Genomic DNA, 60,708 nt, shown 5'->3' on the forward strand with positions numbered 1-60,708 from the left:
ATTTGGGTGTTTTTTTTTTTTGTACAGTGCTTTACATCTGTTTATACTGGACTTGTTTAATACGAAATGGTACTCTGAGGTCACTGGACAACAGTTGGACCAGGTTTGGTAGTGAACGTTTAGGAGGAGTTTGTTCCCTGTGTAAGATGTCATGATGCAAACTGAAAGAGACTCAATAAAATGCATGAAGTGTTCGTTTTGTGCTTGGTCATCGCTCCTTGGGTTTGTTCTTCTGGTGGTGGGAATGTGCTGGAGTAAATGGCGGTGGATGTGGCAGGAATTGATTTCCTCCGTACGTCTTTTCCCTCGAAGCTGGGCGGAAAGGAAAGAGCCGGAATGGCACCGAGTTAACTTCTCCGAGGAATTTATTGCTCCTTAGCACATAAAACTGAAGCAATAAATCTCGCCATGTCCCAGACTTCTGTAAATCTGTCGGTGGATGATGCGGGATGCCAAAGCAGCGTCTGCAAGTTATCTTTCAGCTAGTAGCTGTGACTTCTACGGGTGCCCGACAGCACCGGGGCCGGGTGATTGGGGCTGTCGGGGCCGAGTCTCCCTAGAAATACACTTCGCAGCGTTTCACGAGAAGCTCTCGCCTGTGGCAAAAAGCTTCGGCCTAAAATTAGTAGCTGATGGACATGCAAATGCTGACTTGAGTGGGAAGGAAACTTTGGGGGGCTTGGGAAGGCTGCCGTTATTATCAGCGCTTCTCTCGCCTCAGCTCCGTTCCTTGAGTGGTAAGCGGGAGCCGCTCCTGGGGAGGATGACATCGCCACAAAAGAAGGGGTAGGAAGGCGACGCGGAGCTCGAAAACCCGCAGCGCCTGCGGTTCTGGCTGCCCCGGAGCTGGGCCGGTGCTTGGCAGCGCTGTGGGTGATGCTCTTGTTGGGGAAGGAGGAAGGTCGTGGGCTCTGCCAGGGGTGCGTTGGGTCGGGATTCGGCTCCAGCTTTGCTCTCCGTGGGGAGAGCCCTTGCGTAAGGGTGGGGTTTTGCCCCATTCCCACGTTCTTCGTCTTGAGTTCCAGGGTCTACCTTGCCGTGCAAGCGTGCAGTTCAGTCTGAGAGCGTGTCTTCAACCTAGGCGATAACTTTTGATTTCGGTGACTTAATTCGTGGAGCGGTTCCCACGCTTTCTGCCCCAGGAGCTCCTTGCCAGGTCGCTGACTCCAGCCCCGTGTCTCCCCGTGGGAAGTCCTTTGGTTTGGGTAGCCTGGCTTTGTGCCTCAAACACTCTCCATCAACCCCCAAACTGCTGAAGGACTCCAAACTGACCTTGGAGCATGCGTGTGGCTGACTTCATCCCTGTGTTTGTTTTCTTTAATATATTCGAGGTTCTTTGTTCTGGCCCGTAAAACTTTATATAACCTTGTTCCTCCCTCTCGATGCTTAAACCCTGTAACCTTCTACGTGGTCCTACGCCGCCCTTCGGGGTGTGTTGCCATGGCGGATGCAGACCTCCACAGGGGAGCGTGTTTGGCCGCTCTGCTGGTCCTGCTGCTGGGTGGGAGGAGAAAGGTGGTGTCTGGTGAACCTGTCCGTCCCGGAGCGATGAGGGTGTGGGAATAACCACGCATTTGAGGCTTCCCAGCTCCAGAAAGGCTCTTCTGACCACTGCTCGGTGGGATTGAGTGCTTGGGAGCAGAGGCGGGGGGGGGGAAGGAAAGGCTGGCTGCTCACTTGCCCTTCCCTGCCGTTTCAAGTGTGATTGAACCTGTTTCGGGGTTTTGAACGCAGTGAATCTAAACTCAGCTCTGTTGTGGCTCCCTAAACCCTTACAATAAAGTTATGTAGGGAAAACTAAACCAGCTTTTTAGTCTTAAACTGGAGGGGCATTGTCTCTGACGCTAATGAGATGCTGATGCTGCATGCTCCAGCTGTTCCCCTGAATAAAGCCCCTGTTAAGCCGAGCATGTGAAAATCCCAGCATCAAGTCCCCTCGACAATGATTACTTCATAAAGCAGGAGTCATCCCATATTTGCTGAGGGTTTCTCGAGTTTTGGCACCCTATGCCAGCAGGGTCCCGGCTTTCCAAGGAGAAAGCTTCCGAGGCGGCACCCTTGTGACAGCATCGTGGGATTCGGGCTGCGGGAGCTGGATGGGGAGCGCAGTGGGTTGGTTCCCGGCGGCTCTGGCACAGCGATGCCTTGCGCAGCGCTGGGATGGAGCCGGCCGGGCTCCTGGTTGCCAGCAGAGATGATGATTTTTTTTCTGCACTGGTTTGATTTCTCAGGATGGCTTTGCAGAGTGCGATTTCTCCAGGCTGAAAGTTGGAGGCCGGTGGTTTTTTGCTCTGGAGCAGCAGCTTTGCTCGTTGTGATGGGTCCTGTACAAAATGCCGTGAAGCAGAAAGTGCCTGGCTTGGTTTCTTGGCTTTATTACCCTCTCCAGCCTTTCCTTTCGTAGCAGAGAAACACCCCGGACAACACCGCCTCAGACTGAAACCCCCCGTTTAGCCCTGCCTCCGCAAAGCCAGACCTTGCCCGCAGGCTGGCGGGCGGTTTTGCGGATGCCGGAGGGCGTTCGGGGTGTGAAAGCTCTTGAAGCTGTTTCAGGAGCCCACAGGGTTCATCTGCGGACCCCAGAGTGGGGATCCATGCCGAGACACGAACAGAGGCAGGACCGCTGCGTGGCTGCTGTGAGCATTGCTCGCTGCCGGCCGAGGCGAAGGCAGCGTCGGGCAGGTGAGAGGCAGGAAAACACGCGGTGGAAGAAATAGTTTCATCTCTGTAGGTACTGGTGACTTCTGAATAAACTAAATAAATCCTAAATAAACTTGGAAATGACTCGGCCTTTGCTGCTGGCGCCTTTGGCATCATCTTGCTTTAATTTGTAAAGAAGAATCTAAATAAACTGAAACGCTTGTGGGAGACAGGGGGAGGCTGGGGGATGCCCTGGAAGCTGCTTGCTGTTGGCTGGCGTCCGGGCAGTGCGGCTCCTCCATCTTCCCCGCACGTGGCCAGGAGGGAAAGGGGGGCCGGGGAGTGATGGCAAGGGGTGGAGGAGAGAGGAGGGGAAGGGAAACATGAGGTGAATTCAACTGGAGGAAAACTAAGGAAGGGTAAAAAAAGGAAAAGGCTTTTGAGCTGTGCTTGTCTGAGTGGGACTGGTAAAAATATCAGCACAGGTGGAAGAAGAATACGGGCGGGAGCAAAACTGTGGGGAGCCTTGGGGTCTGCTGCTGGGATGAGGAGAAGGTCCAGGAGGAGAGATCTGGGGACCGCGGTCCGGGGGCCAAGTGGGCGGGCAGGGGCTGACGCAGCGTTGGCCACGTACACCAGGGCTGGCCTGGCCCCAACAACGCTCCGGGTGAGCCGACAACGGATTGATAACCGTAAAATCCCCGTCCTGGGCAGAAGAGGTGCATGCCAGGGCGCTAGCTGGAGCCTGCGAGCATGGCGGGGGGGACACACGGGGCCCCGCTCGCACCCCAACCCGCAGCCGCAGTCAGGGCTGCTCACACAACCCCCCCCGAAACAGCCCCCCAACACTGCTTGTCTTTCCAGTGCAGGATCAAGCGGGGCCACGGCTGGCTGGGAGAGACTTGTCTAGTGCTGCTTTTGTGCCAGAAAAAAAAAAAACAAGCACACCCCGAAGCCTGGGCCAGGATGAAGCACGCGCAAGCAAACGGGTCCAACAGCAGCCGACGCTCCTTGCAGCCCGGCGTGTTCCTCGGTGCCTGCCCCGGCAGGGTGGGCTGGGGCTGTCGCCCGTCGCAGAGGTGCTGGGTGTTCAGCTTCGGTGTCGGGGGGCAGCGGGACCACGGCGAGCTCGGGCTCTCCCCTCCCTCCCGCCCACACGCACCTTCCCGCACTCCTTTTCCCCTTTCTCCTCCTTCCCCCCCCCCCCCATGTGCTGTGTTTGCCTTAGATCTAAGCATATATCTATATATTTTTTGGTTTTTGTTTTTTTTCCTCCCTTGCTTTGCCTTCCTGCCAGTATTAAGCGGTTTCCCATATTGCGTTTAAAAAAGCCCCTACCACCCAAGCTGAAGGAAAGCGAGTGCGTCCCGAGCTCACCCCGGCGCTTATCATAGAATCATTAAAGTTGGAAAAGACCTCTGAGATCATCAAGTCCAACACCACCATTCCTACTAAACCACATCCCAGAGTGCCACATCCACACGTGTTTTGAACCCCTCCAGGGATGGGGACTCCATCACCGCCCTGAGCAGCCTGGTCCAAGGCCTGACCGCTCTTCCAGTGAAGACATTTTTCCTAATATCCAATCTGAACCTCCCCTGACACAACTTGAGGCCGTTGCCTCTCGTCCTGTCGCTGGTGACCTGGGAGAAGAGACAGAATCACAGAATCACAGAATGGTTGGGGTTGGAAGGGACCTCTGTGGGTCACCCAGTCCAACCCCCTGCCCAAGCAGGGTCACCCAGAGCAGGCTGCACAGGACCGCGTCCAGGTGGGTCTGGAATATCTCCAGAGAAGGAGACTCCACAGCCTCCCTGGGCAGCCTGGGCCAGGGCTCCGTCACCCTCAGAGGGAAGAAGTTCTTCCTCGGGTTCAGCTGGAGCTTCCTCTGCTTCCGTTTGTGCCCGTTGCCCCTTGTCCTGCCGCTGGGCACCACTGGAAAGAGTCTGGCCCCATCCTCCTGACCCCCACCCTGCAGATATTTGTAAGTATATATTAGGTCCCCTCTCAGCCTTCTCTTCTTCACGCTGAACAAGCCCAGACGCACCCCAGTACCCGGGCGCGGACTCTGGGCACCCAGCCCTTGGGGCAGAGGGTCCTGCGACGCCCCGGCTCCGTGCCCGAGCACCGGCTCCGCCGCCCCGCCGAGCGTGGGTGCGGCCCAGCATCTCCGGGAAGGGATCTTTTCCAAATTGTTGCTTTAAATACCGACAGCAAAGCAACGGCTCTAGGAGAGATTTGCATTTGGAGGCAGAGATGATTTAAAAAAAAACCCAACAATCTGCCACTCATCAGTGCACCCTTCACGTCCTTCAAAGGCACTTGCAGATGGGCTGTTTTTCCTTCGGTGCCTTTGTTTTTTTGGTTTGTTTGAAGGACTGTATTATTGAAGTCCTGCAAAAAGAAAACAGATGGGAGAAGAAGACAATGAAAGAAAACAAGCCCAGCCCGGAGCCCGCGGGGAGAGCGCAGAGGAGCGGCCGCACACAGCACGCGCCCGCGGGCTCTGAATGCCCAGTAACCCCTTGCCGGCGGTCAGCCTCGCCCAGCGGCAGCGGGGACACGCTATAGATCTACATGGAAAAAGCTAAACTTCACTATAGATATCATCTATGCCACTCATATAAATATATCTAAAACGTATATGTAATTTATAACTATTATATATAAAACATTGACGTGGGGTTTGCATTTAATATATAAAACATGGGTGTTGTTTTTGCATTTAGTAAGTAAAAATGTAAACTATTACATATAATCCACTTGTTTTAATGCATGATATTTTCATTTGAATGTATGAATAGATATTTAAATAACCATTGTGTTACAGTAATGAAAACATCTTTTTGTTGCTGTTGTTTGGTTTGGGCTTTTCTAGTTTGCAGCCTTTATATTGAAAAATTCAAAATGTATTGAAAAACTGATCCAAAATACTTCTTTTTCCCCCACTTTTTCCGCTTTCCATGCGTTAGGACCAGCTCCAGGGGCCCGCATGGGGCTGGGGGGCCCAGCCAGCAGCAGGGATGAGCAGGGGGTCCCAGAGGGCACAGGCACAACCACACCTATGGAGAGAGCGAGCTATAGGTATGCATGTACACATATAGTTATTTATTTATACGGAGCTGGGCTGTGACGAGCTGGTGCTCCCGGGGGGCTCAGGCTCCCCCTCATTGCTGCTATGGGTGTCCCTCTTTCATCACACACCCCAGCACCCTCCCAGGTCCCCCCCTCCCCAAATCTGCAGCCGCCCCAAGAAGATCCTTGTAATATCAGGCTAATGTTGCTTTATTCGCTGCCTGTAAATGAAGCGCCGTGCGGCTCGGTGGCTTCCCGCGCTCGGGCACGGCGACGTTACCTCTCCTCGCTCTGTCCCTGCATGCTCGGCACGGAGTCCTCCGGAGGAGCTCGTCGCCGTAGTCTCATTCCCTTTGAATCGCTCTTTACCATCTCTTATCTCCTGGTGGGTCTCTTTAAAATAATATTTGCAGCTAATATCCCCAACTTGAAAAAGGGTTGAGATGCACATTAAAAGAAAAAAAAGCCTGAGCTATATAAAACTAATGCATATGGCAGCTTTCATCTAATATCAATTCATCTTTCATCTAATGTCAATTAAAGCACCTAGCGTAAACAAATCATTAATATAAAGCCCTTGATAAAAGCCTTGTTTTCAGTATCTCCCAGCCAGGGTAACTTCACTTCTGAATAACCATCCCCGGTCTGTCCTGCCCTCAACCCTCCCATAACTGCTTTTATTGACAGAAAAGATTAGCTCTCCCGTGACCAGCGCTAATACCCGGCAGGCCTCACCGTGCTGCCAACCTGCTGCCAGAAGGAAGAAATCACACTGGTAAATTAAAAAAAAGCCCTGGGGCTGCCCCTGCGCGAGAGCCCCCGCAGAGCAGAGACGCTGGCAAGCCCCGGAAGGTGCCGGTCGATCAAGCCAGACCCCAAACTACACCTGGAGGAAGGGAGGGGAAACCTGACGGGGTGGCTGGGGCTCACCCCGAGCACCGACACCCCTTTGGGCACCCAGACACTCCCCGGGATTTCCTTCTTCATGGCTTTGAGCTTTCGATGCCTCAGACAGGGACCATCCTCCACCCACGACACCAACTCCAGCTTCCACCCCTCCGCCTCGCGTCAGGAACCTCTTCTCTCCCCTTACGTACCAGGATCTCAGCGCAGCCTTTCCCCAGGGTGTACGAAAGACTTGAGAAAAATAATTCCTGTGTTCAGCTGCCACCTCTCCAGCCCCTTTTCCTTCAACATCCCAGGCCGGCGCGGGGCGGAGGGTCGGCAGCAGCCGGGAAAGCTGCCGCGGGACCAGCGCCCAGCCCCGGGGAGAGGAAACCTGGTGAAACACAGGCACGGATCGCCTTTTCTTTTTAAACTGTTTTTATTCTACACAATTTCTTTAAACAACATTCATAAAACATTAATTACAAAAATGTGCTAATATGGGGTAGGTGGGGGTTTGTTTTTTTTGTATACCAACAATCAGAAATTCACATTTTGAAAGGACAGTCATACTTTTAAGACACACATTCAAATACTTTACTTCCAGATACAAAATTTTCAGGGACTATAAATCACTTACAAGGAGCAGATGTCAAAAAAAAAAAAAAAAAGAATAATTAATAATTTTAGACTTCAGGCTCTGACTTCTGCAGCCAACTGAGCGGCTGCCTTCAGGCCGCTGGCTTTGCAGCCCCAGGCACCTCGCAGGATCCGGTTTTGGAAAAAAAAAAGGGGTTGCAAAGCTACCAGCGGTGCTCGCTGAGTCTTCCTAGCAGGTACCGACACCGCGAGGGCGAGCGTCCCCGGCACATCGGCAGGGCGAAGCGACGCGTCCCGCCCCGACAGCCCGCGGGGAGGATTCCCATCGGCGACGGGCGCAATGTCGACCGGAGAAAGGCACGGCGTTGGGACCCAGCGTGGCAGCAGGCTTGGAGGTCCTGCTTTCAAAACAAGCTCTAGCTCACGAATTACCCGAAATGGCCCGAATTCAAGCCTCCACCCCAGTGCTCTTCTGTGGAGTCGGTTCCAAAATCCACCCAGCCAAAAGCAAATATTTGGCTTCATCCTGCCGGAATTCAGGGCAGGGGAGGGAGAGCAGGGTAATTTCCTAACTGCCCTCAGCTTCCCCAAAGAAGTCCTGCCTCCTGCTTTCATGGGTTCGAGCAGCTGAAACGGGATATGCTGGGAAAGTTCAGGCCTCGAGAAGTCGTGTCCTTTTCGGGAAGAGGCGGATTGAATTCACTCGGCAGCCGGAGAACCCACCCGCGTTCAGGCGATCTGGCTGTCACCGACCAGCAGCGGAGCATCAATGCTACGGAAAAACCTGCTCCAGTAAGCAGCTCGTCTTACACGCCACGATTAAAAATGTACAAAAAAACCCCCCGAAGATTCATTCCTTAGTAAAATAGACGTGAAGTCTTGCCTCTAACGCTACGGTGAAGAGCTACGCTGGCCGTGACGCTCGGAGGTGGGCGCAGGGTGAGAGTTGGGAGGTATGTTAGAAAAAGAGAAGAAACTTTGGAGGTACGAAACCTCCTTCCAAAGCCATGTTTTGTAGAAAACGGGAGGGACCATGTGTCTTTCCTCTCCTGCCTGGGCTCTGCCGGGAGCGTGGCCCCAAGCCCCGTGCCGGTGGTTTGCAGCCACGTGGCACGGCCGTGGTGGGAAGAGACGCGGGGCCACTCACAGCATCCGTCCTTGGTGGGAGCACTTAGGGCATTGCAATGTTTGCGAAACTAAAACAACAAAACGCCCCCGAAAGGTCGCCAGGACTAAAGTCCACGGGCCCACCGTGCCAAGCTGATAAAGCGCCCGGAGCGATGCTCGCCCTGGGCTCACCCCCGCCGCCGCCCCGGGGCTTGGTCGCAAAGCCCACTCGGAGCTGCACGGGGATGGCAGCTCCATCCATCCCCACACCCGCTCTCCTTCCAAGGGCTCTCAAGAAGAAGGGAAACAGCTTTTGTTTCGGTTCGTTGCTTGCCAGCAGAGCCCCTCTACGGTGCCAAGTTTCATCCCCGTCTGGCATTATGCAGGGGATGACGGAGGAGTAATTAAGGAGCACTTGTTGATCACATCATCCTCCCTGAAGGTTACAAGGGTGGCTGAGATTTAAAAAGCCCCCAGAAGAGCTGCCGGATTGCGGGATTTTACGGCAAAAAGGTGACACCTCCGGTGGCAGAGGGGGCTGCTCGGCTTGGCTTGGCGAAGGAGCCAGGGCTTTCAAAGCCATTCCAGTTTTCTGCTTCCAGCTGGAATAGGAGAAGCTAACCCTGCCAGCGCGAAAATTACTGAAGCTAAAATAACCAAGGTAACCCCCAAACAAAACTCCGCTGGGTGCATGAAGGCCAGGTAACGGTTTGCAGTGAAGGATGGAGCTAAGCAAGGGGCTCAGTGCCTCCGTCCCCCGTGGCGTCCAGAGGATTTGCTCCAAGTTCACCTTCCTGCAGGTTGTGACTCTGAGGACTGTACGGATGCAGACGACAGCCAAGGTGGAAACCCACCCTAAGCCTTTTGAGATGCTGAACCAGAGTGATCTGAGCAAGTGCAGACAGAATCGTAGAATCATACAGGTTGGAAAAGACCTCCGAGATCATCAAGTCCAACCGCCAACGCAACACCCCCATGCCTGCCAAACCACATCTCAAAGTGCCACATCCACACGTGTTTTGAACCCCTGCAGGGATGGGGACTCCACCACTGCCCTGAGCAGCCTGGTCCAATGCTTTACAACTCTTTCAGTAAAGAGATTTTTTCCTAATATCCAACCTGAACCTCCCCATAGCACCAAATCAGACCGTCCCGAGCAAATCACTCAGTGCCAAAGTACCAATGCCAAAATCCATCACCGTGCAAAATGCTCCTGGGGCACTGTCACGCGCGGAAGGGCAGGAATGTCCTTGCCCAGCTGCAGGCCAGGAGCTCTCCCGGCTCTTCCGGACCAGGCAGCTCAGCCTGGAGGGTTACGGAGCTCCTCGACTGCCGACGTGGCCAAACTGGCAGCCCAAACCACCACGATGGTGGGAAACCGAGCCAAAACCGTCTTGAAACCGAGGGTCCCCAAACCCCACGGTACCGCAGCAGACCTGCAAAATCTCTCAAGCTTTGATGGCGATTGGGATGTGGCCTTCCCACCGCTCCCACAGCAGGGAAACGTTAGGAAACCTCAACCCCCAGCCAACGAGTGGCCAGAATTTGTTAAATTCGAGCTGTGTGACTTTTAGAAACACACAATTCCCCGGCCGCAGGACCTCAGGGCAAGGCACGCTGCACTGAAGCAGCTCCTGCAGATGGTTCTAGCTTTGTTTCACAACTCGAAAAAAAGCTCTAAGCCATGAATCACGGCACCTCCCGGGCAGCTCCCACGGCCGCTGCCCTGCCAGCCTTCCCATCGCCAGGGCAGCCCCAAAAAGCTGCAAACACAGCCACCCGCCTGCGCCCTTCCGTCCCTCAGCCAGAGCGAGAGGGGTTCAACCCGGTGCCTCGCTCTGCAGCAGGAATAAAAAAAAAAAAAAAGAGAAAAAGAATAAAAGGAGAAAAGACAACAAGTTGTTTCTGAACGCCCTCAAGCTAAAGATTTAGAAGAGCAGCCCCAGCCAGGCCCCGAGCAGGGCGCTGCCGGGACATGTCCCACGCTTGCTGTACACTTACATAAGGCTACGCACACCCGCAGCTCACCCAGCACCCCGGGTACGGGGCGAAGCTGCTCCCTCCCCGCTCCCTTCCATCCCTGTCCCATCCCCAAGGGACCCGAGCCCGAAAACGGCCGAGCCCAGAGTGCTGGGCTCCACCTTCCCCTCCCGGAGCAAGGGAGTGGGGCAGGAATCACAGCCCAGCACTTGCAGGGGAGGGAGAAGCTTCGGGTTTTTTTCTTAATTAGAAAACAGAGTACAAGGTAGTACTCTGCCCTTGCCCACCCAGAGGACGTGGGTGTTCTGGGCCAGGATGAGAACAAACCACAGAATCCCAGAATGGCAGGGGTTGGCAGGGACCTCTGAGGGTCACCCAGCCCAACCCCCTGCCCAAGCAGGGTCACCCACAGCAGGCTGCACAGCACCGCGTCCAGGCGGGTCTGGAATATCTCCAGAGAAGGAGACTCCACAGCCTCCCTGGGCAGCCTGGGGCAGGGCTCCGTCACCCTCAGAGGGAAGAAGTTCTTCCTCGGGTTCAGCTGGAACTTCCTCTGCCTCAGTTTGTGTCCGTTGCCCCTTGTCCTGTCGCTGGGCACCACTGGAAAGAGTCTGGCCCCGTCCTCCTGACCCCCACCCTGCAGATAGTGATCAGCATTTCTAAGGTCCCCTCTCAGCCTTGTCTTTTCCAGGCTGATCAAGCCCAGCTCCCTCAGCCTTTCCTCGGAGGAGAGATGCTCCAGTCCCCTCACCATCCTCGTAGCCCTCCGCTGGACTCTCTCCAGTAGCTCCTCCTCTTTCTTGAACTGGGGAGCCCAGAACTGGACACAGGACTGCAGATGGGGCCTCACCAGGGCAGAGCAGAGGGGGAGGAGAACCTCCCTCGACCTGCTGGCCACACTCCTCTTGATGCACCCCAGGATGCCACTGGCCTTCTTGGCAGCCAGGGCACACTGCTGGCTCATGGTCAACCTGTTGTCCACCAGCACTCCCAGTCCCTCTCCACAGAGCTACTCTCCAGCAGGTCAGCCCCAGCCTGTACTGGTGCATGGGGTTGTTCCTCCCCAGGTGCAGGACCCTGCACTTGCCCTTGTTGAACTCCATCAGGTTCCTGTCTGCCCAACTCTCCAGCCTGTCCAGGTCTCACTGGAGGGCAGCACAGCCTGCTGGTGTATCCACCCCTCCTTCCAGCTTTGTGTCATCAGCAAACTTGCTGAGGGTGCACTCATATGACCCATAGAAAGAAACAAGCAGGCTTTCAGGATGAAGCTTTTCGCTACAGGTAGGGACCCACCTGCCATCGCAGCACCAGGCTGCGGCAGGCTGAACGGACGCTTCCGCGACCAATGCCCTTTCTCCCCATTTACAGATGCTCAGAATGCTACGATCCCACGTCTGCAAAAATTCTTGCAAGCTGCTCGATACTCCCGGGACCAACCGGCCGCCCAGCAGCAGCCTTTGGCTGGCGAACCAACCCCCAGGTGCTCCCCTCCGTGTTGACAGAGCACTCCAACCTTTGCCCTTCCCGATCCCTTCTGTGTTTGCAGACAAGGCCAACCTTCCCTTGCTCGGGCTCCAACACAGAATCACAGAACCACATGTTGGTTGGGGTTGGAAGGGCCCTCTGTGGGTCACCCAGCCCAACCCCCTGCCCAAGCAGGGTCACCCACAGCAGGCTGCACAGGACCTTGTCTAGGCGGGTCTGGAATATCTCCAGAGAAGGAGACTCCACAGCCTCCCTGAGCAGCCTGGGCCAGGGCTCCGTCACCCTCAGAGGGAAGAAGTTCTTCCTCGGGTTCAGCTGGAACTTCCTCTGCTTCAGTTTGTAAACACGCCTCCCCCGCTGCGGAATTGGCCCTCATCTTGACCAAGCGCGGGATCTCGACCGGACAAAGATGCTGAGGATGTCTGGGAGGCCAGTACCAGACATTGGTCCGGGGTGGGATGAAGGGTGGAAGCTCAGGCGACCCATGAATGTGCCTCGTCACTCCCAGAAGGTCGATAATAAGAGCTGTGGGCAAAGACCAAAATTTAGGGTGGGGGATGAAGGTGGGTCCCACCATCCCTCCTGGGAAAAGCGCCAGCTCCGGCTGACACAGAGCGTCCAACGCCATCGCAGCATCAAGCACCCACTGCTCTGGATGCAGGCTCCTCCCGGGGCAAGGACCTCTGCAGGCAGGCGGAGCATTTAAGGCAAGTGGAAATCTGTTAGAAATTTGGGATTTGAACCATAAACCGCCTCGTGAGCCAGAGGTTTGGCTGCTGTGAAGCCTCACGCAAAGCCGGGTGCAGTTGTCTCAGGCCAGGCATGGGTTTGAGGCACCTCTGCTCATCCTCTTGCTGACCTGAAAAAGCTGCTCCTTGACTTTGAATCCCTCGAAATCTCTCCTTCGGGGCACATTAAGGTCAAAAATATGATTTAAAGAACGTCACTGAACTCCAGCGTGACTGAGAGCCCCACAGCTCACCAAAGGAGTTACGATGCCATCTATTTCTTCCCTTCCGCTGTCGGACGCCTTTGAAGATGCCCCACTGCCACCGTTCCCACCTGGAAAGCATAACTTTAACGCCCTGCCCTAGGCCAAGCCTGGCAGATCCCACCGGTGCCGGAGCAAGGGCACCGTGGTTCGGCTCCCACCGATGCCGGGTCTGTGCCCGCCCTGGCTCCCAACGCAGCTCCTGCTGCCTCCCAAACCAAGCGCGGGGTCAGCAGAGCCACCGCAGACCACCCAGCGCGGGCAGCGAAGGGCAGCAACAGTCACAGCAAAGCGTATCGAAGACAGAGACAAACGGACAGCTCGTTTTATAGCCAGAAACAGACACGTCACGACACACCAGTTCATTTTCCAGCTCGTTACAGGGACAGAAGGGCCACAAAGACCACGAGACCTTCGATCGCGTTGGCCAAACACGGATTAAACACAGGGCCGGGGGGGCATGCGGGATCCTGAACCTATGTACAAAGGTCCCACCGCGGCTTGCGGGAGCGCAGCCTCCGTGGAAACTGAGATTCCACAGCACAGATTTGCCTGGGCGCAAGGCACAAAGTCCCGTGCTCGCCCGGGGAGCGAGGGGTGACGCCCACGGCACACGTCCCTCCTAAAGGCAGGCGAACACAGTGAAAATCCGGTGAAGGAAGGGTCTGCACACAGGATAAACGCCAGCTGTGCTTCTTGCTGGGTTATTATTCCCAGGAAAAAGCACCCCAGTCCCAGCCGGCACGTTCTGGAGATGACGAATTTCTACGCAAGGCTGAGCTCTGCCTTCGTGGTGGGTACCCACAGGCTGTGCTGCCTGCTGGAGCCCCCTCCCTCTCCCCCCCCTCCCCGGGGATGGCACTGGCCCTGCACGGGCTGCGAGTTAAATGCTGCTGAGGCTTTCAAACCTTTTTGAAACACCGTTCCCTTGCCAATACTGACTCGTGGTTACTGCTACAAAATACACAACCGGCCCCCCAAAAAATGAGCAGCGGCACCCTGTGCCCGAGACGGCTGCATCTGCGGGTACCCCTGTGCCCGAGCCGGCTGCATCCCTGCATCCGCAGGTGCCCCCATGCCTGAGCCGGCTGCATCCCCGCATCCGCGGGTACCCCCGTGCCCGAGCCGGCTGCATGCCCGGGCGCAGGGAACCCATCTCCTGGTACGGAGCAGACCCACGGACACGTGGGTCTCTGTCCCAACCCTGCGCGCCTCGACGCCTCCGAAGCGCCCGTCTCGGCAGCTTGCCCACGGATTTCACCTTGCAGAGCTGGCCGCGGTGGGCTGCGCTGGGAGCTGCCCCTCTCTTTTGCACCTCCAAAGCCCAATCGTTAGTCGCCGGGTGAGAAAACGGAGGCAGAAAGTGGCCGAGGGACCTTGCTGGTCTTGTCCCTGTGTTTTTAAGGCATATTGTGCAGGAAAGGGGTGCTCCCGCATGGCTCTGTTCGATGACGGCGGCAGGATCGGAGCCGGACGAGCTCCCCATCGTCCCAGCTGCAGCTCCCTGGGTGCGTGGGAGCGCAGCGGGAAAGGAGGAGAGAAGATCGAAGTGGAAACTTGACGGCCATTTCTTCGGTTTGTGCGTCGGACGAAAGCAGCGTTTCCTCCTTCAGATCTGCCGGCTCCAAAACAGCCCCTGGCGCTGGACGGGGAGGGGGCTGTCGAGCTTGGAGGTGACACCAAGTGACACCGGAGGGAGGAGGAGGATGGACAGCCGCAAGGTTCAGCAAGCTCCTTCAGTGGCCTGCTTTAAAAAGGCATTTATTAGCTGTAAACCTCGGTCGTGATGTCTAGAAAACTGGGGAGAGGAGCGGGAGATCGATCAAGTTGGAATCCTGCTGAGACTTCTCTGTAGAAAAATGGTTGGGGGGGGGGGGGGAAGAAAAAAAAGAAGGTGGCTTTGAAATCAAAACTGTCTGGAAAATGAGCGTTTCTGCTAGTTAAGAGCCTTTAACTAGAAGAACTTCTCTGTGTTTTTCTTCCTTTACAAACATAGTGCATCTGCGATCATTGAGAATTACGGCCCGTCTAGAAAAGGACCTGTGCTTGGGCTACGGAGAGGCTGCTGGTGGCAAGACAGCGAGTGTCGGCGTTACACGTGTGCTTCGGAGGCAGGAGAGCCCGGCAGCAGCTCCCCGTTCACCACCGCCTCCGAGACCAGCATCTTGTCTTTGCCGGGGTCCAGGCGCTGCTTCTTCAGCATCCGCTGATGGACCAGCGGGACGACGGAGAGCACCAAGGCGCCGATGATGGGGGGGACTCCAGCAAAATAAAAGGCTGCGTCGTAATTCTCAAAATAATCATTGAGGTATCCTGAAAGAGAAGAATAACGGCGTTTCTAGCCACGTCGGTCTAAGGACCGACTTCTCTCCTCCCTCGAGTGAGAGTTGCGGCTTGCTTCAACGACCAGATCTGGGGAGATTGGGGGTTTTTCCAACAATCTTTTTTTTATCCCTGCATTTCTTGGGAGGTTTTACACCCTGGATTAAAGGATGTGCACAGCCAACACTGCGCAGCAGGGAAGCCAAGAAGGAAAGCCTCAGCCGTCCTGCCTGCTTCACCGGAACGGGACGCAAGCAGACACATCCCAAGCGATCCCAAACGCGAGCTGGGGCAGTGTTCAACAACCGAACACTTCAGGTGGCTCTTCCCAGCACCTTGCCCGCTAGGAGGTAATAGGAAAAGCAGGCAGGAGCTGCTCCTCTGCAGATTTCCTCCATCTGGAAGCCCTGCTTTGCTCCCGGATATTTTATCTGCACAGGGACGTCAGCTGAAGAATACACAATTATAGAACTGTGGTATATAGAATATCAGTTACAAACAATAACCAAGCCCTTAAAAACCAGTTCCCAGAATGACAGAATCCCAGAATGGTCGGGATTGGAAGGGACCTCTGTGGGTCACCCAATCCAAGGGTCTCCAAGTCTCCAAGGAGAACCTCCCTCGACCTGCTGGCCACACTCCTCCTCATGCACCCCAGGATCCCATTGGCCTTCTTGGCAGCCAGGGCACGCTGCTGGCTCATGGTCAATCTGTCGTCCCCCAGCACTCCCAGTCCCTCTCCACAGAGCTGCTCTCCAGCAGGTCAGCCCCAGCCCGTACTGGTGCATGGGGTTGTTCCTCCCCAGGTGCAGGACCCTGCACTTGCCCTTGTTGAACTTCACCAGGTTCTGCACATGCTACCTCGGCATGTTCTGACAAGCCAGGCATCCCCGGGCATAACGCACTGCCATGTATCAGCACTGGAAAACCCCTCAGAGTTTCCTCCTGTGTAGACACTTGCCTGGGGATTACATCCATGAAATGAGCCCCTTGACCCAGCCCGACGCAGGGTGTCCTGCCGCAGCACCCCACCAGCGAGACCTCTGCAACCCCCACGTTCCTTCACCGGGGCTTTCAACTGAATTTGGCTGCCAGAAGCAGAAAGACCCGAGGTGCTTGCCCAGCCTTAGCTTAGCGATTGCTAATGCAGACATTCTGCTGTTCAAGGGCCAGCTTTGGCCAAGTGTTCGCCGTTGAGGACGTTGTGGTTATTACTACGCTTAAACACATAGCCAAGTCTTGGGAAGACAGAGGCTCGGGTGTCTCCATCTCTAAATTTGATTCAGCAGCCCAGGGGCTGAACTTACTGGTTAACAATCAGTCCCCAGATATCTAAAAGGACTTTCAGAAAACTCGTATCTGCCAATTTTTAGCTCAGCTTCAAACAGAAATCAGTTAAATGTGCTCTTGGGTTGCTCTCACTGTTCCCCCACTGGTCACCTTTCACCAGCCCGGGAGGAAGGCCCTGAGATGCTACAGGATGTAGCACCTCTACTTCAACACCCATGCGACACGGTAAGCCAGAAAATTCAAAGCCATATGTCCTCTCTCACGCCAAAATATCACCATGGGCGAAAGCCGCTACAAGCATCTGCTCCCTCCCAACCAGCTGGGCCCAGGTCTGGCACCGTGGCGTCACCAACCTGCTATCGGCGTACCCGCAGTCATGGGTACGGCCATCAGCCCCATGAGGTACCCTATGGCCTGGGAGGCCTGCATGGGCCCCACCAGCTCGAAGGCGATGGGCGCCATGATGGTGGTGAAGAAGCCATCGCAAAGGCCGAGGAAGAGGCAGATGACAATGACGCCCTCGAAGCCTTGGCACTGGGGGATCATCATGCACAGGATGCCCAACAGCATGAAGGACGCAACCTGGGGAGACAGAAGCGGGCACGTCACTGGGGTGCAGGATGAGTGGGGACGGGCAGCAGGAAGCGTCATGAAGATGACACTGAACAGGTACACCACCCCACCCTCTGGACCCAGCACCGCCATCCATCCTCTGCTCTCGTCTCCGAAAGGCCCTCAAGAATAACCTTTTAAGAAGCTTTAGGAAGGATTAGCTGCTGGATTAGCTGCTAGATTTCAGCAGCTTGTTTTTCAAAAACCACAAGAAGGTGAGGGGGTGTCCAGCTGTTTGGGAAGAGTTGGGACCACAGAGTTAGATTGCTGAACGGACACCGAGACCTCAGGTCAAGTGTGTAACTTCTCTGTACACCTTCCTATAATAAATTTTCTTCCCCAACAGCAAACGACGGTGTTGGGTTGGATTTGCGACCTGTGGTTGACAGCTATTAAGCAGCGTGCCAATACTGACGTAGAGATGCCACCTCCTGATCCGCAGTGGTTAGCCAGCAGCTACGCGGAGCGCCGGACACAATGTACCTGCAGGTAAATCTTCTTCAGCCCAGGAATGCAGTCGCCAATGCGGCCTGAAACCAAGCGCCCCAGCCCTGACATGGCTCCGAGGCAAACCAGGAGGATCCAGTCCTTTTTGGTTTCTTGAAATCGCTTCTCCACGTATTTTACCTAGGATGGAGGGAAGGACGCAAGGACATGAATCCTCAGAATGTTAATCCCTCTCATACCCCAAAAAGGGACGCGACTTCCCACAGAGGGCTCGTGGCTTTGGGGGCGGTTGTGTGACCCTCATGGCTGCACCACGCTGACCTGCACACAACACCTAGAAACGTTCAAGGTCAGGTTGGACGGAGCTCTGAGCAACCTGATCCGGTTGAAGATGTCCCTGCTCATGGCAAAGGGTTGGACTAGAAGGCCTCTAAAGGTCCCTTCCAACCCAAACCATTCTACAATTCTACAATTCACCTCCACCCACCCTGAACCCAACAGCCCCCTCCTCTCCTGCTACTGATGCTTATCCTCAGGAGCCACGGGAAGCAACTGCTCTGCCCACCTTGGCACAGAGGACACACAAGAACATTAAAAACCTGTCTCCTCTCATCACTATTCCTGTTTACAGGACATGCCTGCAGCAGTTTCTTAACTTCAAGGCTTTTGCTGCCCATGTCCACCTTCCCACCTCCTCCTCGCTTGCACAGAGGAACCCTTTCATTCAGGGCAAATGGACCTCCCTCCCCTTCCCATCCCAGCCAAGGCCCTCACCAGGTTCATGTAAGGTACAAGATATCCCAGGACAGCCGTAGCAATCCCAAAGGCCCAAATCCGATAGGTCTTTCTCCGGAAAACCCTCAAGTTGAAATACTTGCGCGTCTGGGACCAGCACTGCTGCCGCTTGCTCCGGCTGCCCAGCTTGTCCTGCCCATCGTGATGAGAGTCACAAGAAGAGGGCAAGATGGGCCGATAGGTCAGGGACAAGAATATCTGGATGAACATTAAGGCACTGAGTACTTGGAAAGTATGCGCCAGCCCAATGGCCTTCCCCACCATCTTCAGGAAGAAGGGGAGCGGCACGGAGATGAGGCAGCTGCCGCCGGCCACGATGCCGTTGGCCAAGCCAAGGCGGCGCTTGAAGTAGTGACCAAGGATGACGAGCGAGGGCTGGAAGGCCAAGGAGCTGCCGCAGCCGAAGAGGATCCCGTACGTGAAATAACGAACTTCCAGAGACCTAGTGGGACAAAAAAAAAAAGCACATCGAGTTGGTTACGTTATGCAGAGGTAAGGAAGCCTTCTCCTCGCTTGTCCTGCAGAACCTGGAGTCGAGACCCTGGTCTTACATCCCACAGGTGCTACACAGACAGTCTGACCTCGAGGAGCTTATGCCCTGGCCAAAGCGAGGATTATCCTCATTTCACAGATGGCACGTTAAATCTCCAGGAAAACGAAGTCTAGCTGGGGAGCGCTTTCTGCACAGAGGAGAACGCAGCAGCCAACCTGCCCTCCTTGGGAAGCTGACCTAACTTCAATGGTTTTTGAATTACAGCAAGAAAGACTTTCTAAGGTAGGTAACGTGGGTTATTTTTAGCTAGAAATCCATCTTTTTTTCCCACTGAAAGGACTAATTGAAAATATGCTGCACCCAGTGTTTGAAAGCAGAAGGCACCAACCCTGCTGGTTAGTAGGCACTTAGGAAGGGAACATTGCGTTTCTGCCCAGGCTCCAGGCTGGGTAATTAAGTTCTTCTTCTTTAAGCTCCTCTGGGAGCTTCAATTAGACAGTCAATGGATCTCACTTGTACTTTACATCGGTGGCTGCACTCGAGGAGGGAGTGAAGTGGCCGCTCTACAGGACAGGTGGAAAGTCCTAAGAGCCCTTGGAAGGAGCCGTTTCCCAATTGCCAGCCCAGTTTCCCCAACAGAAGCAGTGGAGAAAGGAGCCTAAATTTAGGTGGTGCAAACAACACGCTGTGTTTCTCTCCAGGTGAAGGATTTTTTCTTCATACCCGTTCAATACATTCAGCTGCAAAAGTCTGCCATGAAATACCGCACGGGAGGAGAGCACGATGGGCTATGAGGATGATGGGGGGACTGGAGCATCTCTCCTACGAGGAGAGGCTGAGGGAGCTGGGCTTGTTCAGCCTGGAGAAGAGAAGGCTGAGAGGGGACCTTAGAAATGCCTCTAAATATCTGCAGGGTGGGGGTCAGGAGGATGGGGCCAAGCTCTTTCCAGTGGTGCCCAGTGACAGGACAAGGGGCAATGGGCACAAACTGAAGCAGAGGAAGCTCCAGCTGAACATGAGGAAGAACTTCTTCCCTCTGAGGGTGACGGAGCCCTGGCCCAGGCTGCCCAGGGAGGCTGTGGAGTCTCCTTCTCTGGAGATATTCCAGACCCGCCTGGACGCGGTGCTGTGCATCCTGCTCTGGGTGACCCTGCTTGGGCAGGGGGTTGGACTGGGTGACCCACAGAGGGCCCTGCCAACCCCGACCGTTCTGGGATTCTGTGATGGGAACGTTTGGGCAGCTCCCCAGGCAAAGCGATGCTGCACAAATGGCGTCTTTACTCCAACACTCCAAGAGACTCCTGCAAAACACTGAGTGCTGCTCGTGAAGCGAGAAGACAGCAGCCCAGATCTAAGGGCGCAGTTTGAAGCTGAGAAAACATTTACAGGCACATCATTTCTTCCATTACACGCTCGTCTCTTTAGCTAGCCAAGCAGAAAGCAGAATGTGCTTGCTGTACCCAACGGCTCAAAGACAAATGACTCTCATGAAAGGCAATTTCCAGCTCCTCCAGCATGAAGCCACATCAGAACCCCGCCTCTGCAGGAGCCAGGCAAGCAGCTGGGCTGTCTCCGACCTCCCACGCACCAGCCCTGGCCATCTCAGCTGGGTCACACCAGCTTTGGTACTGCAGCTAAGCTGACGTGTTGGATAAGTGGAGGCAAATGCCACGGTTCCCATCTGCTCCCCGTTGATGCAAAGACACTTCTGGATGAGCAGGGGGTCCTTTCAGCCACGCTTCTTAGCCAGAATTTCCCACCCCGCTCGCTGGGAATCAGCCAGCTGCTCTCCGTTGGGAAGGGCAGCATCGTCTCCCTCGGATAACGAGGTCTCCCACGGATAACGACGTCTCCTGGGACAGGAGGTCTCTCTCCGACGGCTGCCTCTCACTTCCAGCTCACAACCAGAATGGCCCTGGCTCAGCCTCGCTGGCAGAGGTTTGGGGGATTTTTCACTGCAGGAGAAACTGGGCAGAAACTGCAGAGGGGAAGGAGAAGCAGATGAAAAGGGACTCCAACCCCACCACAGAACACTTCATGGTGCAGGAGAGGAGGGAAGGAGAGGCAGATGAAAAGGGACTCCAACCCCACCACAGAACACTTCATGGTGCAGGAGAGGAGGGCTGGGAGGGCACTGGGGGGCATATGAAGACAGCCCCATTGAACTGGCCACCATCTCCCGTTCCTCACACTAAAACATCCATTCCTAAAACTGGAGGGAAGGTGAAGTCTTCACGCAACTGGGATTTCTCTCTTCTCGAGGGCGCAAAAGATCTGTGCTGGCTCATGCTGGAGATGCCCCGGTGCAAGGCAGCAAAGTGAGGAAAACCTTTGCCTTGACCCCATCCCGAAAACTTCAGCCTTCCCCAGAGCTCCACATTTCAGCGTACTTTGCTTATTTAGTGGTTTTCTCACAAAACTCCCAATATTTTGAGAGCAGGAGGCACTGGGAGCTGGGCACTGGGGTCCTGCTGGGCAGGCTCAGTGCCCAAGTGGGTTGTTGGATCTGCTCTGTGCGGTGCTGGGAACAGCTGCTCCTCTGTTCGGACAAAGCAAACCCATTTTAGAGAAACCAGGAGACAAAATGTTGATCAGCCTTGATCCAGCCCTGCCTGAGCCCACCGAACCCAGGCTGCGGCTCCTTCTACAGCAGCAGCTCAGGAACGGCAGCTCCCTCTGCACCGGTGCTGGGGGGGTCACCTCCATCCGCGGGGAGCTGGCCAAAGGGGGGACCAAAACCAAAACCAACCCACCACTTTCTCCGTTGTTCTGGGTGAGCAGGAGCCGCTAGCTCTGAATTTTGGGACAGAAATGGGACTTCTGCCATGCAGATGGAGCACTGCCAAATCCCGCAGCCCCGCTGCTCTTCCTCCGGCTCGGCCGTGCCTTCTGTCTCCCTTAATCACAGAATCCCAGAATGGTCGGGGTTGGAAGGGACCTCTGTGGGTCACCCAGTCCAACCCTCCTGCCGAAGCAGGGTCACCTACAGTAGGCTGTAGAGGACCTTGTCCAGGCGGGTCTTGAGTATCTCCAGAGAAGGAGACTCCACAGCCTCCCTGGGCAGCCTGTGCCAGTGCTCTGTCACCCTCAGAGGGAAGAAGTTCTTCCTCCTGTTCAGCTGGAGCTTCCTCTGCTTCAGTTTGTGCCCGTTGCCCCTTGTCCTGTCGCTGGGCACCACTGAACAGAGCTTGGCTCCATCCTCCTGACACCCACCCTGCAGATATTTGTAAGTATATCTTAGGTCCCTTCTCAGCCTTCTCTTCTCCAGGCTGAACAAGCCCAGCTCCTTCAGCCTCACCTCGTAGGAGAGATGTTCCAGTCCCCTCACCATCCTCGTAGCCCTCTGCTGGACTCTCTCCAGTAGCTCCTCATCTTTCTTGAACTGGGGAGCCCAGAACTGGTCAGAGTACTCCAGATGGGGCCTCACCAGGGCAGTGTAGAGGGGTAGGAGAACCTCCCTCGCCCTGCTGCCCACACTCCTCTTGATGCACCCCAGGATCCCATTGGCCTTCTTGGCAGCCAGGGCACACTGCTGGCTCATGGTCAATCTGTTGTCCACCAGCACTCCCAGTCCCTCTCCACAGAGCTGCTCTCCAGCAGGTCCACCCCAAGCCTGTACTGATGCATGGGGTTGTTCCTCCCCAGGTGCAGGACCCTTAAAAGGCAGCCAAAGGAACGCAAACTGAAAGGGGGGGGCAGGAAACGAGGATTTGAGCTCTGGAGCTCTCCTGGAGGTAATATTCTTCTCTGCCTGTACCGTTTGGTTTTCTGTTCTAAGCCCAACACAACAAGCCACTGGCAGCGACGTGGTCCCAAGAGCTCTTTTTCCTTCGCACAAACATTTTACAGCGGGGGCGGGAAAAGGCCAAGCTTTGTTGATCAGAAGGAAAGCAAGGTTACACGGGAAGCGCCTGCGACCTGCGCTGCCAGGAGCCCGGGCACACCATCCCTCAGGACCAACCGCACTTTCTCCGATTCCTATTCCCTTCTGCAATACAAAGGGGTGGCATCAGCGGAGGAAGCCGCAGAGGGTGGTTCCCTCCACACCGCTGCCTGAGGTGGTTTTAGCATCCCAAGTGCCCCAGCTGCATCGGTCCCAGTCCCCGGGGCTGTGCCAGGAGGCTCGGACGCTGCCCGTGCTGGGGACCCATCACACAGCGCGAACGCACGGGGAACCAGGGCCGGGGCGAGCACCAGGGTCTCGCTGGCTGGGGTAGAAGAGAGCTGGCGTCCCACCGCCCTGCACGGGCAGGGTGGGCAGGGAGGAGCACAGCGCCGGCGAGTCGCCCCTGGGAACCTAGCATGTATTTGCTTTAAAAAAAACCTCACTTCTTGCAGCGTTTTAATTAAAACAACATTGATTTTCACTGAAATCCAACCCACGGCAATGTTTTTATTCGGACAAGCTGGGGCAAACGATGCGTCGGAGGCTGCCTCAGAGACTGCTTTCAAGCGCCGCATAAAGGACCTCAGAGATGACCTCTTTTTGCTTCCACAAAGACGCAAACATCTCGGGCTGGAAAGATTCTCCCGTCGAATCGGCTACACCCGCCATCCAAACGCACGTCGGTGAGCGCCCGCCAGCAGCGATCCATGGCGCGGGACCAGCTGCGGCGAGCGCTGCCGCGACGCCGGAGCCGGCACGGGAACAGCACGAACCGCTCCAAACCCCGCCTGCCTCCCCTCCCTGGCTGCCCTGCACGGAAACTCCCTCTTGCCAAGTGTAACCCATCAAATATTATTTTAAGCATCAATTTACGCTCGGTACCCAACGTGAAACCGGTTGCAAAGCAGTCCGGCTTTGTCCACACGCGTCTCTCTGGAGCTGCCCGCAAGAGGCGCGCCAACTCCTCGCTGCCTGGTTTAAAGATCAAATGAAGGACCCGAGGGCTGAAATCCCATAAAAGCAAGAAGTTCCTTGCTCAGGTGAAATTCACTCTCATGTTCTGCAAGGTCAAAAGAGCGACTTGGTTCAACGTGGAGAGAAACGGGCTGCGCGCGCATGGGCTGTCACGATGCCAGGAGACCTCTCATCTGGGTGGAAACCAGCTGCCTTGCCCCAAAAGGCAGCAGCAGTGTGTAGGTTGAGGGGGTTGCAGGGAACAGCGAGGAAGAGGAGCTGGCCGAGGAGCCCGACGGCCCCCCTGCAGCCTTACTTGGTGAAGGAGCTGGAGAGGAGTCCGATGAAGGCGATGGTAGCTCCCGAGGCTGCCGTCGTCCTGCAGCCCATCCGGTCGGTGAAGATGCTGACGATGGGAGAGCAGAAGAAAATCATGCCCATGGCCAAGGAGCCGACCCATGCTAGGGAGAGAGAGAGAAGAAAGGCGATGGTCATGGGGGGACATCACATCAAACAGGGGCTGGGAGGGGAACCACCAGGGACTGAGTCCAGCTCTGAAGGCGGTCCCGGCAGAGAGGCAGCCCCATCACACCATTAATGAACAGTGCAGCGTCTGGCTGTTTGCCCATGTGATGGAGGCACGGCCAGGTTTTGCTTTTACCCCCCCTCCGCAGGGTTCCTACGTGTCCTAGGGAGGGCACCGAGCTTTCAACGCTATTTTCTAACGGCCCTTGGTGTGCAGGTAATGATGCCGCTGCCGGAGGGGACATCTCCACGGCCAACCCCCCCTGCGCTCCCCAGAGCCCTCTGCTCCCCGGCTTCGGCTGCGAAGAGTTTCAGATCCTGAGCTACGGCTCTGCATTTTCAGGTACCACACTCACACCCTGCTGCTCCCCACTCCCCCGGGCCAGGACCACCCCACCTCGCCCCACGTGCCGCGGGGATTGCTCGTTGCCGCTGAGCTGATGGGAGACACCGGGGTTGTGCCATGCCCGAGTGGGACCGGGGTCTCACGGCTCCTTCCAGCCCACCTCCGGAGAACACCGCTGCCTGCCTGCCTGTCTTTTTTTCAGACACTTTTATTATTCACAGATGATTTCGGCCCGTTGTCTTCTCCCTGCCCTCCACCTTCTCTCTGAAATGGCTTCTGCGACTGTTTCGGGGGAGGAAAGGCAGGCTTTCAAGAAAAGCAATGTGGGAAGGAAAAAAAAAAAATCCCAGCCTGCCAGCTGTGAGGAGAAGCGAGAGGTCCCCTCGGCAGGGCAGGACGGACGGACAAGGGGTCCCCAGCCCTACCCGGCACCCAAGTGGGGGGACCTCCTGGAGCATCTCCCACCTTCCAGCACCAGCTCTGGGCTGCCGAGTGCAACCCCATGGCACGTGCTCCTTGCTTTCTTTCATTCCTTTTTTTGGGGGTTGGCTGGGGTTTTTTTTGGCACCCACTCTGCAAACCCTTTGAGCGCGGCCCCGCACGGTAACACCCCGTCCTTCCAGAGCCGTGAGATTTTCAGAAAATAGCCAGGTCTCTATTAAAAGCAAATCACGACGAATATAACAGCCTCTCCAACCTCTGCCTTTCCAAAAAGGACCACACAAAGAAGCCCTCGCCAGCCTGGGAAGGACTGACCCTTCCAAATTAATTAGCGGTTCGCAAGGACCCAATTTACTCCGGAGTCTTCCCGAATAAAGGCAGAGCGGAGCAATAAGCAGCAAAGCAAGGGCCGCGCGGGAACCTCGCCGGGCTCTCGTCTTGACACCGGGCAAAATGCAAGAGGGTGAGGGAGGGGGAGCGGACCCCCCCCCCCCGCTCTCCAGCTAATTTTCTTGGTCAGAAACACAAGGCACAGTGTGATGGAAGTCATCCTCCCAGCATCAGGTGGCACGGCTCCAAAGAGCCGTCCAAACCGTCGCCAAGAGGGGCTGAGGGGCGGGAGCAAAGCCAAGATGGGAAAGGCTCGTTAAATCGGATAATGCACTTCCAGCAATGTTCCTTCTACTCCAGCCAAGGCAGTAAAACGTTAGATGGCCCCGTCATGTTTGAAGTTTGTTATTTTTGGAAACTGCTTTAAGAAACGCGGAAATAAAAGCAGAAAGCAAAGTATTAAATTTAAAGGGCCAGATTCTGATCTTAATAACCTGGAGATTTACATGCAAATAAGCAGTATCAATCCCTGGCCCCAGAAACGCACGCTCACCTGCGGAGATCAAAGCAAACCCAGGGCAAGAGCCTCAGCAACGGGGGCTTAAAAGCTCCTCCAGCTTTGGGTTTGGAAAAAGGAGATATCGCTCAATTAAAACCGGTAAACACACAAAGAGAGTCCCGTGGCAAATTGCTCTACCTTAGAGAAAGAGCTTACCACAAGCAATGAATAAAAATAGGCTGGGGGAAGAACATCCAGTTAAAATTAGTAAGAACAATAGCCTCACTTCCAGAGCGGGGTTTTGTCTTCCCAGCGAAGCCCCGGGAAGCTGGGAGGGCTGGGCGAGCTCCAGCGCCGGGAGGAAACCTCCGCAAAATCTGGGGGCAGGAGAAAGCCGCCTCGGCCCCGGCTCCGGTCCCAGCGTGATTCCCACCACAACAGCCCCCGGAGAGCGGGGTTGAACCTTTTGCGCCCCTGTTTTATCCCCAGCGCGACGCCGGTGATCTCCTTCCACCTGGGTCAGGGCAAGGCTGGTGGAAAGCCATGGGAGAAAACCATGGGTTGGGAAAAAAAAGTGGGGTTGAGGTGAAGCGTAGCCCCAAACTTTCCCCCTCCGGACATGGGGCCGGAGAGCCTGGATCTGCTCCAAGGGATGAAGGGTTTATTTCTGGCAGTCCGTGTAACGCGGTATTGAAGTTTCTCCTGGACTTTGCTGGACATGGAGAGCAGAGGCAGCCATTCCTCTGGCGGAAACCAGACAGGGCTCCACCAGCCTGAGTCAGGGCTTCCCTTCAGCAGCTCCTCCGACGCTGGAGAAGTTATGACTTGATTCAAAGCCCACAGGAAAAGGAAAGAAAAAAAAAGGGGAATCTTTGTTTCTGCTTTCCATTGGGTTTGGACGAGATGGTTAATTCCTAGCCCGGCCACACCTCTGTGGCTGATAACCCGGGCGAGATATTGAAGCACACAGACAAGCCCCTACAAGAGGCACGAAGCCTTATCAGCGGCGCAGTGCCATCAAGCAGCGCCTAAAAAGAAACGATGGACTGAATCCAGCTGAGGACAGGGCTGGAAGGAGCTCAAGAGCTGCGCAGAACTTGGACAGAGTCGGGTTAAGACTTGAAGAAGGCGCCGCGAGCCCAACCGCCTCCGGGGAGGACCAGCCGAAGGGGCTGGCTTTGGAGCTGCCATGGCAGGACCTGGCTGGCGATGGCCGAGAAACCCCCTCTCCAAGGGATGCCTTCACAGCAACAGCAAATGCTTCAGAAACCACTTTTTAGGTTAAAAAAAAAAAAAGGGCATTTAAAGCACTGTCCCTTTGCGAAGAGGAGTGAAGACGACTTCTGCTTTGGGGGCTGGCAATATTAGAGGTGGCTCAACGCGTGCTGTCCCTCCCCGATGGCCACCTCTCTGCTGGCCCTGCGAGTTACGACGAGGCCAGCCACATCCATGCCCCCCTGCTTCCACCCACACCCCTCCTGCAGAGCAGCTCGGGAGCCGTGACCCCCCCGGGTGCAGGCACCCCGCTCCTCGCTCCGGCAGGGACAGCAGCAGCCCAAGTTGCCACCCAAGCCCAGGCCACCTGCAGCCCTGGCTTCCTTCAGAGCTGATGGGACCTTCCTGGGGATGCTGTGGGGTATGGGAAGAGCCCAGCATGGGGCTGGTGCCCCTTTGCTGGAGCAGAGGGGTTGACCAAGGAGAGCATCCCTCCAGCAGCCCTCGCACAGTGCAATCGTACAGTGGGTAAAGCTCCAGCTAAAGCTCCCCAGATTGCTCCTTCCAACCTTGATGTCCCACAAAGACAGCCAAACTGCTAGTCCATGGCAGGTCCAAAGGAAAGTTGTTGAAGATCTCCAAAGGGAACAGTGACACAGTGGTGCAGGAGATGTGGGTTAACATGGCCAAGCCAAGCTGTCCTCCCCGGCACCGCTCACCCTGGGCTCAAGAAGGAGTCAAAACCAGGGAGCTGACCCATTTGCCCACCAGCCCAACATCATCAAGCTGTGCCCACGCTGGAGGAGCTCTGGGACCAGGCGTGCCTCAGCCACCAGGTCCTCCTCCTGCCAGTGGGTGACAACGCTGCTGGGGACCCTGTGGCAGAGGAGGGCTGGCACGTGGGGGTCAGGATGTGCAACGGGCCTGGCCATGCTGAGGGGCCAGTTGGGGCTGGGAGCACCATGGAACATCTTGTGCATGGCAGCGAGAGGTGGGCAGGGCCCCCGGGGTCAGTCCAGGTGGGGTCCCACATTCTGGACACCAGATCAGCTGGCTTTCCAGCAAGGCCATCCCAAAAAGATGAAAAGCTCCTTCCCTGCCAGTATTTGTCTGAGCAGAAAAATATCTCTGGGCGCCGCGGAGCAGGATGGTGAGAAACAACCGGAGAAGACATCACCGCTCTGAGATGCAGATGCAACCCCCCCGGTATTTAGGTCATTGTTCCTAAAAACCTCATTAAAAAAAAAACAGACTGCATAGCACTTGTGGCCGAGCCTATTTGTTCCTTTAAAAACGACTCTCCAGGGAGAGAGAGAAGGAAGGGACGTCGCTCTCGGCCGTGCTTCCCCGCTGACCCAAATACCCCGGGCTGGAAGGGATCAAGGGCCAGGAGGTGACCTCAGATCCGTCGCCGGAGGAAGTGTCTTCCCTCGCTTCCCGCGGCTTCTCCTGCTCCTGCTTGCGCCGCGCGGCCGGGACAGGGCGGCTGCCAGAGGGGATGCGGACACGCTGCGGAGGGTCACCTTCCCCGGGCTCTGGGCATTTCTCGGAGGAGACGTGGGGCAGCCAAAGATAATTCGCCTCCATCTCCCCATCTGCACCGCTCCTCCAAGCCATAAAGAATTTCTGGGCTCGTGTTTTCTGGGCGCTGGAGAGCTCTGCTGGCGCGACAAACCTCGTCACACAGCTCCAAAGCCCTTCGCAGCCCTACCTGGCTCCCTTCTCGGGTGGCCTTGGGAGCCCAAGCAACCCGGTGGCCCCGCTCACGCAGACACGGCGGGGAAGCGGGCGGCTGCAACCGCGCATCTGCAGTGACAACGAAGCAGCCGTTCCATCCCGTGCCCTGACAAAGCAATCTGCGTCATCCTCGCTCAAAGCAAAGCCCGAAACGCTCGCAACCGCTCAGCCCCACGAGCTCATCACCCCCCGCCAAGCGAGGACCTCCCGGGGAGGCTGGGGCAAGGCTTAAAGCAAGGCAGACCCGAAGTCGCATCCGAGGAGGCCACTGCGACGCACGGCGGGAAGGGAAACCAAGCGGAAGAGCAGCTGAGCGAAGCTGAGGAGCAGCTGAGGGAAGCTGAGGAGCAGCCGAGCGAAGCTGAGGAGCAGCTGGGCTCCTCCGGACGGGAGGTGGTGGTGGGGCGGCGCGGTGGCAGCCGCTGCCCATCACGTGCAGCTCAAAGCCAGCTAAACTCCTTAATTGTATAGCCAGCCTTGCTCGGTACCAATACCCCAAAGCTTCAGAACAAAGTCCTCCTTTATCAGGTTTGGCTGACTCCTCCCTCCCTTCTTTCAGAAACAGCTCTGTAACAGCCTGAAAATTGGAATAAATTGAATTATTCCGAGGAATTATTCAAGGCCAGGTCTGATGAAAGACCCTTTCAGTGTCAGGAGGATGGGGCCAAGCTCTTTTCAGTGGTGCCCAGCGACAGGACAAGGGGCAACGGGCACAAACTGAAGCAGAGGAAGCTCCAGCTGAACAGGAGGAAGAACTTCTTCCCTCTGAGGGTGACGGAGCCCTGGCCCAGGCTGCCCAGGGAGGTTGTGGGGTCTCCTTCTCTGGAGATATTCAAGACCAGCCTGGACAAGGTCCTCTACAGCCTGCTGTGGGTGATCCTGCTTCGGCAGGAGGGTTGGACTAGATGACCCACAGAGGGCCCTTCCAACCCCCACCATTCTGGGATTCTGTGATTCTGTCTTGTTCGTGGTGCTATTGGGACAGACTAAGGAAAAACGCAAATGTCACAGGAGAAGTGGCAGCTACCGTCATCTCGGCCATGACCGTGGACAACGCAACAGCTTCTCGGAGGCCAGATCCAGCACGCGGCCATCCAGTCTTTGTCACAGGAGACTTCAAAAATCAATTTTTAACTGGTTCAGGAGTCCAGGGCAGTGGAGCGGAGCAGACTGGGAACGTACTTTGCTTTAGAAAAACCACCACATCTCTCCCGATCGGGCCTCTCGGCCTTCCCTCGCTCTCAAGGACGCAGCGGACTTTCAAGGGATGATGCCCAGGCCACCTCCTGTGACCACGAAGTGACAGATATCAGCTTATGTGAGAGAAAAGTCCCAATATTAGCTGCCCTGTGGCCATGTTAAGTGGAGATGGAGACCGACCTGTGGTTCTGCTTGGCGAGCAACAGGCGTGGAGAGTTCGCCTGAGGTTCACGCGCTGAACAGCTCGGGGGAACTCAGCCCCAGCCACATTTTGCATCGTTTCATTCCAAAACGATAAAATCCGACCCCGGTTAGAGCAAAATGGCATTCGAGCTTGTGTCTGAGCTGCATCACGTCCTCCCTGTCTGCAGCCCAGCTCCCGCTCGGCCTCGGAGGCTCCAGAGCTGGTCCAGAAATGCAAATTCTTGTGAAATCCATCCCAAAGCAACAAGGCAGCGTGTGCTCTGCAGCTGAAACCCCCCCCATGCCCAGGCTGGATTTCCCTCCCCAGCACTCCCCTCGGCAGGCCGGGAAGGTTTTTCTTCTCCGCGTCGCCTTCTGGCTTACAATTTTTGACAGATGATTCACCTACCACACACTAAAGTTACCCAACAAAGAGGAGCTACGGTCCCAACAACTCCACCTCAACCACGGGCTCCCATCCACCACGTCCCATCCAGACATCCTTCCACGAGCTACACCCCTGAGGAGGCTGGAGATCCCGCTCCTCCAATCTCTCCCGATGCTGGGTGTCTCCAGGTTGGACGAAGCTTGCCCATGTCCCATTTCCCCAGGTGAGAGCCCGGGGCTGCACGCCTGGAGGGCAGCTCTTGGGGTTCAACTGTTCTTGGGCAAAACCAGTGCCCTCGCGAAGCTCCTTGCCTGAAGGAACTGGGAGAGCCTCTTTAGTACTGGGGGGGGGAGAAAAACACGTCCCTGGGGCGAGCATCCCCTCCTTCGACTGCGCTGTCAAACACCTCACCAGCTCCTGGCCGCGTTTTAATCCAGCGATTTCGCAAAAAAACCCAGAAAAGTTCCATTTTAATTGGTGAAAATTCCCTCCTCCCGCCCGCGGAGCGCCAATCTGTAATTAGCCTTTCATGTCCAACGATGTTGATTCCTGACAGTGTTTATCTTGGCACCAGCAGCCGCTCTGAAATGCGCACACATTTGAAGACTCCAACCCCGCGTTTCATTCTCCGTACACTCGTTCATCCTCATTGTTCCCAAGCCCCTTTTCAAAACACACCCATGGGGAGAAGAAAGTATTTTTTTTATATATATATATATATATATATCTCTAAAAAAAAAACCCCTTCCAGCGTCAGGAACACCAGCAGCGAGCGCAGCACCGCCGGCACCAGCCCGGGATCCGGCTGCCCCCACAGCTCCCGGTGCTCACCCAAACCCAGGAGTCCTTCCTCCGGATTTTTTCCATCTTTCCTTGTTTGTTTTTTTTTTAAATCTAATTTTTCTCCCCGGCTGCGATGCCCCTCGGATGTCCCCCCTGCAACGCGGCGCTCCCCCCAAGGACAGAAGCCCTGTGTTCATGCGGCAGCTCTGCGGTGGGAGCGTGGGGAAAACACGGCGGGGAAACCCCCAGTAGCCCCCAGCCCCATTTTGGAGAACCCACCCCTCAGCGAGGCAAGTAGACGGGGGCCAGACCCCAAGTTTCATGATCCCTGGGCTTAATTTGGAGCGATTGGGGATTTACCCGCTCCTGGCACGCAGCAGCCACATCTCCCGCTCAGGGCTGGACCAGCAGCCCCCAGAGACCTCCCAGATGGGACTGGGTGGCCGAAGCGGGCCAGGTCCTTCCCCCCGTCCAGCCCCAAGCGCAGACGGCAGCATAGGGTGAGCGGCAGAGCCGGCGGGTCCCGAGCGGCTGCCCAGGTTGCCCGGCTCTGGGCGATCACATTGCTTCCAACAGGGCAACAAACGCAATATCTACCTAATAAACTGAAACGGCGAGTGAAGGGTGAGGGTCAGGGTCAAGGTCAGAGCCAGGGTCAAGGACAGGGTCAGGATTAGGGTCAGGGCCAGAATTAGGATTTGAGTTAGGGTTAGTGTTAGGGCCAGGGTCATGGTCAAGCTTCAAGGTTTGGGTTAGGGCCAGGATCAGGGTCATGGTCAGAGCCAGGGTCAAGGTTTGGGTTAGGGCCAGGGTCATGGTCAAGGTTAGAGCCAGGGTCAAGGTTTGGGTTAGGACCAGGGTCATGGTCAAGTACAGAGCCAGGGTCAAGGTTTGGGTTAGGGCCAGGGGTAGGATTAGGGTCAGGGTTACCGTTAGGGTTAGGATCAGGGGCAGGGTGCCCATCTCTCCCCAGCCCAACGCGCCCTTTCAGGTTGGGGTTTCCCCCAGGCCCCATGGGCTGGCTCCTCACCCCGTGTTTTCGGGGAAGCGGTTCCCACTGCCGAAGCCAGGCAGGTCCCGGAGCCGACGGCAATGATTAACCCCAGCAGGACGGTGTGGGTCAGCCGTGGCCCCAGACACCGGCTGCTGCACGTCTGAATTTTTAAGCCTTTGGAAAAGCCATGACCTGACCAAACTTCACTGGGCTTAGGCTATGATTAACCTCCTCCAGTTGCTCGTACAAGCGTGCGAAGTGCTCGCTTGCGAACAGCTCAGCACTCACGCCTCGCCATGGCCATCCTCCCGTCCCCGACAGGGCGGTGGGGACACCCTTCCTCTTTCCCCAGCCCAAAAACGTGTCATCTCCTCCGAATTCCCACCATGGCTGCTTCTTGTAACTGGCAGCCTCGTACTGGTAACCAGCTCCTGCAGCACACAGACAACTGGGAGGACAGTGCAGCTGGGGGACGGGGGAGGAGGAGCTTCGGGACCCCGTCCCCTCTGCTTTATCTGTCTCCCTTTGGAGACCACCAGCACCAAGAGACCGCTCTGCAAGACGTGGTTGTCCATCTGAGGCAAAACCATCACGTTTGCGAACGGGGCAGGGATCCGGCACCAGGACTGGACCAGTAGCACCAGGGTGTACGCCCAGCCAGCACATATGTCCCAGCATGGGAGCCAGATGAGCGCTGCCACTTTTGGGGGGACACCCAAAACCCCAAAAGGGCAGGAGGGTGGCTCCAGGGGCACCTCACCCCCTGCCCCACACTTCCCTGCACCCTGCCAGCCGTTCCACGCCCCTGGCTGTCACGGCATTTCCCTGGCTTGGAGTAGCTCAGCTGGCTTTGCGATACGCTGCCGGGACGCAGAGATCACGGCTCCCGGCCAGCAGACCTCAGAGCAGATGGCAAAGCATGGCCGCAGCTCGTGGGCTGGGCCGAAGGGCAATACCGATGGACGCCTCTATGCCAAGGTCCATGGTTCATCTCCCGGCCAGGCACAGCATCCCTGTGCATCCCTATGGGTGCCTACACCACCGCAAACCCACCGCCGCAGCTGGCAACACAGAAGAGCAACGAGGCTGGTGAGGGGTCTGGAGAACAAGTCTGATGAGGAGCGGCTGCAGGAGCTGGGGCTGTTCAGTCTGGAGAAGAAGAGGCTGAGGGGAGACCTTCTCGCTCTCCACAGCTCCCTGACAGGAGGGTGTAGTGAGGGGGGGGTTGATCTCCTCTCCCAAGTAACCAGCGAGAGGATGAGAGGCAATGGCCTCAAGTTGTGTCAGGGGAGGTTCAGATTGGATATTAGAAAAAATTTCTTCACCAAAAGAGCGGTCAGGCCTTGGACCAGGCTGCCCAGGGCAGTGGGGGAGTCCCCATCCCTGGAGGGGTTCAAAACATGTGTAGATGTGGCACTTGGGGACATGGTTTAGCAGCCATGGTGGTGTTGGGTTGATGGTTGGACTTGATGATCTTAGAGGTCTTTTCCAACCTATGATTCTACGATTCTACAATCGCCATCTACAAGGTGATATTATACCCGAGACGCGGCTACAGGACCCCAGCAATCCCCAGCGTTACTCCAGGGTGAAAGCACCTAGGGCATCCCAATCCCTTGATGCCTCAGGGAGAAGATGGGACGGCTCCTGGCTCCCGAGGGGAGGCAGTTGGGTCCCCCTTCCGGAACGCAGCTGGTGGCCCAAAACTGCTCCATCCCTTGAGAAATTTCTGTCTCCTCTTCCCCTCTCCCAGCCAGCAAACCCTGCCTGGGCTGCGTTTGGGAACCCTCCGCCTTCTGCGGGAAGGCTGGGGTGAGAAAGGATGCTTTTTTCCAAGCTGGAAGAGACAGAAAAGCTCCCTTCTTTGCCAAATTTCTCCCGAGCCATCTTCTGTTTCCCATTACCGGCGAGAAGAAAACCTCTGGCTGAGGTCTGCACTCCTCCCACTGCAACTCCCACGGGCACTTGTCAACATCCCAGTAAAAAAAGGAGAATTAAACCCAGTCGACCTGGCTGGCCGGGACGCAGGACCCCGCAGAGCGAGGACCGGCGGTGGGTGGAAAACAAACCCCCTGCTCTGCTCTTACATCTGCCCCATGGAAACTTTTCAAGTCCAGTTGCTGGCAGGAGCCGGGCTGATCCCAGCTGAATTCCTTCCACTTACCAGCAAATAAATAGCAGTTAAAGGGAGGGAAAGAGAAAAACACCCTTTTTTTCAAAGGGAGAACAAAGAGGCTGGGGCAAATAAATGGAGGCGAAATGTTGGGCCGGTCACAGCCTGACGAAGATCTTTTTCCCTTCCCAGTTGGGTACTTGACAGCCTTCCCTTTCAGTTAATTAAGTGATACTCAGAAAGAAAAATACCTCCAGCCCTTTGCCAGCCCTGACCATTACGGGGAGAGTCCCAGCGCGCCCGAGACCAAAGCCAGGAGCCCTGGCCACAGCTCCTCAGCCCGGCCCTGGACAGACATGGGTGGCCCAAGCACTTCAACCACCGTTTTTCAGACAAATGGGTGCCGTTGCAGGACATCTATGGTCTCCTCCCAGCCCTGGCAGACTTCTGCCCACCTTCTTCTCCAAACCCTCCAGTGATGAGCATCCCCAGCCTTCCCCTAGACAAGGGCTGGTCTTCTCGCTCTCCACAGGCTTCTCCCGACCAACACCTTCCTTGCTGCAAAATTTCAAAGCGTCCCTTTGCAACCCATCCCTCACCGGACAGAGAGAACAGCTTATTACCTTTTTTGCAACTTTTTAGGGCGCGGAAGGCAGTGACGTGCCTTCCCTTGTCCCACAGGAACATCCCCAGCCCGGGCTCCAGCACCGCACATCGTTCCCCCTCATCTCCTCCACATCTCCCAGTTGACCCAACCCTTTCCCGGTGCATTGTGCTCAGCAGAGACACCTTCCCGCGTCCCTCCTGGGGACTGATTAACAATTAATTGTCCCTTACCCCTCCCCTCCAGCACAACGGGGTGCCTGGCTGTTGTCACACTGCACCCCAACACTCCGCAAAGGCACCTCCCCAAAAACCCATCCAACGGCTGCTGACTTTTGAACCCCGAAGGCGGTTTGGTGCTTCGGAGAGCACCGGGGAGCACGGCTGCGTGCTGCAGGGAGCAGGGCAGGGACCTGACGGCAGCCTTCCTCCGGCGGGATGGGGATGGGGCGGAAAGAGCCAAACCTCCCAAGCAACCATCAGTCAAGGATGGGGCACCCTGAGGACGAGCAAGGTTGGAAGAAAGGATCACAGAATCCCAGAATCCCAGAATGGTTGGGGTTGGAAGGCACCTCTGTGGGTCACCCAGCCCAACCCCCTGCCCAAGCAGGGTCACCCACAGCAGGCTGCACAGCACCGCGTCCAGGCGGGGCTGGAATATCTCCAGAGAAGGAGACTCCACAGCCTCCCTGGGCAGCCTGGGCCAGGGCTCCGTCACCCTCAGAGGGAAGAAGTTCTTCCTCATGTTCAGCTGGAGCTTCCTCTGCTTCAGTTTGTGCCCATTGCCCCTTGTCCTGTCGCTGGGCACCACTGGAAAGAGTCTGGCCCCATCCTCCTGACCCCCACCCTGCAGATATTTGTAGGCATTTCTAAGGTCCCCTCTCAGCCTTCTCTTCTCCAGGCTGATCAAGCCCAGCTCCCTCAGCCTCTCCTCGGAGGAGAGATGCTCCAGTCCCCTCCTCATCCTTGTAGCCTCTGCTGGGCTCTCTCTAGCAGCTCCTCCTCTTTCTTGAACTGGGGAGCCCAGAACTGGACAGAGCACTGCAGATGTGGCCTCACCAGGGCAGAGCAAAGGGGAAGGAGAACCTCCCTCGACCTGCTGGCCACACTCCTCTTGATGCACCCCAGGATATCATTGACCTTCTTGCCAACCCCTGCGTCCCTCCCGGCAGCACCCACACGCACTGCTGTCACTGCCGGCTCTGCATCACCGCAGCCTGCCCTCTAACCACCTCCCCCAGCCCATAACCACCCCACAGAGACCCCCCTCCGAGCTCCAGGGGAAAACAAATCCTGCAGCAACCTCAGCCTGAGCACACCTGGGGCAAGCGCCCCGAAACGGAGAGTGCTGGGGCGGCGGCGATGCCTCCCCCACGGCACCCGAGCAGAGTCCCCCGCCCAAATATTACCAAAATATTTCAGTTATGTTACTTATTTGCTTACACCCAACGAGGCCCCGATTTCCCCCGAGACAAAGTCAATAGCAGACTATAGACGGGGTGAGAAATATGAAAGGGAAAATCGAGGCGGCGGCGGCTGCGGGCGCTTTCCGAAGGGGAAGCCCCTCTCCAGGCTGCGCCAGCTTTTAAGTTGTTTTGCCCCCGAGGAGCTTCATTCGCAGAGGAGAGAACCCCTCCCTGCAACGGCCTCTTCCATCTGGGCTCTCCCACCACGCCGGTGCCGGTGCTCAGCCCCAGCCCAAACCCTCCCGCAGCACGAAGGACGGGGCAAGGCGATGACCGACCGCAGCGGGTGATCCATCGGGGAGTCCCCTCCGTCAAGCGAGTATCTCTAGAAATCGAAATGAATGAAGGAAAGCTGTCTGTAAGCAGGTCGAGCGGAGCCCTCACGCGGGCACGCAGCCAGGGGAGCATCCTGGGCTGCCCCAGCAGCGGCCGGGCAGCCAAACGGCTCCGTGGCAGAAGATCTGGGCTCTTCTCCTCACGGCCATTAGGAAATTATTTTCCCTTCTGGTGCCAGAAAGCTCCCCGCCACGAGACACTCACGCCTCTGGAGTGCTCCTGAAGCCTACTGATGGGGGAAAAAAAAAAACCCCAACGATGCCAGACTTGCGTATCGTCATTACGCCAAACGCCCAGAGGCCAAAAGAGGGGTGAAATATCCATATCGTTTGAATCTCTTGGAGTTCCCTCACATTAAAGCACACATTTGAGAACACCTGGATTTCTCGGAAAAACAGACCGCGCTGTAATTAAGCAAATCCGATCGCTAAAGGAAACTGGAGAACAGCAACATTTTACTGTATTTAATTTTTTTCCTCAAACAGGTTATATCCCTTCGCCAATGGGCTGTTACTCTTGGCTGACCTGCTCTCATCTGAAAGTTCTTCAGACGCCGGGCGGCTTCGGCAGCCGCCCCGTGGTGTGGGGAAGGGCCAGCCCTCCCCTTCCACGCTCCAGGCGGTGGGGAAAAGCCACGGCTGAGGCGTCGACGGTGCCCAGCCCCAAGCCCTCCAGCCCATGCCCATCCACCTCGAATGGGGATCCATCATACACACACACACATATATATACATATACGTGCATATACACCCGTGTGCATCTATCTATACAAATCCACATATACATATATATTAAAAAAGCAACCCCCTGAGGGCTTTAGCCCTCACGACGGCCGCGGGCAGAGCCGGGCAGTGGGGAAAAGCCACGGCCGAGGCACCGACGCTGCCCAGCCCCAAGCCCCCCAGCTCCTGCCCATCCACCTCGAAAGGGGATCTATCATACATACATATATATACATATATACGTGCATATACGCCTGTGTGCACTATGTATACACGTCCATATATACATATATATTAAAAAAGCAGCCCCCGGAGGGCTTTAACCCCCACGACGGCCGCGGGCAGAGCCGGGCGGTGGCTTCCCCGGAGCCACGCAATGTTTAACGAGGCCGAGGGGAACTGGGGACAGCCCGGACCGTTTGAACTGCCTCGGCAGCAAAGTGCTTCGAAGACTGGTGAAACATTAATGCGCTTCCCCGGAGAAATGCCTGCGCTTTTTGCTGCATCAAGGGCTTTGAAATCAGAATAAACAACAGGGCAGGTTAATGAAGGTTTCTGTCTGTTACTGGGCAAGTTTTGGCCCTCCGGCGGTCCAGGTTTGAAAGCCGTACATCCCACCCCCGTGGCCGGAGAGCCTCCTCTTCCTCCCCGTGGAAACGCTGCACCTTGGGGTAGGGGCAGGAACCAGAATGACCCTGTTTCCACAGGTGCCAGGCACGGGACTGCTGTCGGTAACGCACACCGCAGCCCCCAGCCTTGTTTGCAAGCGCCTCAGCTCCAGTTTCTCCCGTGAAGCCCACCCGTGCCCAGGAGCAAAGGGAAAAACAGTGGCCAAGCAGCTTCAGCTGAAGCCCCCCCAAGATCTCGGGGTAAGGAGGGGTGCGAGAGGCCACGGGCAGCGCCGGGATGCAAAGCCCCCAGCGTGGGGGGGATCTACCCCCACCGCTCGCCCCAGCACCGGACCGTGGAGATCTGGTGGAAGACCCCAGCCCACCGGCCGCTCTGCGACGGTGGCATTACGGGTGAGCAGAGGAGGGCGAGGGTGCCGAACGCCATGAAGCTTCGGCGTGGTGAGGAGCGGTGAGACGCATGGAGCTGTAGGGGAACAGGGTGATGGAGAAGCCGAACTCAGGCTCGGTGGGCTCCCGTGCTGCTGCCAGTCCCGCCGGGCATCGAGGCGGTGGGGCATCATGCGGCGTTGGCAGAGGCTCGCTCCCGTCTCCATTGCTCAGGAGACGAATACCAGCCGCTTCTCGCTTAACCAGCCTGGCCATCGGGCTGAGCCAAAACCAATCCTTCCATCAGAAAATGGAACAGGAGCTGGACACGTCACCGGCCCTAACGGGGCAGCCAGCCAACAACCTGCCGCTAGCACACTGGCCCCAGCATCCTCCTTCGGCAGCTCTTTATCCTCTTCCCAGATGAAGTCCGAGCTTTGCCCCGGCACAGCCAGCTGATAAAAGAGAGGGGCTACCTGCCGCAAACAGTGCCAGCGGGTGGCCCAGGTGCCAGCATCACCCGGCAACGCCGGATATTTCGCAATGGCCAAGTCCTGCTTCGGAAGCAGAGGAAACATTAAAACGCCCAACGATGCTGATTTTTGTGCTGCTCTCCCTGGCATCATCCTCCCAACAGCTTTTTGGGGTTGGGGTTTTTTTTTTTTCCCATCTTCCCTCTTAATTTTTTTTAGATAAACTAAACTGGCTCCCCGGTTCAAGAAAGATGAGGAGCTGCTGGAGAGAGTCCAGCAGAGGGCTACGAGGATGATGAGGGGACTGGAGCATCTCTCCTCCGATGAGAGGCTGAGGGAGCTGGGCTTGATCAGCCTGGAGAAGAGAAGGCTGAGAGGGGACCTTAGAAATGCCTCTAAATATCTGCAGGGTGGGGGTCAGGAGGACGGGGCCAGACTCTTTCCAGTGGTGCCCAGCAACAGGACAAGGGGCAATGGGCACAAACGGAAGCAGAGGAAGCTCCAGCTGAACACGAGGAAGAACTTCTTCCCTCTGAGGGTGACGGAGCCCTGGCCCAGGCTGCCCAGGGAGGCTGTGGAGTCTCCTTCTCTGGAGATATTCAAGACCCGCCTGGACGCGGTGCTGTGCAGCCTGCTCTGGGTGACCCTGCTTGGGCAGGGGGTAGGACTGGGTGACCCACAGAGGTTCCTGCCAACCCCTGCCATTCTGGGATTCTGTGAAAAATCTGATCAACTGCCTTCACTGAGCAGAAAAGCTCTCTGCCACCCTGCTGTAAAAATTGCTTTCTGTCTTTTTTTCTGCTGCGCGTTTCCTTTTACGAGGTCAGTGGGGAGGAACCGTGGTGGGAGAAGGCTGCGGATGGAGATGGAGTAGCTGGGAAACCTGGGATTGTGGGATCTTGTCCCAAGGGAGGGAAACAAGCTCTGAAATCCAGATTGGGGCTAATCCTATCTCCAGCAGTAATTTCGGATGGGCCAGTGAGGGTTAACAGCCAGCCACAGAGGTCAGGTCAGGACCTGAAGTACCTCCACTCCCCGGCTGTCTGGTTCACGCTTTGGTTGATGAACTGAAGCAGGGCAGAGTTTAACAGCTTAAAAAAAGAAAAAGAAAAAAAAAATCTGCCATGATTTCTTTGCTTCGGGCAACACGTTTGATTTTCTACGATTCTCCCTTCATGAAGGCCCTCTCCCAGCATGCAGATCCCAAGGGCCAGGCTCTCCCAGCTAAAAGCCTGCGCCTTGTCCCCAGGTGTCCTGAGCTTCCACCTCCCCACCCTGCAGATGTCACAACAGGCACGGCAAAACTCCAGCTCTGGGTGAGAAACCCACTCTGCACCCACATGGGTCTCGCAAATTCCCGTTTTCAAGGCAGAAAATCCCCAGCCAGGGCAATCTGGGCAGGGCAATGCCCCAAGTCCCGATGCTGGGAGCGTGCAGCCACCTCCACGGTGGGGAAAACTGGGACCCCACGGGTGGGAGACAAGCAGAGCTCTGGGCGTCAATGCCGATGCCCTGCTCACCTCTCCCGCACCAGCCCCAGCAGGCTGGGAAAGAGTCATAGAGTCACAGAAGCTTCGGGGTTGGAAGGGACCTCTGTGGGTCACCCAGCCCAACCCCCTGCCCAAGCAGGGTCACCCAGAGCAGGCTGCACAGCACCGCGTCCAGGCAGGGCTTGAATATCTCCAGAGAAGGAGACTCCACAGCCTCCCTGGGCAGCCTGGGCCAGGGCTCCGTCACCCTCAGAGGGAAGAAGTTCTTCCTCGTGTTCAGCTGGAGCTTCCTCTGCTTCCGTTTGTGCCCGTTGCCCCTTGTCCTGTCGCTGGGCACCACTGGAAAGAGTCTGGCCCCGTCCTCCTGACCCCCACCCTGCAGATATTTAGAGGCATTGCTAAGGTCCCCTCTCAGCCTTCTCTTCTCCAGGCTGAACAAGCCCAGCTCCCTCAGCCTCTCCTCGTAGGAGAGATACTCCCATCCCCTCCTCATCCTCGTAGCCCTCCGCTGGACTCTCTCCAGTAGCTCCTCATCTTTCTCGAACTGGGGAGCCCAGAACTGGACACGGCACTCCAGTCGCCAAATGTGAAATTTTCCTTTGCCCATCTCAGCGCGGGGGCACTGGTCGAGCGTTTCACAGGCGACACCAAGCGCGGAAAAGCTTCGTGCGAGGGCTGTAGGACGCACACCCAGCTCTCCCTCCCGAGGGCATCCAGCTCCCCAGCACAACCCCCAGTGCCCATGCGCAGCGGCGAGCACGCACCCCGCAACCTGCCCGGCGGGACGGGAAAAACCCGCAAGGGATGGAAAAACTGCATTGCCGAGGTGCCAGGGAAAAGCTGCCGAGAAAGCGGTGGACAGCATCCCCGTCGGTCCTCTCCCTGTCCGCTCCCGGGCTGGTTTCTCACCGACCGCAGGTGAGCTTGCCTGGCACCAGGGCGGTCGCCACGGCTTTTATTTGGTGCCGAATTTCCGCACGGGCAGGGTACGCGGTGGGTTACGGGCAGGAGGAGCCCGGCGAAGACCTCACACCTCCAGCAGCGCCGAGTTTCTTTTGGAAAAAAAAAAACAAACCAAAAAAACCCACAACACCGCTGATATTCACCCCTTGGCAACATCCTATCTCAATAACACTCTGCTATTATTACACTCTGCAATTAAGCGATAAAACTATAATTGCCTTATTTGACGGAGCCGGGCTTGCCTCTGCAGCCCCGTCCTGCCGGCAGGCAGGGGCTGATTGGGTTTATGGGGTGGACGGCATCACGCCGGGCATTTGAAAGCACCCGAAGCACCCTCCCGCACGGCAGACAGACGGGAGGACAGGACCCTGTGGCAGCGCTGGGCTCCCTCGCCCCAAACCTGGGTCGGCAGCATCGCCCCTGTGCCCACCCGCGCCCCGCTTCCACCCCTGCCGACCGCGGGTGGTAGCCAGGGAAGGCATCAGTGCCCTCCACCGGCTTCCGACCGGGAGACGGTCAGCTCTGGCCGGGATGGAAGCACCTAGAAAAACAAATCACAGAATCACAGAATGGTCGGGGTTGGAAGGGACCTCTGTGGGTCACCCAGCCCAACCCCCTGCCCAAGCAGGGTCACCCACAGCAGGCTGCACAGCACCGTGTCCAGGCGGGTCTTGAATATCTCCAGAGGAGACTCCACAGCCTCCCTGGGCAGCCTGTTCCAGGGGCAGCTTTTCATCCGTTCTTCCTGCGGGAAGCGGACGGTTGAGGGACCAAAGTGCAAAACCACGTCACCAGCCGCTCCCCAGCCTTCGCTGCATCCCTGGGTTCAGCATCCCAAGCCACGCAGCCGGCAGAGCCTGCCAGCGGCCGGGGCACTTGGAGAGCAGCCCTTCAGGACAGGACTCGGCACGTTCGGCCATGCCAGGGCGCTGGGTTCAGAGGAGGTGACTCCAGTTCCCCAGCCCAGCGTCCCAGCGCACCGAGCAAAGCCGTACCCAGCAGCTCTCGGGCCAGAATAAGTCCGGCTCGGTGCTTCCATCCACGCGTTTGTCACCTCCGAAAGGGCTCTGATGGGCTAGGACATCCTCAGCCCTGATTTAACTTGGTTTTCTTTAAATTTGGTGTCCCCCGAATCCTGATTCTTGCCGTTTTTTCAAGTCTTTCAGTATTTGCAGCTCTGTGGAGAGGGACCTGGGTGTCCTGGTGGACGACAGGTTGACCATGAGCCAGCAGTGTGCCCTGGCTGCCAAGAAGGCCCACTGGCATCCTGGGGTGCATCAAGAGGAGTGTGGCCAGCAGGTCGAGGGAGGTTCTCCTGCCCCTCTACTCTGCCCTGGTGAGGCCTCATCTGGAGTACTGTGTCCAGTTCTGGGCTGCCCAGTTCAAGAAAGAGGAGGAGCTGCTGGAGAGAGTCCAGCGGAGGGCTACGAGGATGATGAGGGGACTGGAGCATCTCTCCTCCGAGGAAAGGCTGAGGGAGCTGGGCTTGTTCAGTCTGGAGAAGAGAAGGCTGCAAGGGGACCTAATATATACTTACAAATATCTGCAGGGTGGGTGTCAGGAGGACGGGGCCAGACTCTTTCCAGTGGTGCCCAGCAACAGGACAAGGGGCAACGGGCACAAACGGAAGCAGAGGAAGTTCCAGCTGAACCCGAGGAAGAACTTCTTCCCTCTGAGGGTGATGGAGCCCTGGCCCAGGCTGCCCAGGGAGGCTGTGGAGTCTCCTTCTCTGGAGATATTCCAGACCCGCCTGGACGCGGTGCTGTGCAGCCTGCTGTAGGTGACCCTGCTTGGGCAGGGGGTTGGACTGGGTGACCCACAGAGGTCCTTTCCAACCCCGACCATTCTGGGATTCTGTGATTTGTCCTCAGTGCTGCGCCCGACCCTGCCAGCTCTCACCGGAGTGGTATTTGCCGGCCTTGGGAAAGAAAAAATAAAGCCCTCCAAAATCCCCGACGCGTGACCAGTTCCCAAACACACCCCAATCCGCCCGGCCCCCCCAGCCCAGAGGCCACAGTGAGGGGCCCCGCGCCCCCCTCCCAGGGCGCAGCCACAAGAAAGGCCGAGGCAAATCGCGTCGTTAGCATTCCTTCCGTTTTAATAACCCAAGGTGTCACCAGCAACGCCGGTGCTGATTTTTATCTCCGCAGCGCCTTTCAAGAGCTCCAATTTGTTTTTCTTGGAGATCTCGTTTGGTTTTATTAAAGCCGACACCGAAGAGGGAAAGAAGACATTCTGGGCCCAGAACAAAAATATCCCTGTTAAATACCCCGTATTATTTTCTTGGAAACGCTTCTCCTTCGACTTTAATTAAGCTCTCCCCAGGCTCGCAAGCTTGGCGTGCTTGGCTTCCAGGCGCGTTTAATCCCAGACAAGCTCCCCACACCCCCAGCGCTCCCCGCTTCCACCAAACTTCAGAAATAAACCGTGTTTTGCTAAAATATTTGCTAAAATATGGGGATTAATCGCTGGCCCGCCATCAAGAACGTCTTGACGTCGCCCCTTTGCCACCGGCCAGCCAAGGAGGAAACGCGCGGCCCCGGGGCCGCCCCGCTCGCTGGACAGACCCGAAAAGCAGCTTTTCTCTCTCATTTTTGTATCCTTTTATGCCTTCACAACGCTGGGTACGGAACGGGGCGCTCCATCCCTAGGGCCGCGGTGCTGCTGCGGAGCCTTGCGCAACCGCGCCGGGTGCCGCCATAATATCAGTAATTACCCCCCCTGCCATGGTAGCAGCACTCTCGGATGATTGCGAAGTTCAACACTCCGAAAGTTGGGAAATCCCAGGAGGGAGCTTGTCCGGGCATCATCTGGTGCGCAGCCATTATGTAATTACCGTCAATCTTTAATCACAGATTTATTATTTTGTGGCCATCAGATCCGATTCGGACGGCGCAGAGCACGCACAACCCCTCGCTCCAGGAGCTGCCCTTGGGTTTGATCTCCACCTTGGCGGGCTCCAGCTGTATTATTCTATGATATTATACGATCCAGCGAGCTCCCGCTGCGTCGCGCGGGGTTTTGCGCAAACCCTCCAGCTCAAATGCCCGACTCCTCGGCAAGCGCCAGCGCAGCCGCTCGCGCAGCATCCCCCCGAGAAGGGAGGGTTTCACCGCCCTCTTACGCACAGGATCCGCGGGCGGACAGATTAAGGCCAAGGGTTTGAAATAAAATGCTTCGTTTCGGTGCCCGACGCGAGATGGCCAAGAAAGGGGCTCTTGGGGATGCTGCCGGGGAGGGCGGGGGGGGCTGCGTGCCGCGGGGGTCCCCGTCCCAGCTGGTCCCCGGGGACGGGGCGACGGGTGGGTGCTCAAAGGGGGTTCCTTCGCTGTGGGCGGGTTGTTTCTCCGCGCCGAGGAGGGCCCCGGTGTTCGCCCAGGGCGAACCCCAGCGAGTCAGCCCACGCGGCGAGCACCCGCGTCGCTCCGGCAGCGCACGGGGCTTCCCCGGCCCGGGATTGCTCTGCATCAGGGAAAACAAGCTCAAAAAAAAGGTCACCCAGCTGCTAAATCCAAACCCAGGGCCAAAAAAAAAGACACAAAACCCAACAAAACCCGAAGATGGGGAGAAACGGGGTCCGGTGAGATCGCCTCCTCCGCCGTAGGGTTCCGGAGATCAAGATGCCCACGGCCGGCGGGATGCCGGCACGAGACAGCTCCAGGCTGGAGCTGCCCTGGGGTGCACAAAGCAAAGGTGCCGAGGGCCACCATGCCACCGCCGCCCTCTCGCCGGCCCCGCGCGAGCCCAGGAGGCTGCTCGGAGCACGCTGAGCTGCTCCCGGCACGGAGGGCGGCACGCCACGGCATGCCCGAGACGAGTCCCGGCAAAGCAACCCACCGCCGGCACAGGGCTGCGACCCGGCGGCCGGCCCCGAGGGCTTTCCCCCACGCCTCGCCCCGCTCTGGCTCTCGAGGGATGTGCCGGGGACGAGGCGGGAGCTCTCATCCCAGGTCATTTTTTAGGGATCTCCAAATAAAATGACATGGTGGGAATAAAAAAAAACAAACCGAAGTGTGAAAATGCGCTAATGGAAGCCAGGGCTGTGCCACCCTAGGGCGGCATCCCTGCAGCCCGGACGGAGGGTGGAGCGGCGGCCGGAGCGCTGCATCCCGCAGCCCCGTGCCGCGGGCAGGGCGATGCCGACGCCGGCAGCCCCGCGTCCTGCCTGCCTGGCGGCGGCTGGCAGGACCAGTTGTACGAGGTGGGAATGGCTGGCGCCCGCCAGCGTGTTGCAGCAATTCCCAGCGCCGCACGTCAGCTGGGTTTTGCAACCGGCCCCAACCGTCTCGGGGTGGGTGAACAGCAAGAGCCCGGCGTGAACCGAGCTCCGCAGCACCCGCGGCGGGCACCGGTGCGAGAGCCGGGCAGGGTCCCCAGGCGAGGCCCAGGCCTTTCTCCACAGGGATGAATGCCAAAAGGCAGCACCTCCTTCCCCTCGCAACAGGGAATAACCATGCTTCGAGGAAGAGGAAGGCAAAACCCAGCAGATCCCTGCTAACGGGTGCAGCAGCGTTTTCGCACGCGTGTTATATGGGCGTAGCTTGGGGGGCCCAGTCTTCTTGCCCCCCGTCGCCAGGTCGGGTACGGTCACGCCACGGACGCACAGGCTCGTGGCTGCAGAAAGCTGGGGCAAAGCAATTCCCCAGGGAAACCGCCAGCTGCAAGAGGTGGGTGCACGGCCACCGTCCTGGTCGGGAAACGCTGGCATCCTCCTCCATGCCCTGCCCAGCTCGTAGCAAACCCCCCGAGGGGTCATCATCCCCCCGCCAAAAAAGCGAGCGGGAGAGACTGAGGTCCCCGTCAGCCCGGGCACCGCTTCGCCCAGCCGCGTTGTCACGCAGCCCGCGCCGCTTTGGCAGATGTCCCACGGAGTCACCGGGATAGAAAAGCTAAAGGTTCCCCGCGCCCTATATCGAGATGCACCCGACGGATCCAAATCCCCCCGGGCACAGCGGGTATCGGTGCCGCCGTGCCACCGGGATTAGCTCCCTGTTAGCGTGGCGGGATGCGAAACCGGCCTCGCAGGCATCCCTCCGGGGACGTCCCAAAGCAACCCGGGCGCTGCCAACCCCACAGCGCTCAGCCCTGCCGGTGGGCTCGCAGCCTGGGGATGGTGGAAACCCAGATTATTTCTCCTTCCCCAAACAGCCCCACGAACCCCACTGTTACCAGGAAAGGCTGAGGGAGCTGGGCTTGTTCAGCCTGGAGAAGGCTGAGAGGGGACCTTAGAAATGCCGATCACTATCTGCAGGGTGGGTGTCAGGAGGATGGGGCCAGACTCTTTCCAGTGGTGCCCAGTGACAGGACAAGGGGCAACGGGCACAAACTGAAGCAGAGGAAGCTCCAGCTGAACATGAGGAAGAACTTCTTCCCTCTGAGGGTGACGGAGCCCTGGCCCAGGCTGCCCAGGGAGGCTGTGGAGTCTCCTTCTCTGGAGATATTCCAGCCCCGCCTGGACGCGGTGCTGTGCAGCCTGCTCTGGGTGACCCTGCTTGGGCAGGGGGTTGGACTGGGTGACCCACAGAGGTCCCTTCCAACCCCTCACCTTCTGGGATTCTCCCTGGGCAGCACTGGCTCCACGTCCACCCTGTCTGGCGGTCTCCACCACACCATTGGATTTTTGGGAAGACGGCTTCTCCCACCCCTCGCCTGGCGTGCAGCGGGACGGGGCACCCGTTGGCGCTGCCCCACAAGCGACAGGAGCCCCACGGAGTGGGATACAGAGGGCGGGAGGCCAAGGAGCTGCCCCGGGGACACGAGGCGGGATGCTGGTGACAACGCCCACGCCAGCTATGCGCAGCCGGCCCAACGGGCACGGCCAGCGAGGTCAGTGGCGCCTTCCGGCTACGGGGTTTCGCCCAACCTGATGGGTTAGGTCTATTTTAGGGTGTCGGGCGTCAACCGCCCCGGGTGATGGTCAGCTTTCAGCTGCAGAGGGTTTTTTTAGGGGGATTAAAGGCTGACTTGTCAAACCCCTGGATTTCCCCCCAAAAAGGGGTAAGGTGGCTGATGACCCCCACCGAGTCCCATGGCATTGTACCACGTCGCACTCCATCTCACTCCGCATCCACCCCAGCCCCGCACCCCACGGCATCCATCCCCTTCGTCCTCCAACCCCTCCTCCTCCTCCTCCCAGCCCACTCTCAGCGATGGAGCTCAAACCCGGCGCCTTTGAAGTTCAAACCACGATCAAATCCCACCAAGGCAACTGAAAGGACCAAAACCCAACCCCAAACCCCAAACCCACCGCACAACCCCACACGCTGCTGCTTCCTACACTGCAGCCAGGCCACGGGAGCTGCCACCGCCACCGGAAAATACAACCGAGACTGGAGCATCTCCTTGGCTGGCTGGCGGAGGACACTTAAGAATAAATTAAAACCCACTAAAACGGCAAGCGTGCTGGCTGAGAGGGGCCCCTGCAGCCTTTCAAACCAAGAACCTCCCTCGGAAACAGCACTCCGGCCTCCCAATAACCTCAATCGCTCCCCACAGCCCCAAGAACCAGGTTTAACGACGTGATGGCATTCCGTCCGCTTTTGGGGCTGCTTTATCTCACACGGCACCTTGCGCTCCGCTCCAGCGACAAAAAGCCAGTTCTTCCGAAATTCGTCCCCGCTCTCCCCGCGATCGCAAGCTCCGTCTCCCAGAACGGTCAGAGCCAAGCCGGGGAAGAGCCCGGAGCCGGCACACCGGCATCCCGCCACAAGAAACCCCCCGGAAAGCTGGGAAAGCTCTGCGGTGCCCTTCGCGCTCCCCAGATGGCAAGGCTGGGTGATAAAAAGCACTTTTTTGGCTCTTTTTTGCTGGATTTACATCCCCATCCAGGCTGTGTAAACACCGCGCATCCCTCTGCGGGGTTGGGAAATGCGGAGGAGGGCTGGAAACCCGGATGGACCCAGGGAAGCCCCCAGGAACGCCGAGCTCCACTGCACCCTCGGCTAAAGCATTTGTGACACGGGGCCAGCGCAGCTTCCTGGCAATTAATAAAATTAATTACGCACCAGTACAGGCTGGGGTGGATCTGCTGGAGAGCAGCTCTGTGGAGAGGGACCTGGGTGTGCTGGGGGATGACAGGTTGACCATGAGCCAGCCCTGGCTGCCAAGAAGGCCAATGGGATCCTGGGGTGCATGAGGAGGAGTGTGGCCAGCAGGTCGAGGGAGGTTCTCCTGCCCCTCTACACTGCCCTGCTCTCCCCATCTGGAGTGCTGTGTCCAGTTCTGGGCTCCCCAGTTCAAGAAAGAGGAGGAGCTACTGGAGAGAGCCCAGCGGAGGGCTATGAGGATGGTGAGGGGACTGGAGCATCTCTCCTACGAGGAGAGGCTGAGGGAGCTGGGCTTGTTCAGCCTGGAGAAGACAAGGCTGAGAGGGGACCTTAGAAATGCCTCTAAATATCTGCAGGGTGGGGGTCAGGAGGATGGGGTCAGGCTCTTTTCAGTGGTGCCCAGTGACAGCACAAGGGGCAACGGGCACAAACGGAAGCAGAGGAAGTTCCAGCTGAACATGAGGAAGAACTTCTTCCCTCTGAGGGTGACGGAGCCCTGGCCCAGGCTGCCCAGGGAGGCTGTGGAGTCTCCTTCTCTGGAGATATTCCAGACCCGCCTGGATGCGGTGCTGTGCATCCTGCTCTGGGTGACCCTGCTTGGGCAGGGGGTTGGGCTGGGTGACCCACAGAGGTCCCTGCCAACCCCCACCATTCTGGGATTCTGTGAAAAGCACCGAATCCCGCAGACTTGGGTAAGAAGGTGTCAACCTTCTTGCGCCCTCCCTGGCAGTGTTCAAGGCCAGGTTGGATGGAGCTCTGAGCACCCTGGTCTGGTGTGAGATGTCCCTGCTCATGGCAGGGGGGTTGGAACCAGATGACCTTTAAGTCCATTCCAACCCAAAGCATTCTCTATGGTTCTATGAACCACAGCGTCGCCTTCGAGAAAGGAGTCTCCCGGGTGCCAGCACTGGGTGACGACACCCACCACAGGTCTCAGATGCACGACTGGTTGGCCGTTTGCATTTCAAAGCGTTGGTGAGCGTGCCCTCACCCTTCCCAAAGCCCAGATCTAACATCCGGGGTAGGCGCCTTTCACTGCCGCAGGCTAAACACAGTGCACATTTGTGGCAGCCGCCCCTCCTTGGTCGCACCCGGGCCGCGGAGTGATGCTGAAATTCAGCTGGGACCACCTCCAAGAACCTCCTCAAGCGAGTTAGGCTCTCCCTGGGGTTTTCCTTCTCAGCTCGCGGTGCTCCAGCCACGCTTTCCCACCCTGGGACTCTTCTGCAGCCCAAAGCATCACCTGTGGCCTCTCCTCCCGGCCTTTCGCCGTAACTATTCACACTGAAACGCTTTATTGTCTCCAAGAAGTAAAACCCCTCTTTCTCACCAAGCCTCCATTACGACGTTGGAGGAAAAACTGCCTTTTACAGCTAAGTTCTCCTGTCCTCAGGGTGTGAAATCAGCGCTCGGGGAGAAATCCCCCACCAGAACGACTGGGAATTCAGGGATAACGACGACACCAGCTCCGCCTTGGCCTCGCGGGCACAAAGAGGACAGATGAGCCCAAGGCTGTGGTCCATGCGCCAGCCCGGCTTCCCCTGGCACAGGGCACTCCAGTGGCCTCCGCTCCCCGGCTGCGGCTGGACCAAAGGGGGGACGCTGCTCCCTGAGTTGCCACACACGGACCGGAGGACGCTGCCGGACACATGGACAAACTCAGAGGAGCCGTGGTCAAGCCAGGCCAGATCCTCAGGCCAGCTCTCCGAGCGCTTGCAGCTCCCATTGCCAGCAACCGAAACATTAAATATTAAGCAAAGAGAGTTAATCTGTACTCAGGAGATCGACCCAAAGCGGAGAAGGGGAGCAGAAAAAGATCGATAAACATTTTTCAGAAATCAATGTGCCTCTCCAGGCTGCCGTGCCGGCGCTCACCAGACCCCCGAGCACAGCACCGAGGATGCGCCTGGAGGAACAAGAGGCACCAAGACGTGCCGCCCTCCCGGCTCTCCCCCGCGATCCGGAGCACCCCACCGGGACCCTCGGGTGCCTTGGGTGCAAGCGGGACCTCCTCGGCTGAGGGCAGAGCCCTGGCCGGGAACAGGCTCACCCTGTGCTCCCCTCTCCGGAGCCTGGGAGAGCATCCAAGCAGCAGCAGAGCAGATATCGATCGAAGAGCGTCAACACTCCAGTTAACACTTACCAGGACCGCTCTGCCGCTCGGATCGGCTTTCGGAAGGCGAGCACGCCAGGATGGCTCCGCCGTCCCTCGGCACCGCAGCGGCCGAGCCCCGCGGATCCCTCGGCACCGGAACGAGCGTTGTACAATCGGAGGGAAACGCCACCGTTCATCTCCCAGCAAATGCTTTCAAGCATCACCCAACACCCCTTCGGCAGGGCAGGCCGGTAATTTTTTTTTTTTTTTTTTTCCTGGCTGAGCGCTCACATGTATATTATTTTTTTTTTTTTTTTATTCCAGCCTCAGCGATTCCCCCTCCGAGCCCTCCGCTCCCCCCGAAAGCAAACAAACCCGAAAGCACAGAGTGTGCCTTGCAGAAGTCCTGGCTGCGGCGTCCCGCGGCGCGGGGGCACGCGGTGCTCCCGGCGCGGTGCGGTATATTTCTTTCCGACAACGGCGCCTATGCATTCGATGCATTGTTGCCAGAGGCTTTGTTTTCCCAGCCTGACCCCAGACCTGAACTCGGCAGATCCTGCGTTTCTCAAGATCAAACGCGAGAAAAACGTGACCGATGCAAACAAGAAATAAACCTCGATAATTATAGCCATGTGCTGGGGCGGCTATTGTTCAGTGCAGACTAGTACCTGCTTTAGCATAAACATAGCCCTATTTTTAAAGGGATGCCTGACCAGCTTACAACATCACTCCCCATCTTGCCTCCAAACGTCCCCTTTGATACAGGGCCGCCTTCCCCAGAGCACACAGGAGACTCCAGAGCGGAGCCAAAGGGCCGAGTGATGCTCCCACGGCCGGCAGCGGAGCGGGGAGCGGGTCCTCGTCCCCCCGACCCACTCCCAGTTGGCGGAGGACGAGGAGGACCGCAGGGTTGGGGTCCCAGACGAGGGGGTCTGGCTGTTGCTAGCAGCCGGCGTGATGTCGGGGGACAAACGGCCAGCGCCGGTCTTTTCAGGAAGGCCGTATCACGATATTTTCCCCAATTATGTCTGCATGCAAACGAGCGCCGCGGGGAAATTATGCAACGCTGAGTGGGGAGGGGAGGGAGGCAGGGCTGGAGGGGGGGGCCCCACGCTGCACCCCGCTGCCCTCGGCCCCAGCCAGCGCAGCTGCAGCCCCCGAGGGGCCGTGCTCCCCGCGGCAGATGGGCTCCATCACCGCCACCGCTCCCCTCCGCCGCCGGCGACCGCTCGAGCCTCAGCCCTGCAGCCCATGCATCGCGGCACGGCGGCTATTAACGGCCTCTTCGTTAAGTGCCCAGACCAAAATGCATATATTCGTCACCCAGGCAATCTAATTACCGAGCCCGGGTTCACCCCGCACGCCCACACGCCTTTCTTTTTCGAGGCCTCTGTGCGGTCACCGCTGTAAATAAATAGATGGCAGGAGGCAGACGCTGACTCCTATAGCCTCCGTCTTGGGCACCGAGCCTTTAAACCACCAGAACTCGCAGTATTTAATTTCTTTTATTACCGCTTCTACCTTTAGAGCTCTGCCTTAGGCTTTCTAGATACGATCGCAGGGAGCAGGAAACCAAGCGCTCTGTGATGAGCTTCCTGGGGATCACACGCACGCAGCCCATCAATCACCCTAATTACAACCGGCCACACGTCCGCAGCTCCCTCGCCGCACTCCGTTACCGCCCGTAATTACAGGACTGCGTTGTTTCTCCGGTAACGGGATCGCAGAGTTAATTTGTGACCCGTAGACGCGGGCGCATCTCGTAACGGCACTTCGTCCCGGCGCGCTCATCGCTGTGATCGCCAGTCACGTCGTCAGCCAAGCGGAGGCAACGCCGGTCCCCAAAATAAGACTTTCAGGTCCCCACACGGCTGCTCCCCGCAACACGCTCCCACTTCGGCTTCTGACTGCTGCCCGTGTCCCACCCGGAGCCAGGACACCACCGCAAGCAGGTTCCCTCAACGCCAATGCTTGTCTCTACCCACCAGATAAAGGCAAGGTGGGCCACGGGTGTCCATCACAGGGACACGTGTGACCTTCTCGAGGAGGATACCAAGGCCTGGGGCAAGGCTGGGCCTCCCAACACCCAGTATCCATCACAGATCCACTGGGACCACCACCCCCACCAAGACTACTCAAGCAGCGGGGTCTTTGCAGCCAGGGAAGGTCCGTTTTCTCCGTGTTAACACTCCACGGTCTCGACCCTGGCTGATTCTGTAGGTCCTACCAAAACACACACAGCTGCGTGCGGTTTGTGGGTCTCGCTGCTAACGGGCGCCCACTCCTCCAGACCCCGTGCCGCCCGCGGAGGCTTTCCCGCCAAGCAGGGATGACTCGGAGGAAGAGCGTCGGCGAGGCAGATGCCATCCCGAAGCCAACCCCGGGTGGCTGAAAAAAACCCTCCATCCGTAATCAAACGACGAGGAGGACAGAAACTCAACGGGGGTGGCCCACGCACCCCCGCCGCTGCGGCGTCGCCCTCCGTCACCCCGACACCCCGCCAGCGGGACACGCTCCGGGCGCGCTTTGCCGACGAATCGCTTTTAATTGAGCGCGGCGGGAGCTGAGAAACACACGACGCTGCCGGAGATAAAATATATAACCGGGGCTCCGAGGATGGAGGGGGCAGGGAGCGGACCCGGGTTCAACGCATCCGAGCGGGAGCTGCCAGCCCCGGGGTGGCGGGGCGAGGTGCAAACCCCGAGGTGCTGGTCCAGACCCCCCCCCCCCCCCCTCAATGCTGGGAGTTGGGAAGGGGTGGGTGGGGAGGACCGGGGACCCCCCCCCCCCCCCGGTACCTGTTTTAAACTCCAGCGCCGGGTCCTTCTCGCCCTGGCCCAGGTCGCTCTGCAGCATCATGTAGAGGATGCCGAAGGAGTTGTGGATGCCGAAGATGGAACCGTTGCACCAAGCGGCGGCGAAGACCACCACCCAGCCGAAGCCGCCCTCGGGGGGCTGGAAGGGCGCGGGGGGCCCGCTCGGCTCGGCCCCGGCCCGCGGTTCGTCCTCCCCCGCCGCCGGCTCCTTCTCGCCCCGCTCCGCCATCGCGGCCCCGCTCCGGCCTCCGCCCCGCAGCCGGTCCCACATGCCCGTCTGCCGGCCCCCCCGCCCGGCCCCTCCTGCCGCAGCCTCCCTCCCCGCCTCCCCTCCTCCTCCTCCTCCTCCTCCTCCTCCATCCTCCTCCTCCCCCATCGCCCGACCCCCTCCCGACCCGCGGCGGGGGCCCCCCCGCACCGCACACACCCCCCCCCCCGCCCTGTTCCGTCCCCCCCCTCCCCGCCCGCGGGCGGTGCTTAAAGGCGGCCCCGCATCTCCCGCCGCCGCCGCCGCATCCTGCAGCGAGCGGGAGCAGCCCCGGGGCGGGCCGCCGCCAGCACCGCCCCCGCGGGGCCCGGCCGGGCCGAGGGAGCCACCCCCCGCCCCCTTCCTCCTCCTCCTCCTCCTCCTCCCCACAACCCCTCCCTCCGCTCCGCTGCCCCCGGCCCCGCAGCTGCGGGAGCGGCCCCGGCGTGGGGCGAGGGGGGGGGCTTCGATGGCCGCGCTCCGCCAGCAACCCCCCCCATAAACAAATAAATAAATAGATAAAGGAATAATTTTGAGAGCGGTTTTGTGACACCAGCCCCGCAGCTTCACCCCGGCAGCGAGCGGGGGTCACCCCGCATCTTTGATGGCCGCGCTCCGCCAGTAATCCCCCCCCCATAAATAAATAAATAAATAAGTAAATACATACATACATACATACACACATAAATAAATAATTAATAAATTTTGAGAGCGGTTTTACAACACCAGCCCCACCGCCTCACCCCAGCAGCGAGAGGGGGGTCACCCCGCATCTTCGATGGCCGCACTCTGCCAGCAACCCCCCCCATAAATAAATAAATAAATACATACATACATAAACACATAAATAAATAAATAAGCATATTTTGAGAGCGGTTTTACACCAGCCCCGCCGCTTCACCCCAGCAGTGAGAGGGGGGTCACCTTGCATCTTCGATGGCCGCGTTCCGCCAGCAACCCCCCCCAATAAATAAATAAATAATAACATAAACACATAAGTAAATAAATAAATATATTTTCGGAACGGTTTTACAACACCAGCCCTGCAGCTTCACCCCGGCAGTGAGCGGGGGTCGCCCCGCGTCGCCCCGTGTTCGGGTTAGTGGAGGCGGCCAGGATGGAGCCGGCTGGCTCGCGCGATCGGCTCTGCCTCGTCTCCCGATAAATAATCACGAACCCCGCCGACGATAAATAACCACGACCCCGCCGGCGTATTAAAGCCCGTCTTCTCAGGCGCTGGAGGTGTTCACGCTTTAATCGGTGCCGAGCCGGAGTTATTCTGCTTTCTCTCCGCTAATGGCTGTGTCGGTGTCAGATTCCTATCGAGTTAAAATAACACGCCCCAGCCTCCCGCCGCTCTTTCTTTCCCCCCCGGGGTTATTAATTACGAGCGCCTGGCGAGGCGGCGGGGCAGGGCCACGCTCCCAGCACCCTCTCCCCGCTTCTCCCACCGCCCGAGAGCAGCGCCCGGCCGCGGCGCGGGCGAGCTGCGGGCTGGGAAGGCGTTTGCCTGCGTGCCGCGGCTCGCCGGGCTTGGCGAAGACCCTCTGGGACGTTGCTACAGCCAGAAAAACCTCTCCTCGGCCTTGCCCGCCCGCTCCCAAGCGCGAATCGCCGCCGGCTGCGGGGTCACTCCATGGCCATCCTCTTCCTCCCACCCAGGGATGAAGCAGGGGTTCTCCCCGGCTCCAAGCAGCCCGCGTTGTGCCTTGGCCGGACCCGAGCCGGAGCGACGCGATGACGGGAGACGCGGCCTTGTCTCCTCGCCTTCCCGCTTCGCCGCCGAGCCCAAATCCCCCTCGACCTGGTGGGGTGGCCGCTGCGCTCGGGTCAGCCTCCGCTGCTGGGGGAACTGCATTTTTTATTTCTCTTCCTTTCTGCTGGAGTCTCCTCCCCGGATCCCCGGATCCCCGGCTCGGCGTCGCGGCCGGGGGAAGGCTTGGGAGGTTCGGGAGCATCTTCCACTGCCCTCTGCCGACACGCGGAGCCGGATTTCCACAACCGTTTTGCCGTAGGGCCGGCTGAGGTTGCCGGCCTGCTCGTTATTTTCTCATCACCCCCAGCAGCCTGCGAGGGAACGGGTTTGGGGCGCGCCAGGCTGTGCGCTGGGGAGCTCCCCCCCCAAATTACCACTCCCCGCAGCAGCAGAGCTGGCACCGGAGGAAAAACAGCAGCGAGAGAGCGGTGGGAGAGCCCTTTGCCGCAGCACGCACCGCCTCGCGGAGACTTCATCCCTCCGGAGCTGCAGAAGGCTCTCACGGACGGGAAAGCGGGGAGGGGGGGGGTTAATATTCCCGTGGACTTTGAGCTAGACACAAAACCCACCGAGCGGCTTCTCTCCTGGGTGTCGGCTGCGCGGCACCTCGACGGGGCATTGCGGTGCCAGCCATCGCTGCGGCTTCCCAGGCTGGGCTGGATGATGCCCCCAGTAAAATCGCTGGGGGAGGCTGAGCGAAGCGGGGTGTAAAGGCTGGACTGGTTGTACTGGTGGAGGCTCCAACCAGTAGGCAGCTGCGCCCTGGGAAGCTCCGGAAGCGTCGGGCAGAGAGGGCTCTGCCCACTGGTGCCGGACCAGCTTTAATTTAGGGTGAAGCTGGCTCGGAAAGGGATGCGGAGGATGGCTGCGGCCGAGCCGGGCGCTCCGGGACCCCCATCCGACATCCCCGGAGAGCTGGCAGGCAGCGCCTCGAGTCGTCGCAGCCGATGGGCTTCCGGTTTCCTGGGCAAAGCGTGGCTGCCAGCAGCTTGTTGCTCGCCTCCGAAACGTGGTGCCAGAGCCTCTGCCGAAGGGATCGATGGCTACGAAACGAGTGCATTTGATTTTGGGGAAGGGGAGGAGTGACGGAATGGGAATACCTTATGCAAACCCCTTGGGGAGCATCACAGCGGGACGTGGCCTCGGAAGAGAACGCGAGCTCCCGACAGGGTTTGCCACCTGGCTTTGCTTCGGTGGGCGTTATCGCAGAGGAACGGATAGCACGTGGGCAGCCCGAAGGGACACGGCAGCAGTCACCCACAGAATCTCAGAATCCCAGCATGGTGGGGGTTGGCAGGGACCTCTGTGGGTCACCCAGTCCAACCCCCTGCCCAAGCAGGGTCACCCAGAGCAGGCTGCACAGCACCGCGTCCAGGGGGGTCTGGAATATCTCCAGAGAAGGAGACTCCACAGCCTCCCTGGGCAGCCTGGGCCAGGGCTCCGTCACCCTCAGAGGGAAGAAGTTCTTCCTCATGTTCAGCTGGAACTTCCTCTGCTTCAGTTTGTGCCCGTTGCCCCTTGTCCTGTCACTGGGCACCACTGGAAAGAGTCTGGCCTCGTCCTCCTGACACCCACCCTGCAGATATTTAGAGGCATTTCTAAGGTCCCCTCTCAGCCTTGTCTTCTCCAGGCTGAACAAGCCCAGCTCCCTCAGCCTCTCATCGGAGGAGAGATGCTCCAGTCCCTTCATCATCCTCGTAGCCCTCCGCTGGACTCTCTCCAGTAGCTCCTCATATTTCTTGAACTGGGGACCCCAGCACTGGACACGGCACTGCAGATGGGGCCTCCCCAGGGCAGAGTAGAGGGGCAGGAGAACCTCCCTCGACCTGCTGGCCACACTCCTCTTGATGCAGCCCAGGATCCCATTGGCCTTCTTGGCAGCCAGGGCACACTGCTGGCTCATGGTCAACCTGTCATCCACCCACTGGCAGGGATGATGGGACACGGGGTCCAGCGCCCGAGGCTTGTCCGGGGCAGAAGACAGCGAGGGTACCAGGGCTGCTGGCGCTGCCTTCACAGGAGAGCAACCCCGAGGGCAGGCAGCCGGGCCGCGGCCATCGCTGCGGGGCTGCCGCCTCTTACACCCGGCCTAGGCAAAACGCACGCCGCGGCACCCTATCTCCCCCTGACCTTCCTAATTTTCGGGATCAAGATATTAGACGGGGCGTTTTCTGCCTCGTTAACGAGATTAAATTCGGTTCTACTTAGTCTGGCTGAAAAATGAGGTGACTCCGAAGCGCTGGTGCGAGCAGCGAGTTTTCAGGGTATGACGCTCCGTCGAGTCCCGCGTTTGGCTTCGTTTCGGTGGTGGAAATCGCAGCAGCGGCTGCAGGCTGGGTGGGGAGCGCGGTCCGGCTCAGCCGCAGCCGCTGCCATGTCTGATTTACCAAAAACGGCTGTTTCTGGCCCAAACACAGCGGCGGGATGGATCTACATCATCTTCTGGGGCTTCTGGAGCGGTTTAGCTGCCCGCTTGCCTTCACCACCTGGGTCAAGAGGTGCGAAGGGCGCTTTTCTGAGAAGGCTTCACCGGTTTTGAGCTTTTCCTTTGAAACAGGAGCTAGAAAGGCACGTTGCTGCAGGAAATTGGAAGCTCCTGGCCAAAGCCACCAACCCCAACCACCATCCACCCGCCGGCGGCCGCTCCGGCTCTGCCCCGTAACCCCGCAGGACCTCAGCGCGAGGTGCCGGAGGTGCTCCGCCGCCGGGAAGAACTCAGGCCGGCGCACAAAGGCGGCAAGGATCCAGCTGTAAATTAATATTTTATAGAACACCGAGAAAAATCAGAGAGGCTAATTACAGCGATAATCATCGCGGCCCGGAGGCACTTCCATGGAAGTCAGGCATTACCCAGGATTACCTCACCCCTCGCAGCAGCCTGCGCGGGAGGCGAGCGTGCGGCGGCGGCACGGCACCGGCACCGGCACCGGCACCTCCTCCCGCGCCGGCCGGGGGTCTGCTACCCAAACCGAAGAGCGGCCGCGTTTTGGCAGCCTCCCGGCTCCAGACGCGCGGCGCTCGGTTGGCTGCCTCGGGTGGGGTGGAGGGTTGGGGATCGCAGGGTTTTTGGCCGGGTGCTCCCATGCCAGCGCGCGCCTCTTTGTCCCCAGTGGCACCGATGCGGGAGCCATCGCTGACTCCCAAGCAGGTTAAAATCGAAAAGCGTTCAGGGCATCACTAGCAGAGAAGTTTGTGGATGTGCCGCCGGGATAAGTTGTTCCCGTGGCGCGTTAATTAATGGTAGTAACTCCTAATTGCGTAGTTTATCCGGGGATAGAGTGAATTCCCCACCAGCTCCTTGGTTTGGAGGCTGGCAGGCACATCCCAGCTCCGGTGCGGCACGAGGCTGGCCCCACGCTCTTCGTGGCGAGCCCGGAGCATCTCGCTGCGCGGCCGGGCGGGCTGCTCGCTCCTGCCCCGGGCCCGGAGCAAAGCCAGAGCAGACGTCTCTGGGGCAGAGCAGCACTGGTGCAGCTGGTTCGTGCAGCTCAGCTCGAGCAAATCTAAGTCTAAGACCCAACCTGCAAGTGGGAAAGGAAAAAAGCTTGGGTAAAAACACCGTGCCTGCTACGCAGAGCTGGGAAGAGCCCGGGCAGGGGCTGGCCCCGGGCTGAGGGTGCTGCTCGGCTCCGCAGGTGCTGCTGCCTGCCCGCACCCTGCCCAAACCACATGGCAGCACCCCTGGCACTGGCAGCGGCACCAGGCACAACGCATCCCCTCCCACAGCTCCGGGGCACCCGCAGAAAGAGCAGTTCCTCATCTGCAGAGCTTGTGCAGAGGCGGAGAAGAGCCGCAAGGACCTCCCGTCGACGGACTGTCTGCCAAAATGTCCCCCAGCACGTGGGCTGGCCGCCTCGCGAGGTCGCGGTGACGCAGCAAATGTCCCCCCTGCGCGGGGAAGCGGAGCTGATGCTCCCCGGCTCTCCATCTGTGACAGGAGCAGCGCGCTGCTTTTCCCCGACCGTCCCTGCGGCGTGGAATCACAGAATCCCAGCATGGTGGGGGTTGGAAGGGACCTCTGTGGGTCACCCACCCCAACACCCTGCCCAAGCAGGGTCACCCACAGCAGGCTGCACAGCACCGCGTCCAGGCGGGGCTGGAATATCTCCAGAGAAGGAGACTCCACAGCCTCCCTGGGCAGCCTGGGCCAGGGCTCCGTCACCCTCAGAGGGAAGAAGTTCTTCCTCGGGTTCAGCTGGAGCTTCCTCTGCTTCAGTTTGTGCCCATTGCCCCTTGTCCTGTCGCTGGGCACCACTGGAAAGAGTCTGGCCCCGTCCTCCTGACACCCACCCTGCAGATATTTATTAGCATTTCTAAGGCCCCCTCTCAGCCTTCTCTTCTCCAGGCTGAACAAGCCCAGCTCCCTCAGCCTCTCATCGGAGGAGAGATGCTCCAGTCCCCTCATCATCCTCGTAGCCCTCTGCTGGACTCTCTCCAGTAGCTCCTCATCTTTCTTGAACTGGGGAGCCCAGAACTGGACACGGCACTGCAGATGGGGCCTCACCAGGGCAGTGTAGAGGGGAAGGAGAACCTCCCTCGACCTGCTGCCCACACTCCTCTTGATGCAGCCCAGGATCCCATTGGCCTTCTTGGCAGTCAGGGCACACTGCTGGCTCATGGTCACTTTGTCGTCCCCCAGCACTCCCAGGTCCCTCTCCGCAGAGCTGCTCTCCAGCAGGTCCGCCCCAGCCTGTACTGGTGCATGGGGCTGTTGCTCCCCGTGGAGCAGATGGCCAAGCTGCACGGGGCACCCTGGACACGCTGCCCGCTCGCTGCCCGCGCCCTTTGAGCTCAGACGTGCGGTGGGGGTGCTGCGAGCATGCTTGCCCAGGCGGTACAGGGGTGGTCCGGGGGCTGCTGAGGCTGAGGACTGAGGTGGCCGTGACACCCATTGGATTCATTTCTGGCAGTTTGTGGGTTCACAACGTGATGACCAGCTCCTGCCACCACAAAGAGCCCTGGAGCTGCTCCAAGGAAGCGATGGATGTGATCGATGCTGCAGGCAGGGTCGGGCAGCTCTTGGCTGGGACACAACGGGCCATGGTAGAGGGGCTGCTCACACCTCCTGGCCGAAGGTGAGTCCTCCAAATCCCTGTCCCTGCGATGGGATGGTGCCAGCGCAGGCTGTGCCGGTCCTGGGAGGAGCATCAGCCTGTCCGGCTGCACTTAGAATCTCGGAATTTCCAATCATTAAAGTTGGAAAACACCTCTGAGATCATCAAGTCCAACCATCACCCCAACCCCACCATGCCTGCTAAACCATGTCCCCAAGTGCCACATCTACACAGTTTTTGAACCCCTCCAGGGATGGGGACTCCACCACTGCCCTGGGCAGCCTGGTCCAATGCCTGACTGCTCTTTCCATAAAGAAATTTTTCCTA

The 60,708-nt window shown here is 58.1% G+C and overlaps 1 protein-coding gene across 1 annotated transcript; it reads right to left on the reverse strand.

The window, feature by feature from the left end:
- Nucleotides 1-7,020: 7,020 nt before the first annotated feature.
- On the reverse strand, nt 7,021-53,595 carry SLC16A2 (solute carrier family 16 member 2). Its single transcript, XM_075435277.1, has 6 exons — nt 53,307-53,595; nt 23,879-24,023; nt 18,209-18,671; nt 17,471-17,614; nt 16,729-16,957; nt 7,021-15,076 (listed from the first exon to the last, which is right to left on the reverse strand). The coding sequence occupies exons 1-6, from the start codon at nt 53,593-53,595 to the stop codon at nt 14,856-14,858; spliced, it is 1,491 nt and encodes a 496-aa protein (XP_075291392.1). The 3' UTR covers nt 7,021-14,855.
- Nucleotides 53,596-60,708: the final 7,113 nt, after the last annotated feature.

The sequence above is a fragment of the Opisthocomus hoazin genome, chromosome 14, assembly GCF_030867145.1.
Source record: "Opisthocomus hoazin isolate bOpiHoa1 chromosome 14, bOpiHoa1.hap1, whole genome shotgun sequence".
Lineage (NCBI taxonomy): Eukaryota > Metazoa > Chordata > Aves > Opisthocomiformes > Opisthocomidae > Opisthocomus > Opisthocomus hoazin.

Excerpts from the sequence above, each read along its gene's own strand:
- SLC16A2 (XM_075435277.1), bottom strand. The coding sequence starts at position 53,595 with ATGTGGGACCGGCTGCGGGGCGGAGGCCGGAGCGGGGCCGCGATGGCG. Across the intron at positions 18,672-23,878 it reads CTCTCCAGCTCCTTCACCAA|GTCTCTGGAAGTTCGTTATT; the intron begins GTAAGGCTGCAG and ends TTGTCCCACTAG. Across the intron at positions 17,615-18,208 it reads TTGTACCTTACATGAACCTG|GTAAAATACGTGGAGAAGCG; the intron begins GTGAGGGCCTTG and ends CCTCCATCCTAG.